This window comes from Hyla sarda, chromosome 1 (genome assembly GCF_029499605.1).
Source record: "Hyla sarda isolate aHylSar1 chromosome 1, aHylSar1.hap1, whole genome shotgun sequence".
Classification (NCBI taxonomy): Eukaryota; Metazoa; Chordata; class Amphibia; order Anura; family Hylidae; genus Hyla; species Hyla sarda.
Window position 1 is genome coordinate 298,269,762 of NC_079189.1, and position 72,089 is coordinate 298,341,850.

Sequence of the window (72,089 nt, forward strand, 5' to 3'; positions counted from 1 at the left end):
GGGACATGTTAGTATCGTTTTGATCAGTATCACCGCACTACAAGCCTTGCATGACAGGTTAGTGCGGGTGATACTGAATACAGGTTTCCTTTAAAAATACTGGTCATGCAATTGCCTGAAAGGGCAGAGACCGGCAGAGCCAGGGAGAGAGTGCACTGGGCTGCCCTTTACACTCAGCGCTCCATCATCCACCTTTACTGTGTATCCGCTGCCTACCTGCCAGAGCAGCCACTACTCATGGAGAGATATGGTAAAAAGTTTCTGTGGCCACATGCAGGGTGCATAACATTCAAGCAGGTATATAGTATATATCTATGCACCTCATGCATGTGTCCATGACAGATTTAGCTTCATTTGTCCTGCCTGCAGAACACATATGGAGGGAGCAGGTAGACAGTAGTCTGTATATAGTATATACTGTATATAGTATACACAGCCTGCAGCCTACCTGCTCCCTCCATATGTGTTCTGAAGACAGGACAAATTAAGCTTAATCTGGCCTGGCCACATGCTTGGTGTGCTGTATATAGTACAGTATATACAGTACCAGTATTTCCTAAACAGTGTGCCTCCAGCTGTTGTAAAACTACAACTCCCAGCATGCTCGGACAGTCAAAGGCTGTCTGAGCATGCTGGGATTTGTAGTTTTCCAACAGCTAAAGACTCCCTGTTTGGGAAACAGTGGAATATATTATATACAGTCTGCAGCCTGACCGCTGCCTTCATATGTGTTGTGCAGACAGGACAAATGAAGCTAAAGTAATGTTAATTTTAATAAAAAGCAGAAATAACCATAAAAAATTGTTAAAAAGATCAGAGCATTAGTAATGGTAAACTGTCATTGAGCCCTAATGACAGATAAACGTTGAAGCAACTACCTAATCAATTCTAGGATAGTCCATAGATATTGGTCCGAATTGGACCGTTAGTCCGGCAAAAAATAACACAATAGATGTTTCAATGATGACACAATTGTTAGAGTGGCATTAGATGAATTCGTTCACAGTTTGTGTAGAATGAATGGAACAGTCTCACCCTGGCTGCTGGTTCCGCACTGCGGCGGGCCAATGGAAACAAGTGCTGTAATCTCTGCGATGTTCTCGGCGTGAATGCCTTGGCAGGTGGAGGGTTCCGGCAAGGAGCTCCCTCGTAAGCGGTCCGTGGTGTCAGCAAACACGGATGTCAGTAACGGACTCACGCTGGAAGCAGCAGACTTGTGGTAGGCTCGGTGAGCGAGATCAGTAGTTAGTGCAGCAGGTGGTTTGGGTTGCGAACTTTCATGCCGGCTAAAGTTCAGATGTTGTTGGTAATTAAGGTAGTGCTTGTATAGCGCTCTGTTCAGATGAAACGGCCTAGATCAACTGGTGCCAGAAAGTTAAACAGATTTGTAAATTACTTCTATTAAAAAATATTGATCCTTCCAGTACTTATTAGTTGCTGAATACTACAGAGGAAATTCTTTTCTTTTTGGAACACAATGCTCTCTGATGACATCACGAGTACAGTGCTCTCTGCTAAAATCTCTTTCCATTTTAGGAGAAAATCCCCATAGCAAACATATGCTGCTCTGGACAGTTCCTAAAATGGACAGAGATGTCAGCAGAGAGCACTGTGCTCATGATGTCAGCAGAGAGCACTGTGTTCCAAAAAGAAAATAATTTCCTCTGTAGTATTAAACAGCTAATAAGTACTGGAAGGATTAAGATTTTTTTAATAGAAGTAATTTACAAATTTGTTTAATTTTCTGGCACCAGTTGATTAAAAAAAAATAAAAAGTTTTCCACTGGAGTACCCCTTTAACTTAATATTTAGTTGCACGGTCTTTGGAAAAAAATAACTGAAATCAGTGGCTTCCTATAACCATCAATAAGCTTCTTACACCTCTCAGCCGGAATGTTGGACCACTCTTCCTTTGCAAACTGCTCCAGGTCTCTCTTATTGGAAGGCGCCTTTTCCGAACAAAAGTTTTAAGATCTTTCCACAGGTGTTCAATGGGATTTAAATCTGGACTCATTGTTGGCCACTTCACTTGGCGCTTTGTTGCCATCCATTTCTGGGTGCTTTTTGAAGTATGTTTGGGGTCATTGTCCTGCTGGAAGACCCAAGATCTCGGACACAAACCCAGCTTTCTGACACTGGGCTGTAGAGTGCGACCCAAATCCATTGGCAATCCTCAGATTTCATGATGCCTTGCACACATTCAAAGCACCCTGTGCCAGAGGCAGCAAAACAACCACAAAACATCATTGAACCTCCACCATATTTCACTGTAGGTACTGTGTTCTTTTCTTTGTAGGCCTCATTCCGTTTTCGATAAACAGTAGAATGATGTGCTTTACCAAAAAGCTCTATCTTGGTCTCATCTGTCCACAAGACGTTTTCCCAGAAGGATTTTGGCTTACTCAAGTTCATTTTGGTAAAATGTAGTCTTGCTTTTATATGTCTCTGTGTCAGCAGTGGGGTCCTCCTGGTTCTCCTGCCATAGCGTTTCATTTCATTTAAATGTCGACAATTAGTTCACGCTTACACTGATGCTCCCTGAGCCTGCAGGACAGCTTGAATATCTTTGGAACTTGTTTGGGGTTGCTTATCCACCATCCAGACTATCCTGCGTTGACACCTTTCATCAATTTTTCTCTTCTGTCCATGCCCAGGGAGATTAGCTACAGTGCCATGGGTTGCAAACTTCTTGATAATGTTGCGCACTGTGCAAAGGCAAACCTATATCTCTGGAGATCGACTTGTAACTTGAGATTGTTGATATTTTTCCACAATTTTGGTTCTCAAGTCCTCAGACAGTTCTCTTCTCCTCTTTCTGTTGTCCATGCTTAGTGTGGCACACACAGACACACAATGGAAAGACTAAGTGAACTTCTCTCCTTTTTATCTGCTTTCAGGTGTGATTTTTATATTGCCCACACCTGTTACTTGCCCCAGGTGAGTTTAAAGGAGCATCACATGCTTGAAACAATCTTATATTTTCAAATTTTTGAAAGGGTGCCAATAATTTTGTCCAGACCATTTTTTGGATTTTGGTGTGACATTATGTCCAATTTGCAATTTTTCCTCCCTTTTTTGGTTTAGTTCCAAAACACAGAAAGGGAATAAACACGTGTATAGCAAAACATGTGTTACTGTAATCCTTTTCTGTGAGAAATACTTCATTTTCTTGAAAAATTTCAGGGGTGCCAACATTTATGGCCATGACTGTATGCTTCCTGTCATTAGTATTTATTCAGACAATGATTAGATTTCTTCTGCCTAAATGTCATAAAACTGGGTGACACATCTGTTCAATGAAGTAGAAGAGAATTTCATAATAATACCTTAGCAGGCCTTTATCAAAAAACTTTAGGATAGTTAAAGAGGTTATCCACCATAAGGTGATTTTAGTATGTACCTGGCAGACAGTAATAGACATGCTTAGAAAGGACCTGTGCTTGTCTTGGGGCTAAATGGCTATGTTGTGAGATTACCATAACACTGTGGCTAGCTTTTTGTGAACTGGTATTTCCTGTTTGACTTTTCTTTTTTTTTTTTTACTACAAATCCCACATTTCCATCTTCCTCTCTCCCACACATCAGCCACCCCACCCATTGAAACATAAATGACCTGCATCCATTCAAAAGACCTGTGGTTTTCAATCAGGGTGCCTACAGCTGTTGCATTTGTTGCAGATTGATCTCTCTCCCACCAAGCGATCGCTCCACCGATTGAAGCAGACAGGCTCCCTGTCATCAGCTTACTAGTGAGTCAGGTCTCGGCCGCATTGCAAGCTGGGAAAAATCCGAGACAACAGTCATTTTGTATGCTGTTAAAAATAAATATTGGGGTGAAAATCACAGAAGAATTGTGAGAAAACTGTCACACACAGGTACAGACACTATATTTTGGACTACACTAACTTTACAGCCCCTGTAGCATAGTCAAATAAAAAAAAATTCCTAGAATACCCCTTTAGATAAACTCTAACCCACCCCCATTTGCGAAGGACGGCTTTTATGTCTAAAGTCCCATGCAAGTCAATAGGACTTCCAGTACCTTACTCTACAAACTCCTCTCTGCATCTCCTGCAAGCCACATCTCTTCTATTTTTTGTCCTTTTTTTGTTTCAGCTCAAGGCCGAATACCCCATTTTCACCCAATACACCAACATCACATGTCCTTCAACCACAATCTCTCCATCACAGCTCAGCCCTACCTGACTCCACAAGCTTGGCATCTCTTGGTGAACATGTCAGTGCTGCATGCACCTCACAAAACCACACCTCCTTTATTGTCGGCTTACAATCTCTTCATCACAGATCAGCCCCACTTGAGGACAGGATAAGATGACAGATTATGAGGTCGGGATATAAGGTCAGGATATGAGGTTGGTCTATAAGAATGGGATATGAGTTCGGGATATGAGGATGGGATATTAGGAGCAAGAGCCTCTTTGCAGCTTTCCCTTTCCCACAAGGTTTAGGTAGGTAGATCAGGCAATGCCAAGTACTTTGCTAGTAATCTGTAAAATGTATTGAAAATACTATCTTCATGGTTTTAAAAATTAAGCAAAACTATGGGTGCTGTGTCAACTAGAGAATCCCATTTCTGAATAAAAATGCTGATATGCAAAGGGATATTAAAGGAGTATTCCGGGATTTAATAACTTTTAACTATCATGTCCGTTATGCAGAGTTATGTCAGTCATACATTTATTGTTTTACTGATCTCTGGTGAATCGTCCACTTTTTGATGTTTCTTTGTTCCTCCAAGCCAGCTCTTTGATGATGTGTTCGCTGCATCTGGACGTCCCAACATACCCGCGACACATGATCTTGGCAGTCTGCAGAATGCTCGACCGCAGTGAACGCCGGCACGTCAGCATGTCGAGATAAAGTCCATGCGTCATCAGCGGGCTGGTTAGGTATGACAAGAAGAAGCCAAGCACCCTGTGATCAGCTGTTGTCTCCAGCCAAACAGGATCGCGGGAAGGGCTTAAGACAAAAGTCATCTATACTGCCGCGAATGCTGAACCTGGCGGGACCATAGAAACATCAAAAAGTGGACGATCCGCCAGAGATCAGTAAAACAAAAAATGCATGACTGACATGACTCTGCATAACGGGCATGATAGTTTAAAGTTAAGAAATCCCAGAATACCCCTTTAAGTTGTATACAGTATAGCAGAACTCACTGAACAATATTTGAAGTAAGGGCAAATTCACCATGGCAGATTAGTTTCAGAAATGTTTGTGATTGTTCTAAACATCTGACTAAAGATTACAGGAACCCATGCACATGCTGCAGAAATATCTCCGGGAGCATAGAAAATTCATATAAATATATATAGCCTTATACGGGATTATTATTACAAAGTTATAATTACTTCTATTGCATAAAACGTCCTTTCTTGTTCCAGCAGGTTGATAGGATAAGGCTGAAAACGTCTGTGACAGCGTCATCATCATGAGCAATCCACAGATAATGAGGCATGTGCGGCTGGATAGGGGAGTGTATGCCCTAGATAAGACTAATAGACACATTACAAATTACCACGTCTTGGCAGCGAACGAAAGGGTAAAGGAAAATACAGCACTGACTGATTCACTTTATTTCCCATGGGACTTGGCAAACTACACAGTGTCTGTAATGTTGTCACTTTTGTTCCTGCCTGCTTCCTGTGCTTTTTACACAAATAAAATACATATACAGTGTTGAATGTCAAGTGAGTGAGTTGAAAAAAATACTTTTTGGTACAGAAACCACAGTGCTCTCTGCTGACACCTCTGTCTGTGTCAGGAACTGTGCAGAGCAGGAACAAGTCCCCATAGCAAACCTCTCCTGCTCTAGACAGTCCCTGACACGGACAGAGGTGTCAGCAGAGAGCACTGTGGTCAGACTGAAAAGAACTACAGCAGATAATATACAGCAGATAATAAGTACTGGAAGGATTAAGATTTTTATACAGAAGCAATTTACAAAACTTTCTGCCACCAGTTGATTAGAAAAAAAAAATTCCACAAGAGTACCCCTTTAGGGTGCGTTCCCACCTGGCGTATACGCAGTGTATTTCATGCTGCGCAAAATTTATGGCAGCAGGGAAATACGCTGTGTATTCTTTGCTCACTATACACACACAGGACTTTCTGGCGGAAGTCCTATGTGTGCAGTGAGTTTTGGAGATGGAGCCGCGCGTCACAGTCACGCCTCTAAAACTCACTACACACACAGGGCTGCCGCCGGAAAGCCCTGTGTGTATAGTGAGCAAAGAATTTTCCGCTGCTGACGTACATTTTGCGCAGAGTGAAATTTGCGCTGCGTATATGCCAGGTGGGAACGCACCCTTAAGCAGGAAAAGTAAAAATTTTTCGTTCAGGGGGACAGCATGTCAGATTGTTCCATTTCAAGGAGCCACAATGAAATACAAGTTGTTCAGTTTCCTGCTGGAGCTTCATTTTCTGTAGCCTGAGTATTAGGCTAGGTTTCCACACAGATTTTGATCTGGTGTTTTTTTTTTTTTTTTTGAAAACTGCTACTGCAGTTTTCGAGCCAAAGCCAGAAGTGTATTCAAAAGGAATAGGACACATAAAGGAAGGACTTAAACTTCTCCTCCCTTATGGATCCACTTCTGACTTTGGCACAAAAACTCCAGTAGCAGTATTCCAAAAAATGGCAGAAAACAAAAACAAGTGGAAACTTAGCCGTACACTTCTTCTTCCTACTGGATCCACTTATGACTTTGGCTCAAAAGCTGCAGTGACAGTTTTCCAAAAAACACAAGAAAAAAACCTGTGTCTGTAAACCTAGCCTAATGTTGCATCCAACAAGTAAGGCACAATATGGCTTCTGCATAATACACATTATAGCTATCCTTCAAAATCCTAGTTGTTAGATTAGGCAAACAACATCAAAGACCTTCCATACAAAGTCATTATTTGATGATCTAAGTTGGAACAAGTGACTTCAAGAAACAATATGAAAAAGCAACGGGCTGCAAGTGCTCTTGCACCAAGGGTACCAACAAAAGCCTCCATAGAACCAATGAATAATTGCGAAGGAGTCATTCTGCATCCCCTAAAGGACCATCACTTATATGAGCAATATACAGTAAACATTTGTCATCTGAAGGATACCTTTCCTGACATATTTATCTCTTGACAACCCCCCCCCCCCCCCCAAAAAAAAAATGTAAACTAAAAATAAAAAGATTGTATGTTTACTTCAATGACAGGGGTGTGAAAATTGAATAAAAAAAACTACCTGTCCACGGGACTAAAGCGGAGCAAATCTACTTGTCCCTCATGACGATCCACTTGTCCGGACCAATTTTCGCTTTTACGCTCTCATTTTTTCTTCCTTGCCCTATAATAGCCATAACTACCTACTACTGTATAATGATACTTTTTAATTTTAAAAACATTCTCTGAACCCCCCAAAAAATTATATATATTGGTGAAGTGAAATTGAAATAGTAAAAGATAATTTAGCAAATTTGGTGGTTTTCTTTTCTACGCCATTTACCTTGTGGTTGACCTAACATGTTGTTTTGATAATTTAGGCGCCTGATTTGTATAAGTTTTCGTCATGTTTTACTTATTTAAATAAAATTCTGAAAAATGTTTTAATTGCCATTTTTCTACCCCTGTAGCTTTTTAAAAAAAATGTTATTTCACATACCGGGCTGTATAATGGCTCGTTTTTTCTGCCATAATCAGTTTTTTGTATCGGTACCATTTTGGTATTGATCTGACTTTTTAAACGCTTTTTTACTTTTTTTTCTGGGATATTATAAAAATTGCAATTCTGTGGTTTGTATTTTTGTACATTTGCCTAATTTACTGTACGGGATACAAAATGTTATATTTGAATAGTTCGCACAATTATGCATGCAGTGATACTAAATAATTATTTTTATTATGTTTGCATGTTTTAATATAGGAAAAGGAGGTGATTGAACTTTTAACATAGAAGGGGTTAAAAACTTTTTTGTTGTTTTTCACTTTATTAGACTTTTCGGAGGAATCATTAGATTCCTCATACAGATTAATAGAGTTCTATTGAACCCCATAGATCTGTGTGCTCTGCGCTCCATTGATAGAGCCTAGTCCAGCTAAACTCTATCAATGACAGAGACACAGACACCAGGGAGCAGAGGTAAGCCCTCTGGCTACCTCTATAGTGGATCACCCCCCCCCCAGCGACCACGCTGCGGGGGTGGGGGCATCCACCCCACTGGACAACCATGGAGCATTCACATGTCCCTTTAGACGCCGCTGTCAGCTTTGACAGCGGCGATCTAAAGGGTTTATAGCCAGCCACGGCGATCGCTGCATGCTGGCTATTAGCGGCGGCCCCCAGCTACTGAGAACAGCCGAGGGCTGCAGAGTATGGAGCGGGCACGAGTCGGGAGCCCACTTTATACAGACTGCTGAGCGCCACCGCTGAAAAATTCACCTGCCCGGTGCCCGGAACTGCATGTCCTGGGCATCGGGCAATAGGAGTTTCACATCCCTGAATGAGAAGAGGGGAGTCAGCTACTGCCAGGTACCCCCACAAGAACAAAGAATCAGACATGCTTAACTAAAACATGTGGTCTCCAAACATCTTCAACTGTTGGCCTAAATGGGACTACAAATTAATACTTTTGGTACCCCACTGGTCCTGCTGTAGTTCCCATTCATCTACTACCGGCCCACTGTTGCTCCTGTCTTCTATCTGCTTCTGACATGAGAGCTCACTACAGAACCTGCCCACTCAGCATATCATTGGCTGTGGCGGTGCCCCATCTACGCCAGTGAGTGGTTTAGCAAACAGGTCATGCTCAGAGCTCTTGTCTCAAATGACAGGAGCAGTGGTGGATTGGAAGAAGACAAAACGGAAGCTGAAGTGGGAGCTGCGAGGGAATGGGGGTAGGTAAGTATGGATTTTTTTCTACAGTCCCAACAATCTTAAATTTTTTTTTTTCAAATAATGGAATGCACCCCCCCCCCCTTTATAACAGTTCTCACTAAATGTGATGTGATGATTGAGTAAAGAGCTGTATTTGAGTTCCCTACAATATATTGTGTTACACACCACTAATGAATAGACCTAGACACTTCATTTTCTGAAGTCAGGGCTACACTGTCAACTTATACAGTCCTTCGAACTATCCAGCTACAGTCCAAAGCAAAACATTGAGTTGTACGTAATCTTGTGGACTTTACCTTTCAATCAGCAGTTGGTAAAAATCAGTAGCATCACAAAAAGGCGCAATGTAGTCCTAGTTGTAGGGTACATCTTATAAAGTATAAAATCTGTGTAGTCCATGTCTTTAAAAAAGTACACACTGATCAGCCATTACATTAAATGGGTACTCCGATAGAAAACCAACCGGTGCAAGAAAGTTAAACAGATTTGTAAATTACTTCTATTTAAAAAAACATAATCCTTCCAGTACTTATCAGCTGCTGTATACTACAGAGGAAGCTATTTTCAAATTTATTTTCTGTCTGACCACAGTGCTCTCTGCTGACACCTCTGTCCATGTCAGGAACTGCCCAGAGCAGGAGCAAATCCCTATAGTAAACCTATCCTGCTCTGGACAGTTCCTGACATGGACAGAGGTGTCAGCAGAGAGCACTGTGGTCAGACAGAAAATAAATTCAAAAAGAAAAGAACTTCCTGTGGAGCATACATCAGCTGATAAGTACATGAATTATTAATATTTTTAAATAGAAGTAATTTCAAATATGTTTAACTTTCTGGCACCAGTTGATTAAAAAAAAAAACATAATTCCACTGGAGTACCCCTTTAAAAACCACTGACAAGAGAAGCAAAAAACATGATTGTCTTGTGATAGTGGTGCAATTGAGTCATTTTGTGAGCGAATACAAGTTTTGACTCGAACTGAGAAATGTGGCTCTCAGTCTAAGACAAAGCTTAAATATGTTCAGAAAATTACCAAACATTGGTATTTAGCTGACTATGCTCAGGACTTTAAAGTGAATAGAGCCCATGCCTGTTCAAAAGACAGCCTGGTCTGAGACATCACATTTTCTTTTCCATTATGTGGACAGTTGGGTGTGCAGTATCACATACATAGGGAAGAGATGGTACCGTGATGTACTATGTGAACAAGACAAGCCACTGGAGACAGTATGATGACCTGGGCAATGTTCTGGTTGGGTCAGACCATTCATGTGGATGTTACTTTGACACATACCACATACCAAGTACATCCCTACATGGCAGCAGTATTTCCTAAGGTGGGTGGTTTCTTTCAACTGAATAATGGGCCCTGCCACACTGCAAACATTGTAGAGAAGTGGAATAGTTCTAGGTGTTGACTTGGCCTCCACATTCCCAGATCTCAATCTGATCTGCTTTATATTCTAGCACAAGGAGTTTCTGTGGCCCAGCAATACTTTTCTCTTTGGCACTGGAACATGGAGGGGATGGGCGGGTGCCGGGGAATACTGACCTCTGCCCATCGGCTCCATAAATGAGGCTGTGGTGATGTAAATAAAAGGCGTTTGCAGTCTTTAGACTCAGGCTCACATTACCGCATCTTGGAAAAGGATATGGAGTTATGTCACTTCTTACCATTACTACCGCTATATACAGTAAATAGCCCTCAGCGCCTAACATATCAGAGAATTCACTCTATGAATGGAGAGTAACTATAAGGCTATGAAATGTATCACAGGGAATCAAATGGCATTTCAATTGTGCGACCAATATACTTGTACCACTTGTCTGTGACTTGTTATTGTGGGACTTTGTTACAGTTGCTATCTGGATGGAAAAAAAAATGAAAGAAATTCCAAAGAAGTTCCCAACAGGTTGTAGTTGCATGTGACCTTTACTGACGTCCATGCTAAGAAAGTTACATGTGACCTCCAACCAAATATCTATGAAAGTTGGATTTTGGCTGATAGACTTGCTATAGTCGCGCTGTGTGGCAGATTACAATGCAACCATGTGGACAATCATTAGATGTAATGTTGTGATGCCATATTATGATCTTCATGTTGTGCAATCAAAGAGGCCATCTTGTCCTGTGTGACAATGGGAAGCACAATGCCTCATTGTTTTCTTACCCCATCACAAAAAGTCCCACCATGTCTCTTGTCCTGGTCATGGTAATTGTGTGATTTTACTGCAACCCCCATGTGACCAAATATATCTGTGTAGCACCTGCCTCGGGTAATAGAGAACTCTGTCCTTTCATGTATTAGGTATAGTGCATAGATATAGGCTCCCCATTTCATTCCTAATCTCCAGCATGACATTCCTGGTCCCACACATGGCTCCCTATCCCATTCCTGGTCCCTAGCATAACTCCCCATGTCATTCCTGGTCCTTAGCATGTCTCTCCATTTAATTTCAGATTCACAGCATGGTTTCCCGTCTCATTTCAGGACCACAACATAACTTCCCGTGTCTTTCCTGGCCCTGTGTATGACTCTTCATCTCATTCATGGCCCCATGTATGGTTCTCTGTCTCAGTCCTGGTCCCTAGCATGACTCCTAATCTCATTCCAGTTCCTCATAATGGCTCCCCATTTAATTCCAGGTCCCCATCATGGCTCCACATCTTATTCCAAGTCCCCATCATGGCTCCCAATCTCAGTCCTGTCCCAGAATGGTTCCCCTTCTCTTTCCCTGTCCCTGGTATAGCACTCTATCTTATTCTTGGTCTGGTCCCAGCATGGCTTCCCATCTCATTCCTGGACCCCAGGATAACTTGTTATGTGTACTGTCCCATGCATAGCTCCCATCTCAGTCCTGGTCCCATGCATGGCTCACAATCTCAGTCCTGGTCCCATGCATGGCCCCCATCTCAGTCCTGGCCCCATGTATGGCTCCCCATCTCAGTCCTGGTTGTCACGATGCCGGCTGGCAGGTAGTGGACCCTCTGTGCCAGAGAGGGATAGGCGTGGACCGTGCTAGTGGACCGGTTCTAAGCCACTACTGGTATTCACCAGAGCCCGCCGCAAAGCGGGATGGTCTTGCTGCGGCGGTAGTGACCAGGTCGTATCCACTAGCAACGGCTCACCTCTCTGGCTGCTGAAGATAGGCGCGGTACAAGGGAGTAGGCAGAAGCAAGGTCGGACGTAGCAGAAGGTCGGGGCAGGCAGCAAGGATCGTAGTCAGGGGCAACGGCAGAAGGTCTGGAAACACTGGCAAGGGACACACAAGGAACGCTTTCACTGGCACTAAGGCAACAAGATCCGGCAAGGGAGTGCAAGGGAAGTGAGGTAATATAGGGAAGTGCACAGGTGATAACCCTAATTGGAACCACTGCGCCAATCAGCGGCGCAGTGGCCCTTTAAATCGCAGAGACCCGGCGCGCGCGCGCCCTAGGGAGCGGGGCCGCGCGCGCCGGGACAGAACAGACGGGGAGCGAGTCAGGTAGGGGAGCCGGGGTGCGCATCGCGAGCGGGCGCTACCCGCATCGCGAATCGCATCCCGGCTGGCAGCAGGATCGCAGCGCCCCGGGTCAGAGGACGTGACCGGGGCGCTGCAGCGGAGGGAGTGAAGCGAGCGCTCCGGGGAGGAGCGGGAACCCGGAGCGCTCGGCGTAACAGTACCCCCCCCCCTTGGGTCTCCCCCTCTTCTTGGAGCCTGAGAACCTGAGGAGCAGACTTTTGTCAAGGATGTTGTCCTCAGGTTCCCAGGATCTCTCTTCAGGACCACAACCCTCCCAGTCTACTAAAAAAAAATTTTTCCCTCTGACCTTTTTGGCAGCCAAAATCTCCTTGACCGAGAAGACGTCCGAGGAGCCGGAAACAGGAGTGGGAGGAACAGATTTGGGAGAAAAACGGTTGAGGATGAGTGGTTTGAGAAGAGAGACGTGAAAGGCATTAGGGATACGAAGAGAAGGAGGAAGAAGAAGTTTATAAGAGACAGGATTAATTTGACACAAAATTTTGAAAGGACCAAGATAGCGTGGTCCCAACTTGTAGCTAGGGACACGGAAGCGGACATATTTAGCGGAGAGCCATACCTTGTCTCCAGGGGAAAAAACGGGGGGAGCTCTTCTTTTCTTATCCGCGAATCTCTTCATGCGTGAAGAAGTCTGTAAGAGAGAATTTTGGGTCTCTCTCCATATAATGGAAAGGTCACGAGAAATTTCATCCACAGCGGGCAGACCAGAGGGCAAGGGGGTAGGGAGGGGGGGGAAGAGGGTGACGGCCGTACACCACGAAAAATGGGGATTTGGAGGAAGATTCAGAGACCCTGAAGTTATACGAGAATTCGGCCCATGGAAGGAGATCTGCCCAGTCATCCTGGCGGGAGGAAACAAAATGTCGCAAATAATCACCCAGGATCTGGTTAATTCTTTCTACTTGTCCATTGGACTGGGGATGATATGCAGAGGAAAAATTTAATTTAATCTTGAGTTGTTTACAGAGAGCTCTCCAGAATTTAGACACGAATTGGACCCCTCTATCCGAGACAATCTGCGTAGGCAACCCGTGAAGACGAAAAATGTGTACAAAAAATTGTTTAGCCAACTGAGGCGCAGAAGGAAGACCAGGAAGAGGGATGAAATGTGCCATTTTGGAGAATCGATCAACGACCACCCAAATAACGGTGTTGCCACGGGAAGGGGGTAAATCAGTAATAAAATCCATACCAATCAGAGACCAAGGCTGTTCGGGGACAGGCAGAGGATGAAGAAAACCAGCGGGCTTCTGGCGAGGAGTCTTATCCCGGGCACAGATAGTGCAGGCTCGCACAAAGTCCCCAACATCCGTCTCCAGAGTCGGCCACCAATAGAAGCGGGAGATGAGTTGCACAGATTTCTTGATGCCCGCATGACCTGCGAGATGGGAGGAGTGACCCCATTTGAGGATTCCGAGGCGTTGGCGTGGAGAAACAAAGGTCTTTCCTGGAGGAGTCTGCCTGATGGAGGCAGGAGAAGTGGAGATCAGGCAGTCAGGTGGAATGATGTGTTGCGGAGGGAGATCAACTTCTGAGGCATCCGAGGAACGAGAGAGAGCATCGGCCCTAATGTTCTTATCGGCAGGACGAAAGTGAATCTCAAAATTAAATCGGGCAAAGAACAGAGACCACCGGGCCTGGCGAGGATTCAGCCGTTGGGCCGACTGGAGGTAGGAGAGGTTCTTGTGGTCGGTGTAGATAATGACAGGAAATCTTGATCCCTCCAGCAGATGCCTCCATTCCTCAAGTGCTAATTTAATGGCTAGAAGCTCTCGATCCCCGATGGAGTAGTTCCTCTCCGCTGGAGAGAAGGTCCTAGAGAAAAAACCACAAGTGACAGCATGCCCGGAAGAGTTTTTTTGTAGAAGGACAGCTCCAGCTCCCACTGAGGAGGCATCAACCTCCAATAGGAAGGGTTTAGATGGGTCAGGTCTGGAGAGCACGGGAGCCGAAGAAAAGGCAGACTTGAGTCGTTTAAAGGAGTCCTCTGCTTGAGGAGGCCAAGACTTGGGATCAGCATTTTTCTTGGTTAAAGCCACGATAGGAGCCACAATGGTAGAAAAATGTGGAATAAATTGCCTGTAATAATTGGCGAACCCCAAAAAGCGTTGGATAGCACGGAGTCCGGAGGGGCGTGGCCAATTTAAGACGGCAGAGAGTTTGTCTGGATCCATCTGTAGTCCCTGGCCAGAGACCAAATATCCTAGAAAAGGAAGAGATTGGCATTCAAACAGACATTTCTCAATTTTGGCATAGAGTTGGTTGTCACGAAGTCTCTGAAGAACCATACGGACATGCTGGCGGTGTTCTTCTAGATTGGCAGAAAAAATTAGGATATCGTCCAGATATACCACAACACAGGAGTATAACAGATCACGAAAAATTTCATTGACAAAGTCTTGGAAGACGGCAGGGGCATTGCACAGTCCAAAGGGCATGACCAGATACTCAAAGTGTCCATCTCTGGTGTTAAATGCCGTTTTCCACTCGTCCCCCTCTCTGATGCGGATGAGGTTATAGGCGCCTCTTAAGTCCAATTTAGTGAAGATGTGGGCACCTTGGAGGCGATCAAAGAGTTCAGAGATGAGGGGTAAGGGGTAGCGGTTCTTAACCGTGATTTTATTAAGACCGCGGTAGTCAATGCAAGGACGTAGGGAGCCATCTTTTTTGGACACAAAGAAAAATCCGGCTCCGGCAGGAGAGGAGGATTTACGGATAAAGCCCTTTTTTAGATTCTCCTGGACGTATTCGGACATGGCAAGAGTCTCTGGGGCAGAGAGAGGATAAATTCTGCCCCGGGGTGGAGTAGTACCCGGGAGGAGGTCGATAGGGCAATCATAAGGCCTGTGAGGAGGTAGAGTCTCAGCTTGTTTTTTGCAGAAAACATCCGCGAAGTCCATATAGGCCTTAGGGAGACCGGTTACTGGAGGAACCACAGAGTTACGGCAAGGGTTATTGGGAACCGGTTTTAGACAGTTCTTGGAACAAGAGGACCCCCAACTCTTGATCTCCCCAGTGGACCAATCCAGGGTTGGGGAATGAAGTTGAAGCCAGGGAAGTCCAAGGAGAATCTCCGAGGTGCAATTGGGGAGGACCAAAAGTTCAATCCTCTCATGATGAGATCCGATGCTCATAAGAAGGGGCTCCGTGCGGAAACGTATGGCACAGTCCAATCTTTCATTATTTACACAATTGATGTAGAGGGGTCTGGCGAGACTGGTCACTGGGATGTTGAACCTGTTGACGAGAGAGGCCAAAATAAAATTTCCTGCAGATCCAGAGTCCAAGAAGGCCACTGTAGAGAAGGAGAAGGCAGAGGCAGACATCCGCACAGGCACAGTAAGACGTGGAGAAGCAGAGTAGACATCAAGGACTGTCTCACCTTTGTGCGGAGTCAGCGTACGTCTTTCCAGGCGGGGAGGACGGATAGGACAATCCCTCAGGAAGTGTTCGGTACTAGCACAGTACAGGCAGAGGTTCTCCATACGGCGTCGTGTCCTCTCTTGAGGTGTCAGGCGAGACCGGTCGACCTGCATAGCCTCCACGGCGGGAGGCACAGGAACAGATTGCAGGGTACCAGAGGAGAGAGGAGCCGAGGAGACGAAACGCCTCGTGCGAACAGAGTCCATATCTTGACGGAGTTCCTGACGCCTTTCAGAAAAACGCATGTCAATGCGAGTGGCTAGGTGAATAAGTTCATGTAGATTAGCAGGAATTTCTCGTGCGGCCAGAACATCTTTAATGTTGCTGGATAGGCCTTTTTTGAAGGTCGCGCAGAGGGCCTCATTATTCCAGGACAATTCTGAAGCAAGTGTACGGAAATGTACGGCATACTCGCCAACGGAAGAATTACCCTGGACCAGGTTCAACAGGGCAGTCTCAGCAGAAGAGGCTCGGGCAGGTTCCTCAAAGACACTTCGGATTTCCGAGAAGAAGGAGTGTACAGAGGCAGTGACGGGGTCATTGCGGTCCCAGAGCGGTGTGGCCCATGACAGGGCTTTTCCGGACAGAAGACTGACTACGAAAGCCACCTTAGACCTTTCAGTGGGAAACAGGTCCGACATCATCTCCAGATGCAGGGAACATTGGGAAAGGAAGCCACGGCAAAACTTAGAGTCCCCATCAAATTTATCCGGCAAGGATAAGCGTATCCCAGGAGCGGCCACTCGCTGCGGAGGAGGTGCAGGAGCTGGCGGAGGAGATGACTGCTGAAGCTGTGGTAGCAACTGTTGTAGCATAACGGTCAGTTGAGACAGCTGTTGGCCTTGTTGCGCAATCTGTTGTGACTGCTGGGCGACCACCGTGGTGAGGTCAGCGACAACTGGCAGAGGAACTTCAGCGGGATCCATGGCCGGATCTACTGTCACGATGCCGGCTGGCAGGTAGTGGACCCTCTGTGCCAGAGAGGGATAGGCGTGGACCGTGCTAGTGGACCGGTTCTAAGCCACTACTGGTATTCACCAGAGCCCGCCGCAAAGCGGGATGGTCTTGCTGCGGCGGTAGTGACCAGGTCGTATCCACTAGCAACGGCTCACCTCTCTGGCTGCTGAAGATAGGCGCGGTACAAGGGAGTAGGCAGAAGCAAGGTCGGACGTAGCAGAAGGTCGGGGCAGGCAGCAAGGATCGTAGTCAGGGGCAACGGCAGAAGGTCTGGAAACACTGGCAAGGGACACACAAGGAACGCTTTCACTGGCACTAAGGCAACAAGATCCGGCAAGGGAGTGCAAGGGAAGTGAGGTAATATAGGGAAGTGCACAGGTGATAACCCTAATTGGAACCACTGCGCCAATCAGCGGCGCAGTGGCCCTTTAAATCGCAGAGACCCGGCGCGCGCGCGCCCTAGGGAGCGGGGCCGCGCGCGCCGGGACAGAACAGACGGGGAGCGAGTCAGGTAGGGGAGCCGGGGTGCGCATCGCGAGCGGGCGCTACCCGCATCGCGAATCGCATCCCGGCTGGCAGCAGGATCGCAGCGCCCCGGGTCAGAGGACGTGACCGGGGCGCTGCAGCGGAGGGAGTGAAGCGAGCGCTCCGGGGAGGAGCGGGAACCCGGAGCGCTCGGCGTAACACTGGTCCCTTGTATGGCTGCCCATCTCAGTCGTGGTCACATGCATGGCTTCCTTATCTCAGTTCTATTGCCATGCATGGCTCCCCATCTCAGTCCTGGTCCCATGCATGGCTCCCCATCTCAGTCGTGGTCACATGCATGGCTTCCTTATCTCAGTTCTATTGCCATGCATGGCTCCCCATCTCAGTCCTGGTCCCATGCATGGCTCCCCATCTCAGTCCTGGTCCCATGCATGGCTCCCCATCTCAGTCCTGGTCCCATGCATAGCTCCCATCTCAGTCCTGGTCCCATGCATGGCTCACCATCTCAGTCCTGGTCCCATGTATGGCTCCCCATCTCAGTCCTGGTCCCATGTATGGCTCCCTATCTCAGCCGTGGTCACATGCATGGCTTCCTTATCTCAGTTCTATTGCCATGCATGGCTCCCCATCTCAGTCCTGGTCCCATGCATGGCTCCCCATCTCAGTCCTGGTCCCATGTATGGTTCCCCATCTCAGTACTGGTCCCATGTATGGCTCCCCATCTCAGTCCTGGTCCCATGTATGGCTCCCCATCTCAGTACTGGTCCCATGTATGGCTCCCCATCTCAGTCCTGGTCCCATGCATGGCTCCCCATCTCAGTCCTGGTCCCATGTATGGCTCCCCATCTCAGTACTGGTCCCATGTATGGCTCCCCATCTCAGTCCTGGTCCCATGTATGGCTCCCCATCTCAGTACTGGTCCCATGTATGGCTCCCCATCTCAGTCCTGGTCCTATGTATGGCTCCCCATCTCAGTACTGGTCCCATGTATGGCTCCCCATCTCAGTACTGGTCCTATGTATGGCTCCCCATCTCAGTCCTGGTCCCATGTATGGCTTCCCATCTCAGTACTGGTCCCATGTATGGCTCCCCATCTCAGTCCTGGTCCTATGTATGGCTCCCCATCTCAGTACTGGTCCCATGTATGGCTCCCCATCTCAGTCCTGGTCCCATGCATGGCTCCCCATCTCAGTCCTGGTCCCATGCATGGCTCCCCATCTCAGTCCTGGTCCCATGCATGGCTCCCCATTTCAGTCCTGGTCCCATGTATGGCTCCCCATCTTAGTCCTGGTGACATGCGTGGGTTTCTTTACTCAGTTCCATTTCCATACATGGCTCCCCATCTCAGTCCTGGTCCCATGCATGGCTCCCAATCTTATTCCAGATCCTCATCATGGCTTCCCATCTCATTCTAGATCCCTATGATAGCTCCCAATCTCAGCCCTGTCCTAGAATGGTTCCCCATCTCTTTCTTTGTCCCTGGTATAGCTCCCTATCTTAATGATGGTCCCCAGCATGGCTCCACTCCACAGTGCAAGGTGTGGGTTGCACCCTAACATCTCTGCCATGCCCCCCCCCCCCCCCCCCGCCTGCACTCCTTTTATTTCATTCTCCTTCTTGCTCAAGTTAGGTGATGTGGTACAGTCATGATCTGCTTCCAGATGATTTGGAGCACATAAAAGTTACCATAAAAAAATCTGGGGGAAAAAAAGTTCTTTTTGGTTGAATAAGTGGGCGGTCTGCTTAAAGAGGGGTTTCTTCAAGATACTTTATTAGGAGGAAAATCGTTCACAGAAAAAAGTGGTGTAGATGGGAAGGGGTCTTCTCTGGACCTTTCACTCAGGGGTGTAGCTATAGAGGCAGCAGTCGCACTGGGGCCCTGGTACCTAAGGGGGCCCCAAAACACATCTGCCCCATAATGGGGCCTGTTGCAGATTTTGCATTGGGGCCCAGAAGCTACAAGCTACGCCTCTGGTTTCACTGTATAAGTGTTGGTTGAATTTGCTGTTATTGGGAGCCGATTTTCTGAATGCAGGATTGGGGGCCTCTCCTGTTCAGCTGTCAGTGGTGTCTGGCAGCAGCTTTTTTTTTTTTTTCTATTGACAACTCATGCATGAGCAAACGAGATAAGCGTGCATGCGTATGGAGGAGCAGGGAGAAACAACTGTAGGCAGAATTACCTTAAGTGTGTCCATATATATTTGTTTTCAACCCGCCGCTTGTGTAAACGAAGGGCAACAGCGTAAGGGAGCGGCAGGGTTAACTAGAGGGCGTGCCCTCTCGTTCGTCACGTAGGGGCGTGTCATGGACTTACGGTGGGCGTGGTTGTCCCGATCAGTCTGGTCCCGGAGCTCGGACCGGAGCGGGCAGGGGAGGATGCTGCCCGGCCGGAGGAACGTATATGTGCTGCTGGACGTGCTTTGCGTATGCGTCGGTAAGTAGCGCGGTGTCCGGTCCACGTCGTTCACTTGTTGGGAACTTTTCCTGCTTCCACGTCCCGCCCCTCCTCCCACCTGGGCACCTCGGCGGGTCACCTATGTGCGGCGGAGCTTCCCCCTCCTGCAGGAACAGGGTCCCCAGCCGCCCTCTTGTATTGTGCTCTTTGTTGTGCTTGTCTTCACTAGGCTCCTCTTATCTCCACATAGGCTGGAGCTCCAGCTAGAGTTCAGGTGACCACTGTGTGTGGTGCCCCATGCTGGTATAGGGAGGCATCACAGGTTCCCCCCCCCCCCCCATGGGTGTGATATTTACCGTCCAGCTTCTGGTTCCATGGGGAGGGGGAATTCTCATCTGCTGCTTTGGGGGGGCGGGGGTCAGTCACTACCTACCTATGCATTAACCTCTGCACTACCAGCAGATAGTGCCTTTTAGACACTACTACTTTGCCCAGACTGCACTTACATGTGGCTTTCAGCAGGCACTAGTGCACCCATCATCATGCATTGTGCCCACTACCATTTCCCAGCAGTCCTGCAGGGTTTGATGTCTGGGAGAAGTTCCTGTTAGGTAGGTTCAGGTAACAAGCAGGGTGGATGTGGCTTGTCTCCATTACCTGGAGCCCAGACCGTGCCAATACTATACGGATGGGGGAGCTAGAACTGGTAAGATGGCATCAAGGGGCTCTCCTGCGGACCCCCCTCTTGACAACATGTGATGTGCACCTTTACAATGAGAAAATAATACAACGTGACAAATAATGAATACCTCAACAATGGAGGTGTCAATGTTTTCCACACTGTGCCTCCAGCTGTTGCAAACTGCAACTCCAGCACTCTCAAAAAAGGTAGAAAACAAAGTAAGAGTGCCCAATAGGCCTCAAAACATGACCCCTTTCATGACCTGAAAATTCTGATGAATGCAAGTAACCCCAACACCCCTCTTCAGCCCGTGTAGGTGTCTCAGTGCCAGCTTGGTCGCTAGAGGTTCATATACTACTTATGGAGGCTCCACACTAAACTGTCAGTCAACAGTTCTTTAAGGGGTTACCCCAATATTTAAACACCACTGATCATGAGGGTCTCACCATAGGGACCCCCACTAATCATTAAAATGGGGGCAGCACACATGCTTAGCCACCCCTCTATTCTCTTGCGATGGGTCTTCTGAAGATCTTCAGAGGTCCCATAGGGATTAGATGGAGTGGTGGCTAAGTATGGTTCATTTACGATGAGGACCCATGCACCATAGGGACCCCCACTAATGATGAAAATGGGGGCAGCACACATGCTTAGCCACCCCTCTATTCTCTTGCGATGGGTCTTCTGAAGATCTTCAGAGGTCCCATAGGGATTAGATGGAGTGGTGGCTAAGTATGGTTCATTCACGATGAGGACCCATGCACCATAGGGACCCCCACTAATCATGTGCCTCCAGCTGTTGCAAAACTACAACTACCAGCATGCCTGGACAGCCTTCGGCTGTCCAGGCATGCTAGAAGTTGTAGTTTTGCAACAGCAGGAGGAACACTGTTTGGAAAACAGTGTCCTAAGTTTTTACACTTCTATATATAATATGGTGTCTTTGATATGCTACACTGCGTAGTATTACCAATGATTTCTCTCCTTGGAGCATATGGTTCTCTACAGAATTGAGTTACTTAAAATCTTAGGCTGGGTTCACACCACGTTTTGTTAACTACGGTTCCCGTATACGGCTGGGAGGAGGGGGCGGGGCTTAATTGCGGCGCCCGTACTCAGCCGTATTCGGGAACCGTATTTAATGCATGTCTATGAGCCAACCGGAGTGAACCGCAGCCTCCGGTCGGCTTAGTTTTTGGCCGTTTGCGGTTTCCCGACCACAGGCAAAAACGTGGTCGACCTCATAGACATACATTAAATACGGTTCCCCTATACGGCTGAGTGCGGGCGCTGCGATTAAGCCCCACCCCCCTCCTCCCAGCCATATACGGGAACCGCAAGTACAAAACGTGGTGTGAACCCAGCCTTAAAGGGATATCCCTTTTTATTAACCCAAATTTCTGATCTCTCTCATGTTCTCCCATTACATGGACTTGAGTCCCAAGATTATAGCGTCATCTATCCACAGGACAACCTATTGGGAGCCCCATTGATAACAAGAAAGGGGTGCATGGGTCCTCATCGTAAATGAAGCATGCTTAGCCACCACTCATCCCTATGGGACCTCTGAAGATCTTCAGAAGACCCAGCGCAAGAGAATAGAGGGGTGGCCAAGCATGTGTGCTGCCTCCATTCATGTGAGCAACCTTAGTGGGGGTCCCTATGGTGAGACCCTCATGATCAGTGATGTTTAAATATTGGGATAACCCCTTAAAGAACTGTTGACTGACGGTATAGTGTGGAATCTCTAGCGACCAAGCTGTTCTTTTGATATCCCAAGCTGGCACTGAGACACCTACACGGGCTGTAGAGGGGTGTTGGGGTTACTTGCATTCATCAGAATTTTCAGGTTATGAAAGGGGTCAGGTTTTGAGGCCTATTGTGCACTCTTCCTCTTCCTTTGTTTTCTACCTTTTTTTTAAAGAGTGCTGGAGTTGCTTGAGGAAAAAAAACTGAGTCAAGTTGAGAAACCTGATCTACAAGATCGTGAAGAGCTCAGCCAGGTGTGTCAGTCAGGCGCTGTGTACAGAGTCCACTGCGTGCTCCATTAGGTGTGCCTATACCTTTGTAAGTAGGTGTACAATACTGAGCACTTGCTTAGTATTAGGCATAGCATTAGGTTTTTATTGTGAGGCACAATATTGCACTGTTGTCTATTGTGAATTTATAGTGGGAAAAGGGCCTAATAGGCTTCTATATGCAAATGTAGCATGACAGGTCAACCATCATTGTTAAAGGGGTACTCGGCTGGAAAAAAATTTTTTTTAAATCAACTGGTGCCAGAAAGTTAAACAGATTTGTAAATGACTTCTATTTAAAAATCTTAATCCTTCCAGTACTTATTAGCTGCTGTATGCTCCACAGGAAGTTCTTTTCTTTTTGAGTTTCCTTTCTGTTTGACCACAGGGCTCTCTGCTGACACCTCTGTCCATGTCAGGAACTGTCCAGAGTAGGAGCAAATCCCTGTAGCAAACCTCTCCAGCTCTGGACAGTTCCTGACATGGACAGAGGTGTCAGCGGAGAGCACTGTGGTCAGACAGAAAATAAATTCCTGTGGAGCATACAGCAGCTAAGTACTGGAAGGATTAAGATTTTTAAATAGAGGTCATTTACAAATCTGTTTAACTTTCTGGCACCAGTTGATTTAATAAAATGTTTATTTTTTTTCTATGGGAGTACCCCTTTAAAAAAATGGGTATACCCTGACTTCTTGTCTCTCAATTCTGGCATGGTGAAGAGGGTCCTAAGTGGGTGATCCGTCTATGACACTTATATCCCACTATTTAGCCTGGAGTCCACCCCTTTAAGGATCCGGACCCCGTGTTAATGTTCTTATTTGTTATCAGGTTGTACTGATTTTCTTATCGTCTTCCGTGTTGACCTTCGAGCAGGTGTAGCGTTTCTGATTAGGCAAGTATGTAAGCGTGGTCATAACGTGAGGTGGAGTGCCATGCCCTCTACAGGCAGAGGGTAGTCAGTGCATATATAAATGACAACAATCCTGGAAGGTGAAGCTTATAGCTATTTGGAAGATAAATCTGAAATGTGAGGTTTCTGCCTTATTTTTCTAATGATCTCCGAAAATGAGTTTGAGATGCAATGTGATTTGTCTTCTTCTGTTGTCTTCTTCTAGATAGGTAGCTTGCATTGTGATCTAGACCTGCGTGTGTGTCTGCAGTCATGAAAACAATACTGTTGTCTGTATCCAGGGGAGATGTTTCTGACGCTCCAGGACTGTTGGGGACTGGTTGTGCTGCTGTGTTTGGAGATCACTGGCCATGATACTGGAGATACTTTTGACATGGGTTTCACACACAAGTGAATACATATACCTGAGGCATTAAAAGTGTTGTTCTCTTGTTGAACCAGGGTACGTTCACACGTGAATATTTTTGCTGCAGATTTGCTGCTGAAGATTTTGCGGCCCATTGACTTCAATGGGTTGCAAAATTTGCTACAGCAAATCTGTAGCAAAAATACGCACATGTGAACGTACCCAGAGGGTACGTTCACACATGCGTATTTTTGCTGCAGATTTTGTTTGTCATTGACTTCAGTGGGCAGCAAAATCTGTTGAAGAAAATATGCAGCAGATCTGAAGCAGAAAATATGCACGTGTGACTGCACCCTTAAGGTACGTTCACACAGGCGGATTACCTGCATTTGATGCGGAAAATCTGGAGATTTTGCTACCATTGACTTCAATTGTTTCACAGGAAAATCTGCAAATCTACCTCTATTGCAGGTTTTCTGCTGACCCATTGAAGTCAATGGAAGCAAAATCTCCTGCAGATTTTCCGCAGCAAATAAGCTGCGGAAATTCCACAGGAAATCCGCCTATGTGAATGTTTGCTTCAGCAGATTTAACTATCCATTAAAGGGGTACTCTGGTGAAAACCTTTTTTCTTTTAAATCAACTGGTGGCAGAAAGTTAAACATATTTGTAAATTACTTCTATTAAAAAAATCTTAATCCTTCCAGTACTTATTAGCTGCTGAATGCTGCAGAGGAAATTCCTTTCTTTTTGGAACACTGATGACATCACGAACACAGTGCTCTCTGCTGACATCTCTGTCCATTTTAGCAACCATGCATAGCAGACGTATGCTAAGGGCAGCATGGTGGCTCAGCGGTTAGCACTGCTCCCTTGCCCCACTAAGGATAACAAAAAATAAAGCATTATTATTATAATAACGTCAGCAGAGAGAACTGTGCTCGTGATTTCATCAGAGAGCATTCCAAAAAGAAAATAATTTCTTTCAGCAGCTAATAAGTACTGGAAGGATTAAGATTTTTTTAATAGAAGTAATTTACAAATATGTTTAACTTTCTGCCACGAGTTGATTTAAAAGAAAAAAGGTTTTCACCGGAGTACCCCTTTAAAATCAATGGGCAGCAAAATCTGCAGCAGCAAAATGCACGTGTGAACGCACTCTTAGGGTTCGTTCACACAGGCGGATTATTTGCAGGTTTCCTGCTGCATTTTTTAAAGTGGACAGGTTTCAGCTGCCGAAAATCCTCTGCAAGCCCCGTTTAAGTTAGTAGGGTCTGCGTCGGATTTTCCGCAGCGGAAAATCTGCTGTGGAAAGCCGAAAAGAGCCCGCCCTCTTTCAAATACACAGTAGGAAATTTGCTAATAAATCCGCCTGTGTGAACGTGCCCTTGGGGTGCGTTCACACGTGCGTTTTTCTGCTGCTAGTCTGTTGATGATTTGCTTTAGAAGATTTTGCAGCCCATTGAAGTCAATGGGCAGCAAAATCTGCTGCAGATCTGCAGCAAAAATACGTACATGTGAACACACCCTAAGAGCACGTTCCCACATGTCGTATTTTGCTGCGTATGTGATGCTGCATATTTTCTTTCCCATTGAAGTCAATGGGTAGCAAAATACATGGCCGATTTTGCTACCCATTGACTTCAATGGGAAAGAAAATACGCAGCAGCAAATACAAATCAAAATACGCCATGTGGAACGTGCCCTAAGAGTGCGTTCACACGTGCGTATTTATGCTGCAGATTTGCTGCCGCAGATTTTGCTGTTCATTGACTTTAATGGGTAGTTAAATCTGCTGAAGCAAATCTGCAGCAAAAATCCGCACGTGTGAACGCACCCTTAGACTGGTATTATGGTCCACAGCATGTCTCCTCTGAATATGAAATTTGTGGCAATGCAGAGGAGTTTCGGCTGTAAACTGGCACCACAGAACATGACGTCTCCCAGCAGAGTGGTCCGTCTCACCCTCATACACGTTGTTCTTGTAGACACCGGCCTCATAACTGCAGTGGGTAGTAACGGTTACATATGTCTTGTTCTCTCAGATGCATAGCTGTCCTCCTTATATTATGCCATACAATACTTTTACGCTGTAGTCTGTATCTGGAATATCTTTATACTTTTTTTTTTTTTTCTTCTTTAAAAAGTTTTTCTAGTGATTGTTGCAGATGTATAGTAGCCAGGATTGAGAGACTGTCCGAGTGCTGTACAGTTAGTGTCTCAGAAAACCTAGAGTCCAATCAGGAGTCTGTTTAGCTACTTTTCTAAAAAGACAGGGAACCCAGTCCCCAAGCTTTCTGGTGGGCTCCAGAATGCTATTAGAACTGGCTTAGAATGAATGTGTAGTTTAGTCTACCACATGTAGAGTCTCATGTAACCATGTATCCAAGGTGTGTGCATGTGGCTTAACAGGATGCTATTGGGAGGAAATATATATAAGTATTGTGTTCTGTCAGCACCTGTAGGAGCTATAACGGACCATCGGGCTCCAGTAGAATGTCTGCAGTCAGTTTGACGGTAGAATTAAAAGCCATTTGTGACCCTGTCACTGTGTTCTGTTTGTTTACTTCATGTCGTAGTTGCTGGCCAAACATGGATAAATATATAATGTCGTCTGGACCCACCAATGTCAACAGGACCAACTGACCATCTTGTGTGTGTGTATAGGGGTTTTCTGGTAGATATTAGGGTAGTGAAGAGTCGTCATGCCTCAAGTGTAACACCTTTTCTTATAGTAATAAGTTGTCTGGCAGTGGTTTTCTCCTTCTCCGCATTGTAAACACATGGATGCTCACCTGAGGGGGCCTCTCTGTGGGAGATCTGGACAGTTGTTTTATGCATATGTGTACCAGCTATCTTATGTATGATCATATTTCTTATCAGTCATTGACTTTATCATTTATCAGCCACATGTTATCCAATAGAGGTGATAGGAGCAGAAGTATACGTGGTCAGTCACCACTTATTTCCAACTTGGCGGATGTGGTACACCCGTTCTTGTGATCTGTGGTGTTCCCAGCTGCTGGCCACACACTGATCAGTCACCCATCACCCCTCTAGGAAAGACTTTGCTAATCTTTACTTGCTGTCCCACCTCCAGAGGATGAACACCTATTTCTATATTTACCTCGACAATTGGGAGCATACTATAACTATATTTCCTTTATTCCATGTTGGCGGGTTAGCAAACAGCCCGTAATGGGTTATGTCATTAACAAACAGTATAATTGACTATTTCCTAAATTAAGGTATATAGATCAGTAGCAATGCGGATTAGATTTGTAGAAAACTTGTCCACACGTTGTGGAAACATTTCATTGAAAATCCATGCGGAAATTGAGCTGCGGTACAGTTCTATCTACAGAGTATCAGGCTTCCTTCACACTCCCGTTATGTCCCGGCAGTACAGCAGCCATTGAAAAATGAGGGAATAGCTGGAGTAAAATTAGTGCATGTGCCGTTCCCCCCCCCCCCCCCCCCGCGCTATAACAACGGTGCCTAATGGCCCCTGTTATATTCAATGGGATCCATCAGGACCCGTTGTGCTCCGTCCTGATAACAGCCATTGAACGCAAAACAAAAAGAGCCTAACAGCCGTTTTCTGGGGGTACAGAGCGGCAGTGTGAAAGAAGCCTCAATTTGTTTTGCATATGCTGTGAATTTGTGTATTTTCCCCCATGACTTAAATAGAATGTAGAAATCTGCAAGAACACCTGCAGGTATGTGTTTGTTTTCTTTCTTTTTTGTTTGTTTTGTGTGTGTGTGTGTGTGTGTGTGTGTTTTTCTGTGGATACATACACTTGGTACCAAGCTTTAGAGGACTACTTCTGCTTCACCACCTGAGCTGCACTACATTACCTGCATGTATCATCATTTTGCCTGGAGTAAAATTGTGTGGGTCATTTTCTTAATATAGCCCTATTGTTTTTATAATAACTTCCCTTTAGGAAGAGCTGGCTTTCCATCCCACAGGAAAAGGTCTTTAACCAGAAATAGTTGAAATTACAGTTTGTTGTGGTCTCATGAGGACCTGCTGTTGGGTGTATCCACAAGTTTAGTCATGCTTTATTTTATTTTCTTCTCTGTTTTATTCTGGAGTAAGCCTTCGTTCCCAGGGGCGCCTCATTTGTATACAGCTGAACATACAGCAAAGATCGGAGGCATTACCCTTGTGTTGTGCACTTTTTTGGAAGTGGATTAGCCACATTCAATGGAACGCTACTGCATCCTGCCTTTCTGATGCGCTTTTCACACAGAATACAAATACATGACATGCCACTTAGCCATGCCTATCTGAAGTACAGTGTATATTCCCATTGAGAACAATGGAATGCACATGATTTTCCATGTGAATTCTGCTAAAACACTGGGAATATGTCCAAATCAGTTCTCTAAAGAGTTTTACCTTCATGATCTTACATATATTGTCCCACTTATGTTATATCTTTAAACTGTTGTCTACCGACTTTCCCCGAAAATAAGACCTATTGTTCCTTTTGTATTCTGGCTAAATATAAGGCCCCCTGAATATAATACAGCTAGTCCCTAGCCTCCACTGTCTCTTCCTACATAATGGTGCTGCCAATGTAGCTGATGTCATCACAGCAGGCTTGGACACTGGGGTGGCAGTGAATTTAGAGGTGACTAAAGCTTTTTTTTGTTTTTACTGTAGACGGCTATTCATTTGTATCACAGCACTGGAGATTTAGAAGTGGTAAACTTGCACATCTTCGGCGCTCCCAAACAAATAAATGACATATATTTACTGCTACAGTTGGTACATTGTAAAGGACTTTAAAGTAGCTATTAGCAGCTTTTCAGGACCTATAGCAGTGATGGTGAACCTATGGCACGAGCCCCCTCTGTGGGCACGCGGCCACAGGCCCCCGTCACATTCCGGACATCCCTGTGTCCCGAAAGGTCATTTCGGGACACAAGGATGTCCCGGTTACCTCTCTGCGGTCCGGCGTTAGCTTTAAAAACGCAGGGACCGCCGGGAGGTAGAGCACGCAGGGACGTCACGTCGCTGGCGTCCCATGCGTGCGCCCGTACAGTAGAGCAGAGCAGAGAGGAGCATCGGGGAGGACCGAGGATGACGCGTGCATGGTAAGTGACCAGCGGGACATCATCTTCGGTGTTCCGACACAGACATACAGCCTCCAGCCATACACTGTATATGGCTGGAGGCTGTATGTCTGTGGGGGAACGCTGCCTGTCTAATGTGGGGGAACGCTGCCTGTCTAATGTGGGGGAACGCTGCCTGTCTAATGTGGGGGAACGCTGCCTGTCTAATGTGGGGGAACGCTGCCTGTCTAATGTGGGGGAACGCTGCCTGCCTAATGTGGGGGAACGCTGCCTGCCTAATGTGGGGGAACGCTGCCTGCCTAATGTGGGGGGGAATTATACTGCCAACCTTGTGGGGGGGGGGGGGGAATTATACTGCCAAACTTGTGGGGGGGGGGGACTATAGTACACCCAATGTGGGGGAACTATACTGCCAACCCTAATGTGGAGAACTATACTGCCAAGCTAATGTGTATTCTGATTTAATTGCTGTGCTGGCACTTTGAGGGGAAAAAAGTTGGCGTGCATTACGGTTCGGGCACTCGGGCTCAAAAAGGTTCGCCATCCCTGACCTATGACAATGATAAAATACTGGATAATTGGATAAAATATTTCCCTATAGTCAAGGGTTTGTTAAAATGACTTCAGACTGAGATTAAAGTGGTTTAAGTATTTTGTGCTTGGGCTGGCACAAAAATAAATTCTAAGGATCTGCTACAAACCTCTTGGTGTCATGTACCACAGGACAAATTCAGATACAAAGATGCAATGGATTGCAATGTTATGGCTAGAGATGAGCGAACTTACAGTAAATTTGATTCGTCACGAACTTCTCGGCTCGGCGGTTGCTGACTTTTCCTGCATAAATTAGTTTAGCTTTCCGGTGCTCCCGTGGGCTGGAAAAGATGGATACAGTCCTAGGAGACTCTTTCCTAGGACTGTATCCACCTTTTCCAGCCCACCGGAGCACCTGAAAGCTGAACTAATTTATGCAGGAAAAGCCATCAACTGCCGAGCCGAGAAGTTCGTGACGAATTGAATTTACTGTAAGTTCGCTCATCTCTAATGCTTATGACTTGATAAAGGGAGGAATCCTGAAAGCTTGTCTCTACATAATCTTGTTAGTCCAATAAAAAAGGTATTACAAGATACTGCAACTACCGATGATTTTGCTTTTTGCATCACTGGACCAATACGGCTACTCCTAACTAATATATATATATATATATATATATATATATATATATATATACACACACATACACACACACACACACATATATAATTATTTTTTATTTCCTAGACACTCCTTATGTAAATAGTAAAAATAGGAGGTGGGGTTGTACTTTTTCCCGTCATCATACACCCGGGTATAAATAGAGCCACAATTATAAGTGCATCTATAGTAATTATGTCTGTCTAGTATGACCAATAGCTTTACAGTTGATAAAGAAACTTGATGTTTTAGCCTATGATTTTACAAATGTTTGGAATATCACATAATTCTTGGTAATCACCTACTGCATGTTACATACATATCATTCATAAAATATAGTGTACACAATGGAGTAATGGAGTAGTGGCAAAGGTGGTTGGTGGTTCTTCAGTTTTGGTGCAATCTGATTAAAATCAGCTTTATATAGAATGGTTCCTATTGGTACCATGTGTGGTTAGAGCTAGTGTTTGGTTTAAAGGGGTTATTTTAGTACGTTCCTGGCAGACAGTAATGGAAATGCTTAGGAAGGATCTGCGCTTGTCTTGGGGCTAAATGTTGTGAGATTACCATAACACTGTGGCCAGTTTTTTGTGAACTGGTATTTCCTGTTTGAGTTTCACCTATTGAAACATAAATGAGCTGCATCCATTCAAAAGACCTGTGGTTTTCAAACAGGGTGCCTTGTTCGGCGGGCGCAGTAGAGTGCTCAGAAGGAAAAGAGCGACAAGGGGATTTTGGAGAGTACGTTTTTCTGAAATGGTTTTTGGGGGGCATGTTGCATTTAGGAAGCCCCTATGGTGCCAGAACAGCAAAAAACCCTCACATGGCATACCATTTTGGAAACTAGACCCCTTGAGGAACATAACAAGGAATAAAGTGAGCCTCAATACGCCACAGGTGTTTCACGACTTTTGCATATGTAAAAAAAAATATTTTTTTTCACTAAAATGTGTGTTTCCCCCCAAATTTCACATTTTTCCAAGGGTTAATAGCAGGAAATCCCCCCCAATATTTGTAACCCCTTCTCTTCTGAGTATGGAGGTACCCCATAAGTTGACCTGAAGTGCACTATGGGCGAACTACAATGCTCAGAAGTCATATTTGGCTTTTTGAGAGCAAATTTTGCTCGGGGGGCATGTCGCATTTAGGAAGCCCCTATGGTGCCAGAACAGCAAAAAAAAAACACATGGCATACCATTTTGGAAACGAGACCCCTTGAGGAACGTAACAAGGGATACAGTGAGCATTTGCCCCCCACTGGTGTCTGACAGATCTTTGGAACAGTGGGCTGTACAAGTTTTCATTTTCACGGACCACTGTTCCAAAGATCCGTCAGACACCTGTGGGGGGTAAATTCTCACTGCACCCCTCATTACATTCCGTGAGGGGTGTCGTTTCCGAAATGGGGTCACATGTGTTTTTTTTTTTTTTTTTTTTGCGTTTGTCAAAACCGCTGTAACAATCAGCCACCCCTGTGCAAATCACCTCAAATGTACATGGTGCACTCTCCCTTCTGGGCCTTGTTGTGCGCCCCCAGAGGACTTTACGCCCATATGGGGTATCTCCGTAGTCGGGAGAAATTGCGTTAAAAATTTTGGGGGGCTTTTTTCCCTTTTACCTCTTGTGAAAATGTAAAGTATAGGGCAACATCAGCATGTTAGTGTAAAAAATTTCATTTTTTTACACTAACATTCTGGTGTAGACCCCAACATTTCCTTTTCATGAAGGGTTAAAGAAGAAAAAGCCCCCCAAACCTTGTAACGCAATTTCTCCCGAGTACGGCGATACCCCATATGTCGCCCTAAACTGTTGCCTTGAAATACGACAGGGCTCCAAAGTGAGCATTTGAGGCCTAAATTAGGGATTTGCATAGGGGTGGACATAGGGGTATTCTACGCCAGTGATTCCCAAACAGGGTGCCTCCAGCTGTTGCAAAACTCGCAGCATGCGTGGACAGTCAGTGGCTGTCCGGCAATACTGGGAGTTGTTGTTTTTCAACAGCTGGAGGCTCTGCTTTGGAAACAGTGGCGTACCGGACGTTCTTATTGGGGGAGGGGGGCTGTGTAAGGGTATGTGTATATGTAGTGTTTTTAACTTTTTATTTTATTTTGTGTTAGTGTAGTGTAGTGTTTTTAGGGTACAGTCACATGGGCGGGGTATTACAGCGAGTTTCCCGGCGCAAAATTTGCTGCATCTCAAGATGCGAGAAACCCACTTTAAAAGCCTCGCCCATGTGAATGTACCCTGTACATTCACAGGGGGGGGGGGTGCACCAGCTGTTGCAAAACCACAACTCCCAGCATGCATGGTCTGTTAGTGCATGCTGGGAGTTATAGTTTTGCAACAGCTGGAGGCACACAGGTTAGGGAACACTGAGTTAGAAACAGACAATGTTTCCCAACCAGTGTGTCTCCAGTTGTTGCAAAACTACAACTCCCAGCATGCCCAGACAGCTGAAGGGCATGCTGGGAGCTGTAGTTCGGCAACATCTGAAGGGCCAGATGTTGCTGAACTAAAACTCCCAGCATGCCTGGACAGTCAGTGCATACTGGGAGTTGTAGTTTTGCAACAGCTGGAAGAGCACAGATTGGAGACCATTATACAATGGTCTCCAAACTGGGGCCCTCCAGATGTTGCAAAACTACAACTCCCAGCATGCATGGTCTGTTAGTGCATGCTGGGAGTTATAGTTTTGCAACAGCTGGAGGCACACAGGTTAGGAAACACTGAGTTAGAAACAATGTTTCCCAACCAGTGTGTCTCCAGTTGTTGCAAAACTGCAACTCCCAGCATGCCCAGACAGCTGAAGGGCATGCTGGGAGTTGTAGTTCGACAACATCTGAAGGGCCAGATGTTGCTGAACTAAAACTCCCAGCATGCCTGGACAGTCAGTGCATGCTGGGAGTTGTAGTTTTGCAACAGCTGGAAGAGCACAGATTGGAGACCATTATACAATGGTCTCCAAACTGGGGCCCTCCAGATGTTGCAAAACTACAACTCCCAGCATGCCCAGACAGCCAAAGGCTGTCTAGGCATGCTGGGAGTTGTAGTTTTCAGACTCCTAGAAGCAGAAGTGAAGATCTTCACTGCTGCTTCTGAGGACCATATACTCACCTGCTGGTCCCGTCGCTCCTCGTCCTCGTGGCCGGTCCCGCGCTGCTCCTCGGTCCCGCCGCTGGATCTGGTAAGTCTGCCGGTCCCCTGATGTCCCCCCCCCCCCTATGTTGCAGGTCCCGAGCGAGCCCCCGCAGCCATCGTCCCCCGTTCTGCCCGACTTCCAGGGGCGGGCAGTGCGGGGGATCTGAACTTTCACCCCAGATCACTGTGATTGGTCCACAGGGACCAATCACAGTGAGCGCTGACCAGGACCATCAATGGATGGTCCTGGGGGTGAAGCAGAAGTTGTCCCCTGCTGGAAACAGCGGGACTTCTGCCAGTTAACCCGTGCGATGCTGCACATCGCCGGGTTAACTGAATGTCATTTATAAATGCCGGGATGCGCGAACGCACTGCACAACCCGGCGTTTATATATGACATTCTGCGGGAAGGGGTTAAAGCGAATGCGGACGGCATCTTAACCATTCATAGCGCAGTGGCTGGCATCTCAGAGCAGCGCCAGAGTCGCACATGATTAGTTCCCCAGGGAGGAGGGGGGGAATACCGTTAAATACCGTGGAACCGTCATAACTTACAAAAATACTGTGATATGCATTTTTGGTCATACCGCCCAGCACTAACTTGTAGCAATAATCAATGACTGAGAGTACTTGATATCCAAGATACCCCGACCTCATAGGCCTCCATTAGTCTGTGGGGTCCAGTGAGTATTTATTAGAAAACCACTCCAACCTAGATGTGGTGGCCGTTGTATAAGTGGATCCTGTGGCACTATGATCAGAGCCGTAGAATTTATGTGAAAGCTTCGAATAGGACATGCCTAACTCTGACCACAGCTAGTAGCACAACCTTTGCCTTCCATCATGCTTGGGCGTCAGCACATCTGGTGCATGTATACACATGGCATAGGGCCCCCATTTGTCAGCTCCAAATCCTTTACATGCTGGTTTCTTGAATTCCAGTGATGTTGACTGATCAGGGCTCACAGTACAGTTCGGTCTTTTTCTATCCTTTGAATTTTATCTACCGCAAATAATCAGATATTGGCAGCATTTGGGTCCATGTGACCTCTTTGCTGAGCCATGTATTTTCCCCCTGCTATTAAGTGATAAATCCATGAGCTGTTGTGAGGTTTTCCTGAATGCATCCCTGTAATTGAGAGCAGATCCACAGGCCTGCGCTCAGTATCACTGCCTTCTAATGAATTCCTGGTGGAACTGAGCCCTTTATTAGTAATCCTCTCACGCAAGCCTATGTAGCAATGCCTCATCTGTTCTGCACTGTATTGGGCTGTAGTGTCGGTCAGTGAGGGCAGCATTATATATCTATTTCTTCTCCATAGCGACCAGCAGCAATAGGTTACTCTATGCAATACTTTTCTGTTTGCCACAAAGTCCTACCCCATCACCCTTTTGTGTCCTGTTCTTGGCTTATATTGTTGTAGGTATATAGAGTTAAACTATATAAAAAGCGGGTTGCATAGATCAGTTCATACATAGAAGAATTTTGTGTTTTTGTACTGATCCTTTATAGCCTGTATTATAGCCCCGAGCTGTATTTGCAGTATTTGGATAGCTCTTAAAAAGGTTGCCCAACCAGGTCAACCCCTTCTCTAGATACAGACCCATGGGCAGTCATCTGATTGACATGGTCTGGCATCTTTATACAGTGGATAAGCTGTGGTGGTTGTTCCTGCAAAAGTATTCAACTGACATCTATTGAAATGGACTATGTGTTATGTACATGGTTGTAGTGAAGCCTCTCGAACAGGAGCCTTTCTTCCAACCTTTCTCTACTATGGTTAATAGTGGTCTCCTTACTGGAACTTATTCCAGAGGGCTGTCTTGTGTTGACAACCCTAGTAAGACCTTAGTTGTGCTTTTGTATTGCAATGTGAGAGCCTCCGATTCCTATACAGTTTCTGGTGTACAGAATACACATTTTAGCTGTTTGCGCACATTGAGCCAGCAGGAGCATCAGCTGTGAAGCTTTCTGAATTGTGACTATAATACAGACTGGTACAGTACACTATAAATAATGTGTACATTAGGTTATGTGGATTAATTGTATATGTAGCGTTGCTTTGAAAGGTTGACATTTGCTTTATGTTTAAAACGGCTAAAACTTCATTTCAAGGGGAAAAATATGAAGTTGGGATTCTTAAAGCTAAGGTTTCTGTGTTCATTCTTTATGACAACTATAACATTACAGAAGTTGGGGCACCCCAATTTGACATTCATAAAAGCACAAGACGTCTTCTGTTTATCTGTGATATGATAAAACTAATATGCAAGTAGTATTTTAACACAGATAAACACACTGCATTGCAGTTTAATTTTCTATAATGTGGTTACAACAAAAAAATCTTCTACATTTAATGACATTCACATCAGTGGTGACTACTCCAAGTATAGTGTAACCGAACCTCCAGAATAGCTGGATCCTGACATCTTGCCTAATGATCTCTGGACTTTGAACTCTTCCGTTCTTGAGTCTGGGACACAGACCATTAGCGTTAAGAACCAGTGATTTTTACTCTTATAAACATGGAGAACCCCTGAGGGTTTTCCCATTGCAAAGAACCCTACAAGTACCTGATCTCTAAAATGACCTTTATTGCTGTTGTCTGGATAGCCTGACTAGTTTCCAATGAAACCTTACATTTTTATTTTCCTTGATACTTTTTTATTTATTTTAAATTTACCTTTTTTCTTTCTCATTTATACAGATTGTTTTGAGGTTTATACATTTGGGCATTTTCAGTACTATAGAGGAATAAACATCCTACTCTATAGTTCTCCACTTGCACTGGTGGCCACTGATGTCTTTGTGTAGACACCAAGCAACCAACTTGTTGTGCCTAAGTGCCTGCTGTGTTTGTGCTTGCTGCTGGAACAATGCTCCCACGTACATATGGAGATTACTAAGGGGAGGTCTCGGTTTACCCTGGTTAACCCCTTTTTCCAGGAATTTAAGCATGAATGGCTATGTAAGGTGGGCCCACACAATAGATGAAGTAGGATCAGGTTAAATCAATGTTGGACAACCCATTGTCTGGAGAACGTTCAGGCACAGCCATAAACAACTTAGTCCATATTGGCCGTTACAGATGTTCAAACTGCCCTTACATGACCAGTGTCACGCTGGATGAATGATCTTTCTGGGAAGATTCAGAGAATATTTTGCGAAAGATTGTTCGTGGATAAAAGATCTTTCCTAAATTTTGTCTAGCACCCAAAAATTTCACAGATGACTTTCCAGATAAGTCTGCCATTGGTCAACGTAGAGTCATTTTGGTTGAAGTTGGGCATTCTTATCAACTGTAATCTGTGCATGGGATCCTCACTTACTACTCCTTCCTCCAGACATCCTTAAACATCCTTGTCGTATCCACCCCCTCCCAGGTCGTATCCACCCCCTCCCAGGTCGTATCCACCCCCTCCCAGGTCGTATCCACCCCCTCCCAGGTCGTATCCACCCCCTCCCAGGTCGTATCCACCCCCTCCCAGGTCGTATCCACCCCCTCCCAGGTCGTATCCACCCCCTCCCAGGTCGTATCCACCCCCTCCCAGGTCGTATCCACCCCCTCCCAGGTCGTATCCACCCCCTCCCAGGTCGTATCCTCTCTTCCCCCCTCCCCCCCCCAATAGTATATCGCTATATCCCAATTCAAAAAATCGCGATTGGATTGCTTTTGCGATATATCATGCGTCCCTAGCTGGAATGCAGCTTTTGGTTGAAGTGACATAGCAGAATCAGGGACGTTCATTCAGTCTTATGTTGTCAATCTTCTGACTGTTATGTACAATAGGGCTACAACCAAGTCCATGCTTGTGTAGTGTTCCCATTTTTAATGCTGCTGTAAACGTGATCTGAGCCAGCAGACAATAAATGACCCGGGTGACTGCAGGAAGCCAATGTACACAAGTAAACACATGGGTTTTGGTTTCCATGTGCTAAAACCAGCTAAACCAGCTATGGAAAGGAGAGCTCAGACCTGCCCAGGTAATCCATGTGCTGCACCCTGTTCCTGGAATTAACACCTCAAGTACCAGGCTGTTTGTGTGGCCGTGTGATATATAGAACCCTGTCTGCTGTAAAATAAACACGGTACAGCATGTGCGACTGTCTTCTCTGCTAGTCATATTAGCAAACCACCTAGCAAGTCCTAGAGGACCTTTCTACCAGTCTTTCACCATATAAATCAGAGCGATTTACTGCAGGCTGTACGAGGCACACAATGTCCCTTGTAGCTGGATACTATGGGAGAGATTTTTCAAAACCTGTGCAGAGGAAAAGTTGCCCATAGCAGCCAATCAAATAGCTTTTTTCATTTTACACAGGGCTTGTTAAAAATGAAAGAAATCTGATTGGTTGCCATGGGCAACTGGGCACCTTTTCCTCTGCACAGGTTTTGATAAATCTCTCCCTATGTTACCATTTGCAGGGGGTAGTATCTCATCCATCCCATGCCTAGGAAACCCTAGTCTTGCTTTTTTTTTCTACCATACTTTCAACCCCTGTTCCTCGCCAGGCTGCCTTATTTCATTCATATGTTGTTGGGTTTGTCTGAATAAATACATTCTTGTTTTGTCTTGTCAACACAAATTGCATTTATCAGCAAAATAAGTGTATTAGGCTAGAATGTAACTCTGTAGTAGAAGAGGTGACACCTTTCTACTACTGAAAAATTAGACGGTGTATTTTGCATATTGAAGAAAATGACAGGGAAAAAAAAACCTTTTTGCGGGCGCTGTTCTTGGTTCCAGAAATTTCAAGTCAGATGCTGAAGGATGGTTGAAGTGCTATATAGCACTATGTTTATTAATAAATAATAATTAATTAATTGGCATGCCAATCTGAGGAAGGAGGACTGTACCTCCCAAACGTGTCATTGGTTTTTATTAATAAACTTAGTGCTATATAGCACTTCTTCAACCATCCTTCAGCATCTGACTTGAAATTTCTGGAACCAAGAACAGCGCCCACAGGGGAGAAGGTTCCTTCCTTCTTTCCCATTCCACCTTTGGGCTTAGCAGTTTGCTTCCACAAGACTATTGGTACCCCATTGGGGTGATATGCACATTACTTCTGTGACCAAGTGAGCGGCCATCTTGAAGAGCCGACCTTTCCCTGTCCTTTCCCTGTTGGGACACTGGTGTCTTAGGTATTACACGAGGCGCTGTCCCCCTTTTTTTTTCTTTTTCTTTAACTTTCCATAATATATTTAGCATATGGGCCCAGATTTATCAAACTGTGAGAGAAAAACATCCAATCACAGCTCAGCTTTCACTTTACCAGAGCTTGTTAGCTGAGCTGTGATTGGTTGCTGTGGAAAATCTCTCCAGTTTTTCTCACACAATTTGATAAATCTCCCCCAATTTTATGTCTATATAGAACAAAATGCCCTCCTGTTTTACTTCCAACCCCAAGTTCATATACAGTCACTAACATGCTTTTTTTTTTTTATTCCTCAGCGTCCATGCCATTTATTATTATGACTCTAGTGAACAGACCATACAAACGTGGTTTCTATTGCGATGATGAGTCTATCAGATATCCTTACCGAGATGACACAATCACTCATGGTCTGATGGCTGGAGTCACCATATCCTGCACAGTTATCATTGTAAGTATGTTCAGGCTTGCCTTCAGTACTCTAGCAGTTTTTATTGGAGTTTTATCTCTCTGTAGGCTGTACATTTACTTCTCCTCTATAGGATTGTGCAGGAAGACATAGGGAGTAAGAATTTCCTACACTTCCATGTGCTGATGGTCCATTTCCAGGAATACACTATGGTGGTCTCCAATACACAGTGGTGTCCAACACGTGGCTCAACAGATATTGGGAAAGTACAATTTTCCACAGCAACTGTCAGGGTGTGTTGGGAGCTGTAGTTTTCCAATGGCTGGGGAGACCACTGTATTAGGGAATTACCAATTCATTAGTTTGTTCTCTGAGTAATCCTAAAGTGAACCCATGCTTGTAATAATTTTCTACATTATCCACCATTACCTTTGATGTCGTTCTGCATTCTCATTTAAATTCTGTTCACTTCTTGTCTGAGCAATAATAATCAGTCAGCAACTATATAAAGGACCAGTGAAATCATTTGTTAAAAGTAAAGACGAATTTATCAAATTATCATGTGTTTAATAAATTTGTCACAACTACATGTATACATCTAAACTAGAAAACCTGCATCAACTAGCACAAAAATTATCGACTTTAGAGCTTACATAAATGATAAGACATACTTATAAGTGAAGAGCATTCGTGGGGAGCATATTGATGACAAAATTCAGTTTTTGAGCAACCAAGAGATTTGCGCAAAAATTTGCAACAATTTCATTTATGACCTTTATTGTACAGCTGTCATAAAATCAGCCCCAATGGTTTTAGTTGAAAGTGCCTACAGTAATATGTAGGGTATATGCTTTCTGCCTAACAATGTATGCTTTTAAAACTACATTATGGCGTAATAATGGATGTTATCATATTCCCAGATCACTTCTGGAGAGATGTACATGGTCTTCTCTAAACGTCTGTATTCCCGCTCTGAATGTAACAACTATGTGGCAGCATTGTACAAGGTGATTGGAACATTTCTGTTTGGCGCCTCAGTCAGCCAGTCTTTCACTGATCTTGCAAAGTACATGGTAGGACGTCCACGCCCCAATTTTTTGGCTGTTTGTAACCCTGATTGGTCGACTGTGAACTGCTCTGGATATGTGACTGAATTTGAATGCCGTGGAATTCCTGCAAATGTAACAGAGTCCAGGTAAGAAAGTATTTCAGTATTGCTGTTTTGGAAAGATCCATAACTGTTTACTTGCTTTGATATTCTATTGTGATTTAGTTTGTAATATTGTGGTATTTGGTATTCTGGCACAAGGGGAGGCTACAACTGGGACTAATGGATGGGAGTTCCTTTTCCAGGGTCTCAGTGATACTGGTTTTGTTGTATTTTGTATTGTTTTCCTGTATAGCTCTTTAATCTGTTGTAATTATTGTATTTTCAGACTCTCCTTCTATTCGGGGCACTCATCATTTGGGATGTATTGCATGCTTTTCCTTTCGGTAAGTATCGTACCTACCTTGACAGATAACCTTATTGATCTTCTTTTCACTGGGCATATTTTGGAAGCTGGCACTTAAGGGTGATTATATACATTGTCTGCAACGCTAGTGTAATCCACCCTATACTTCTTATACTAGATTTAAGTATTTTTGCTTTGTAGTTGGCTGCACATTGCATGCATTGGCAGAATGGATTCATAGACACACGTTCTTAGATCTCATTTAGATTATAAATGGTAGGAGTAACTAAATCTCAGTAAACCAGAGGGTTAAATGAATCCTGTTTTGTGGAATACCACGTGGTCTTGGCTCAACTGCCACATTCTCAAAATCAAATAGCGGTTCATAGACTGGGAACGAATTCAAATGACTCAATGGGTATGGAATTATCTAAGCGGCACAAAAAGCAAAAGGAGGCACACAGCATTTCTAATATAAATTATTCAGAAAGCTTCAAAACCACATTTCATGTCTAGTTTTGAGCAGTAAGGTTCTGTTCTTCAAAAGCCAGAATAAGTATCATAATAGGTCAAATGTGGCTCAAGTGGGGAAAAAAACAAAAAAAAACTGAATAGAATCGAAAATAGTGTTTGATTACTTTATTATTGTAATTAAATATGGTAGTTTAGACTGTTTAGTTTCTTAATTTTGACTTTTCATCAGTTTTGAATTTGCCATCTGGTACACAGTCCCATTGTTTCAATTTATTTTATATAAATATATATTTTTTGCAGTTATATATCCAGGCGCGGTTGTGTGGTAAATGGGCTCGCCTTCTTCGTCCTACAATTCAGTTCTTCTTGTTGTCATTTGCGCTATATGTTGGTTATACTCGAGTCTCGGATTACAAGCACCATTGGAGTGATGTTCTTGTCGGATTTTTGCAAGGTGCCATTGTGGCTGCGCTTACTGTAAGTTTAAATATAAATTCTTTGTAATAAGGGGTCCAAAATCTGGTTAACTTGATGCCTTTTTGATCAGTCATATGTACCCCTGTCCAGTTGTTTTTGCTTTCCGTTCTCTCATAAATTTTTATTTATTTTCCTATCAGGTTCGCTATGTCTCAGATTTCTTCAAGGTCCGACCCCCTCAACCATGTAGTAAAGACCCTCTTGAGAGCAAACCAAGCCTCCAACTCTGTGAATCTGACCAAAATCACTTTGGATACCTGGCCGGATCATGATACTGTTCTGTTCTGTTCCAAGGGGATCTTTTGGACTAATTGTGCGAGTTTCTGCAATTTGAAACGCGCTTGGACTTTTAAAAGAGAAAATTTTTGTGATAATCCTGTTTTTCAGCACAAAGCCAAATAACTTTTTATATAAATATAACTATAGAGAGATATCTAGAAAGATGGGTATCTCAGTATATGAAATGTGTGACCGAGTGTGTGTTTTCTGATGCAAAATAGATTTATACCCATTTATTATGCATTTGTGTGAGGATGTTTTGAGAGTGCGCAGAATGCCTTTTTGGATTTTTGAATTGTGTGTGTCACGTTTCGGTTGTTAGTGTTTCAGCTATCTGCTAGCCTGTGGTTGGCATTGGCTGGGAACCCTTAGTGGATTGATAGGGCTACTTTTTCATTCCAGTCACTATTTCAGTAGTGTACAGTCTGACTGCCCTAGGAGGAAGTATGGAGGGACTGTCGTGTTGTATGTCTGTATTTCTGTTTAAACCACTGCTTTACACCTCAAAGGGAATAACCAGAACCTATGGGGAGAGGTTAAAGGAAAATAACTGCTTTAACACTCTTGTATATAAGAAATGACTTTATTACTTTTTCATGTGTATGTATCCTAACCTGAGCCTGTGGGCTGTAAATAAAGCAATCATCCCATCCTCTTTTGGCTGTGTATGGGTTAAAGACTACATGTCTTTGCATTTGCCTTTTTTCCCCCCTCACTCTCCCCTCCCTTTCTTTCCCCACTCTTCAGCTTTGGAATTTCAATCAGCCAGTTGTGCACCTTTTATCTTCCTCTCGGGCACTATTCGTTCGGTATTTCACTGCATATTTCTCTCTACCTTGTCTTTTGATCCACCGCTGAGTGGTGAAGAGACTTTCCCACTAGTATTTATTGTAATTGACAATGTAAAATGCCCCAGGGTGGTATTAGTACTAACCATTTCTGCTAATGTAGTAAATAAGGAAGCATTGGCTTTTTTTGTTGTTAGTGGACTTGTCTACATTGCCACTAAGTTCTTGTATTTCCTAATTTGAGGTTTCTTCTGTTAGAATCCTTACACTTCTGTTAGTCTGTAGAATGGAATATGTTGGGCTTTCATAAGTCCCATTTTTATGCCCCCATACACATTAATGAACGGTCAGCTGACCCTGCCAGTTTTGACTGTATTGGCCAACTTTCTGTATCCCCCGCCTTTTGCCTTTCCTTCTACAGATGACGTAGGGGGCAAGCAGGACTTGACATGTTGTGCAACCCTTTTGTTTTCCTGGAGATAAGCCACCACAATAGCTATCTGACTGGCTATTATAGGTGTATGAATACTTGTTAGGCCCCATTCACATGGTGGAATTGCTGTCTGGATATATTCTGGGTGGACATTCCGCAGGCTGCAGGTGTCAGCACAACAAGCAGTTGCTAGGAGCGCTTTGAAAGGGCATTTCTGACCGGACTCTGTTGAATGAATTTATGTACATGAGAGTCTACTGCAACAGAATTACTGCAACATTCACTGTGTGAATGGGGCCTTATGTATCTCCCACATTTCTGTGAGCATGTAGTTTTCCCAAGAAGGTTAGTTGCTGATCATGTTCCCATTAAATGATTAAACAAAATCAAAGTATCAAAGCTGTGATTGGTTGCTATGGGGAAATTAGACAATTTTTGTCTTAAACAAATTGATGAAATTTGCCCTAGCATGGTATACTTTGGCTAGTATTTTTATTTGGTTAAATTCTTTATTTAAAAAATAATAATTCTCCACATAAATTGACCCCTTAAGGACGCCGCTTATTTTCACCTTAAGGGCGCAGCATTTTTTTTTTGCAAATCTGATCACTGTTACTTTATATATTAATAACTCTGGGATGCTTTTACCTCTCATTCTGATTCAGAGAGAGTTTTTTTCATGACATATTTCATTTTAACATGGGGGTAAATTTTCGTTGTTACTTGCATCCTTTCTTGGTGAAAAATCCCAACATAGAAAATGTAGAAAATTTAGCATTTTTCTATCTTTGAAACTCTCTGCTTGTAAGGAAAATGGATATTCCAAATAAATTATATATTGATTCACATATACAATATGTCTACTTTATGTTTGCATCATAAAGTTGACATGTTTTTACTTTTGGAAGACATCAGAGGGCTTCAAAGTTCAGCAGCAATTTTCGGAATTTTTCAGGGACCAATTCAGTTTGAAGTGGATTTGAAGGGCCTTCATATTAGAAATACCTCATAAATGACCCCATCACAAAAACTGCACCCCTCAAAGTATTCAAAATGACATTCAGAAAGTTTGTTAACCCTTTAGGTGTTTCACAAGAATAGAAAAGTGAAGGAGAAATTCATAATCTTCATTTTTTTTTACACTCATGTTCTTGTAGACCCAGTTTTTCAATCTTTACAAGGGGTAAAAGGAGAGAAATCCCCCTCAAAATTTGTGACCCCATTTCTCTCGAGTAAGGAAATACCTAATATGTGGATGTAAAGTGCTCCATGGCTGCACTAGAGGGCTCAGGAGAGAAAAAACGACAATAAGAATTTAATAAGGTGTGCGGTGAGCTTTACACTCCACTGCCGTTTGACAGATCTTTGGAACAGTGGGCTGTGGAAATGGAAAAATAAAATTTTTCATTTTCACGGACCACTGTTCCAAAAATGGGGTTACAAATTTTGGGGGAGATTTTTTCCTATTTTCCTTTGTGAAAATGAAAAATTTTGGGTAACGCCAGCATTTTAGTGAATTTTTTTTTTCATTTTCCCATGAAAATTTGTCAAACACCTGTGAGATGTTAAGGCTCACTATACCCCTTATTATGTTCCATGAGGAGTGTAGTTTCCAAAATGGGGTCACACGTGGGTATTTTTTTTGCGTTTATGTCAGAACCACTGTAAAATCAGCCAACCCTGTGCAAATCGCCAATTTATGCCTCAAATGGTCATGTTGTGCACCCGCAGCCATCTGAGCCATGTTGTGCACTCTCCGTACTCAGGAGAAATTACGTTCAAAATTTTGGGGGTCTTTTTTTCCTTTTACCTCTTGTGAAAATGTGGGGCAACACCAGCATGTTAGTGTTAACATTTTTTATTTATTTTTACACTAACAGGCTGGTGTAGACCAACTTTACCTTTTTCACATGGGGTAAAAAGAGAAAAAGCCCCGAGTACGGACAAACCCATATGTGGCCCTAAACTGTTCCCTTGAAATACGACAGGGCTCTGAAGTGAGAGAGTGCCATGCGCATTTGAGGACTAAATTAGAGATTGCATAGGGGTGGACATAGGGGTATTCTACGCCAGTGATTCCCAAACAGGATACCTCCAGCTGTTGCTAAACTCCCAGCATGCCTGGACAGTCAATGGCTGTCCGGAAATGCTGGGAGTTGTTGTTTTGCAACAGTTGGAGGCTCCGTTTTGGAAACACTGCGGTACAATACATTTTTCATTTTTATTGGGGGGAGGGGCAGTGTAAGGGGGTGTATATGTAGTGTTTCACCCTTTATTATGTGTTTAGTGTTTTAGGGTACATTTGCACTGGCGGGGGTTTACGGTGAGTTTCCCGCTAGGTATTTGCGCTGCGGCGGAAAATTTGCCCAAGCTCAAACTTGAAGCAGGAAACTCACTGTAAACCTGCACGTGTGAATGTACCCTGTACATTCACATGGGGGGGAAGAATTTCCAGCTGTTGCAAAACTACAACTCCCAGCATGCACTGACAGACTGTGCATGCTGGGAGTTGTACTTTTGCAGCAGCTGGAGGCACACTGAGCTAGGTACAACACAGAGAAACATAATCGCACATCCACCATTTGTATTTTGATCTTGTTTCTCAGCATGATTTAAAAAACTAACAGATTGTTAGCATATATTTTGATCAAAAAGTGCAAGGCCACCTAGTCAAAGTGGGTCCCTAACCTAACACTGGCCTAGTGCCGGGCGGCAACCACTGCCTCCGAGACACCATGCCCACAGGGGGAACGACCCAGTGGCCAGGCAGCCCCACTGCTGCCCGACCAAGCCCCTGGCTTTAGGCTGCACCACCCCATACTCAAAGCATCACAGAAACGATGGCCGCCACAGAAAACCACACCAGTGTGAACAATTACCATGTGCTCCCTACCAGAGGGCTGGTAGAATGTTAGGAGGAAACCCTTATGCAGTCTCCTGCTAATTAAAAATTTCCGGGTCAGATGGATGAAGTGGAGTGCTGGCCATGGAAGAAGGGAGGGACTACAGAGCGAAGTTAGTGTTTCGATTTGTCACAAACTTCTCTGCTTGGCAGTTGCTGACTTTAGCCTGTATAAATTAATTCAGTTTCAGGTGCTCCGGTGGGCTGGAAAAGATGTATACAGTCCTAGGAGAGTCTCCTAGGACTGTATCCACATTTTCCAGCCCACTCAAGCACCTGAAAGCTGAACTAATTTATGCAGGTTAAAGTCAGCAACTGCCAAGCTGAGAAGTTTCTGACTAATCGAATCACTGTAACTTCGCTCATCTCTAATAGCCACACATCCACCATTTGTATTTTGATCTACTTGCTTCTCAGCATAATTTAAAAAACTAACAGGTTGTTAGTATACATTTTGACCAAAAAGTACAAGCCCTCGCCACGCCAAGGCCACCTAGTCAGAGCGGGTCCCTAACCTAACACTGGAGTAGCGCCGGGCGGCGACCACTGCCTCCGAGACACCATGCCCACAGGGGGAACAACCCAGTGGTCAGGCAGCCCCACTGCTGCCTGACCAAGCCCCTGGCTTTGGGCCGAAACACCCCACAGACAAAGAATCACAAAAACAATGGCCGCCACAGAGAACCACACCAGTATGAACACTCTCCCAGCCCTCTGGTAGGGAGCACATGGTAAGTGTTCACACTAGTGTGGTTCTCTGTGGCAGCCATTGTTTCTGTGATGCTTTGTCTTTGGGGTGGTTTGGCCCAAAGTGGGGCTGCCTGGCCACTGGGCTGTTCCCCCTGTGGGCCTGGTGTCTTGGAGGCAGTGGTTGCCACCCGGCGCTACGCCAGTGTTAGGTTAGGGACCCCACTCTGACTAGGTAGCCTTGACGTGGCGAGTGGGCTTGTACTTTTTGATTAAAATGTTTACTAACTACCTGTTAGTTTTTTTAAATTATGCCGAGAAACAAGTAGATCAAAATACAAATGGTGGATGTGCGGCTATGTTTCTCTATTTGTGTTGTACACAAGAGGTTCTGTTACCTAACTCAGTATTTTCCAACCAGTGTGCCTCCAGCTGTTGCAAAACTACAACTTCCAGCATGTACTGATCGTTGAAGGGCTGGGAGATGTGGTTATGCAACAGCTGGAGGCACGCAATTACAACTCCCAGCATGTTGAGACAGCTGTTTGCTGTTCGTGCATGCTGGAAGTTGTAGTTTTGCAAGATTTAGTGGGCCACGGTTTATGACCACCACACAGTGATCTCCAAACTGTACACCTCTAAATCTTGCAAAACTGCAAATCCCAGCATGCCCAAACAGCTGTCTGGGCATGCTGGAAGTTGTATTTTTGCAACATCTGGAGGGCTACAGACAAGAAAGGGCTCCTATACAAGAATGAAGATCAGGGGGGAAAGTGGGCACCCATGTCTGGTGCCATTTCTTATCTCCAATTCCTCTGATAACATACCATTTACACAAACTCTTGCCCAGGGGTCTCTATATAATTCCATACTCCAATTTAGAAAGTGTTTCTGTAAGCCCAGATGTTTTAAAGTCTCTTCCATATAGATCCAGTTTACCCGGTCAAAAGCCTTCTCGGCGTCGGTAGACAACAGCATTGATGAGATCTTTCTTGACCAGGCGAACTGGATCAAATCTATGGACCGTATAGTGTTATCCTTTGCCTCTCTACCCGCCATGAATCCCACTTGATCTATATGAACAACCTTTTCTAGCACAGCAGCTAACCTACAGACCAGAATCTTTTAGAATAGCTTCAAGTCGACATTTCATAACGATATCAGCCTGTAGCTTGCACACTGGGTTACATCCTTGCCTTTTTTAGGCTAGTATGTACTTCAATAAAGATTGATTAGACAAGATATAATTGATGTCCAGCCGTTTTCTTTAGCTTTAATAATAAAATTGACTTAACCCCTTAAGGACACAGCCCATTTTGTTTTATTTACATTTTATTTTTTTTCCTCCTCGCCTGTCTGATCAGCCATTAAAAGCACTGCATTGCTGCAGATACTGTGATCAGTATTAATCACGGTATCTGAGGGGTTAAAGGAGTATTCCTGTGGAAACCATTTATTTTTTTTAAATCAGCTGGTGCCAGAAAGTTAAACAGATTTGTAAGTTACTTATATTTAAAAATCTTAATCATTCCAGTTCTTAGCTGCTGTATGCTACAGTGGAAGTTCTTTTCTTTTTGTATTTCTTTTCTGTCTGACCACAGTGCTCTCTGCTGACACCTCTGTCCATGTCAGGAACTTTCCAGAGCAGTAGAGGTTTTGCTATGGGGATTTGCTCCTATTCTGGACAGTTCCTGACATGGACAGAGGGGTCAGCAGAGATCACTATGGTCAGACAGAAAAGAAATTAAAAAAGAAAGGAACTTCGTCTGTGGCATACAGCAGCTGATAAGTACTTGAAGGATTAAGATTTATTAATAGAAGTCATTTACAAATCTGTTAAACTTTCTGGCACCAGTTGATTAAAAAAATTGTTTTCCACAAGAGTACCCCTTTAATGGGAGACATCGGCATGATCTCTGATGTCCGCCATCTCTGATGTCCGCCATTACCGCCATGTGCTCAATTCATGTACAGGATGTACATTTATGTCCTATCACCTGACTTTTCTGTTTTTGTGAACACTTATATTTTGCGCGTGATAACAATACTGGGCATTTTTTTTCTAGATTTCCATGAGCAATAACAGAGCAACAAAGCAAGAAAAGGTGCTGTAGTGTTGTCATGATAGCATTTAAAATGAATCCAATAAAATGTTGTAGATGACCAACCCTACTATATAAATGGAAGCAAACCGTATAGTTGCTATGCTCAACCACAGATGTTACTCCTCAAATAATACTCTGTATTACCCAGTGTATGGCACGCTTATATTGTACATTGACATATACGCTAACTAATATTTATCATCATTTTCAGTGTTTTACACAGCAGCTGGTTGAACAGTTTTTTAGGTCTGGTTAATGGGATATAAAAAAAAAAAGTCTGACTCTATTATATAACAACACTGTTTCATGTGAATTGATCGCTCATGTAGCTCCTAGGATTTAACTTTGTTTCCACATGTGTAGCGGGTCACGCACTATGGCTTCCTGTATGGTGCTGCCCAGGATAGATCACGAAGGACAACGTATTCCTATGTATCCAGTAGTATAGGTTTAGTATGTATCTCCTTATATCACAATTCAATATGAGACACAAATTCTTTCCCAGGGTGGGTGGAACAGACTGACATCCTGTGCAGGGAACAGAGGAACCTGTTTCCCTCTCCTCTCCTGTGCCTCCCCTTTTAATATTGTAGACGGGAAGAGGACTCAGCCGGAGAGGATGTTACTAAGGCTGAAAGCATCCGCTCGCTGGCAAAGAGCCTGGGGAACAGGGAAAGGAGGGAGTGAAAGCCAGCGGGACAGAATGGAACAAAAGGGAGAAAGTCAGTCAGTTTAGATGAACAGTTTAGAGCTGGAAAAGGTAAGCGTAACTGAAGGCAATGGTGCAGAACGTGCCAGGGATCCATGCAAGGCAAACACAATGGCAGGATTTATGAGATGGAGCAGGTTCAGTTGGTTAAATAAGAAATGAGTGATATTTAGGTGTCAAATACTGAAGTTTTCTGGACTAGCTGCAGTGGGAGGTCAGAGGCCTACAATACATGACATAACACCACAGTGGGAAGATTCAATGAGAATTGACATGATGGATTGAATTGCAAATACAAGGGTACAGTGGTGTTTACACAATGCTGCTGAATATGGATCAGCGGAAGAAACGAGAAACTGGGAACAATTAAGAAAGATGAAATAAGAAAAATAAAGCAGCAGTGAAGACTAAATAAATGGCAGACAAGGAATGCACATGGAAGAAAGGAACTGACAACATTAAAATCACCTATAGAGTAGATCAGTGTTTCCCAACAAGGGTGCCTCCAGCTGTTGCAAAACTACAACTCCCAGCATGACTGGACAGCTGTTGGCTTTCTGGGCATGCTGGGTGTTGTAGTTTTGCAACAGCTGGAGGCAGCCTGGTTGGAAAGTAAGGGAATTTACAGAACAGCTACAGCTCTGTGTGTAATACTGTCATGGGGATGGCAGGCGAAGAGTGACTGCACATGGATTAAACAGGAAGTCTGGACAGTTTTCGTTACTGAAAGCCGTACCAAGAAAATGTGTAGCATGCCAACCTTTGAGCAAAGTTGCAGGATTTCTGTAGGCACAATGCACATCAAAAGTAAAGAAATTAAAATGAATTATGATACTTAAACCTTAAAGGGGTGTTCCATTCTCAATAATCAGTTTCTCATAATGCATGTTTAACACTGCGTGTGGAAAATACGTTGCGGATTCTGCTACGAGCAGACACTGGGTTACCCACCGCAGCCCTGTGTGTACAGTAAGGTGGGGATACGGGCCCACGTGTCACAGTCACGTCTGTGCTTTGGACCCGATTCCAACCTTTACTGCACACACAGGGCTGCAGCAAGTAATGCAACAGTATATGAAAACTATAAATGACAATAGTACATCCTAAGAGTCCATATGCAGGTACAAAAAGAAACTCTGCGACTCACCACTGCTGCAACAACGGAATTGGCTTTATTCAGAAGCTGTATACATGGCACACATCATGGCAAGGGAGGGAACTAGGGGAGGCAGGGGGTATCTGTGGGACAGCAGTTTACAGCTGGCACTTCTTTAAGCCACGCAGACGCTTGATCCAACAGACTCACCTACTAATGGATCAGGTGAGTGGGAATACCATGACAGGTCCACATATAGATGTACAAACAATTACAATAGCAAAGAATACACACAAAACATTATAAAAAGATACTTAAATCCTGCCTGTCATTGAGACCAGCTGGTCCCAAGGTGTTCAACTATATAATCCACTAGTACGATGTCTATTTCCTCCCCGTCTCGGAATCTTAACTGCTTCTAGCCCCGCAAATCTAATACGCCGCCCATTTCCCCCGTGGACTTCCTTTATGTGGGATATGAATCTCGGTGCTGTGCTCCATGTCCTGGGACAATGGAGTGTATATATATTCTCTTATTCTCATAAATAGATGTATTTTTGTCTTCCCTATATAAAAGACTCCACAGGGGCAAATGAGGGCATAGACCACTTAAGTGGTGCGACAAGTAATCAGGTAAGAAATAACCTGTTCGTGGCCACCAATGAATGCCACTCTACTGTTGATATTTAACTCACAGAATGAACAGTGTCCACAAGGTTTGTTGCCTTTTGGGACTGATTTTGTTAGCCAGTTCTCATGTGTCCTCTCTACATTCGGGGTGATAGATTTTAATTCATCCCCTAGTGTCATGTTTTTTCGATATGCGGATGTGCGCCATTAACCCCTCAGATGCCGTGATCAATACAGATCACGGCATCTTCGGCAGTGTGGTACTTTCAATGAATGATCGGATCTCCCGCAACACTGCCGCGGCGATCCGATCATCCAGCATGGCGGCCGGAGGTCCCCTCAGCTTGCTCCGGCCGTCTCCCAGGGTCTTCTGCTCTGGTCAGAGATCGAGCAGACCAGAGCAGAAGATCACCGATAATACTGATCAGTGCTATGTCCTATACATAGCACTGAACAGTATTAGCAATCAAACGATTGCTATAGATAGTCCCCTATGGGGACTATTAAAGTGTAAAAATGAAAGTAAAAAAAGTAAATAAAAAAAATGGGAAAAATCCCCTCCCCCAATTAAAATGTAAAATGCCCTTTTTTCCCATTTTACTCCCATAAAGTGTTAAAAAAAAAATGTATACACATATTAAGTATCACCACGTTTGTAAATGTCCGAACTATAAAAATATAATGTTATTGATCCCGTAGGGTGAACGGCGTGAACGTAAAAATAAAAAAAGCACAAAATTGCTACTTTTTTGTCACATTTAAAAAAAAAATAATAATAATAAAAAAAATTATAAAAGTTTTATAACCACAAATGTGGTATCAATAAAAAGTACAGATCATGGCGCAAAAAATGAGCCCTCATACCGCCACTTATACAGAAAAATTAAAAAGTTATAGGTAGTCAAAATAGAAAGATTTTAAACATACTGTTCCACTGAGCGCTCCGGGCACCCTGCTTACCTCGGTGCGCTCACAGCGTGTGTCCCCAGGCATCGCTCCGGTCACCCGGTCTCGGCGTGCGTGTCCCCGCTCTATAGGGCGCCGGGACTCTTAAATTTAAAGGGCCAGTGTACCAGTGATTGGTGCCTGGTCCAAAGCGGTTAATCTAGGGTTAAAGGTTCTGCTTTGACTTAATTAGGCCTGCACCTGTGCACTGCCTATAAGTACCATCTCCTCCCACAGCTTCCTGATGGATCTTTGTTGCCTTAGTGCCCTAGAGAAAGCGTTTGTGTGTATTCCCTGCCTGTTGCTGAACCTGTTGCTATTGACTACCGCCTTAGAACCGTTGCCGCCTGCCCTGACCTTTTGCTACGTCTGACCTCGCCTCTGCCTGATCCTCTTGTACCTTGCCTCATCTCAGCAGCCAGAGAGGTTGAGTCGCTACTGGGTGGAACGACCTGGGGGTTACCTGCCGCAGCAAGACTATCCCGCTTTTCGGCGGGCTCTGGTAAAAACCAGTAACTCCTTAGACTCCATTCCCCTGGTACGGCCCACGTCATCTCCTCTCTGGCACAGCGGATCCACCTCTAGCTCCTGCTACCTCCTGCCAGTCCGGATCCTGACAGTAAGATCCGGCCATGGATCCACTGAGGTGCCTCTACCTAGCCTCTCAGATCTCACGTCCATTGTGGCCCAGCAGTCGCAGCAGATTACCCAGCAAGGTCAACAGCTGGCTCAGTTGACCGCCATGTTTCAGCAACTCCTGCCAGCTCAGCAACAACCGTCACCTCCGCCTGCACCTGCTTCACCACCACTGCCAGCTACCAGCTCCAGAATCCGCTTGTCCATGTCAGCCAAGTATGACGGTGATCCCAAGCTGTGCCGCGGTTTTTTGTCGCAATGCTCCCTCCATCTTGAGATGTTGGACGACCAGTTTTCCTCTGAGCTTGCCAAGGTGGCGTTTGTAGTCAGCCTGCTCTCTGGGAAGGCTTATCTAGCGATATAAAGGATGTCTTAGCCGCACGAGAAATGCCTACGTCCCTGGGGGACCTCATCCACTTGGCCACCAGGATTGATTTGCGTTTCGCTGAGAGACGTGAGGAACTTCTTCAGGAAAAGGGAAGTGTTTGCCCCAGACGCTATCCTCGTTTGGCTCCTGTCCTCCTGCATCCACCGCAACCCTCTACTGGGCCTCTCGCCGAGGAAGCCATGCAGGTGGATCGGTCTCGCCTGACCACTCAAGAGAGGAACCGCCGCAGAAACGACAACCTCTGTTTGTACTGTGCTAGTACAGAGCACTTCCTAAAAGACTGTTCTCTCCGTCCACCGCGCCAGGGAAACGCGCGCACCCTAGTTAACGTTGGAGAGGCGTTGCTAGGTGTGAATACCACCTCTCCACGGCTTACTGTATCTGTGCGGATTTCAGTATCTTCCAAGACATCCTTTGCTGCCACCGCCTTTCTGGATTCCGGCTCCGCCGATAACTTCATAGACGCCTCGCTGGTTCAACATCCCTGTGGTTTGTCTGCAAAAGTCCTTCTTCATCTCTACTGTCAATGGAGAGAGACTTGACGGCACTGTGCAGTTTCATACTGAGCCCCTCCAGATGGATATTGGAGTCCTGCATTCAGAGAAATTGGAGTTCTATGTGTTACCTCACTGCACCTCTGAACTTCTTTTAGGACTGCCTTGGCTCCAGCGCCATTGTCCCATTCTGGATTGGTCCTCCGGAGAGTTCCAATGTTAGGGTTCTTCTTGTTTCGGCAGATGTTTCAAGACGGTTCAAGCCAAGCTTGCACCTGTTGTCTCTCCTCCTCCAGGCCTGCCTGAACCATATATGGACTTTGCGGACGTTTTCTGTAAGAAACAAGCAGAGGTGTTGCCTCCACACAGGTCATATGACTGCCCCATTGACTTGCAGCCTGGTACCACTCCGCCTAGGGGAAGGATCTACACTGTTTCTCCTCCAGAGACTCTCGCCATGTCTGAGTACATTCAGGAGAATTTACAGAGAGGGTTTATCAGGAAATCCTCCTTTCCAGCTGGAGCTGGATTCTTTTATGTTACCAAGAAAGACGGCACTCTTCGGCCGTGCATTGATTAACGGGGACTTAACAGCATTACCATCAAGAACCTTTACTCTCTTCCCCTGATTGCTGAACTCTTTGACCGTCTACAAGGCGCCAAGTTCTTCCGTAAGTTGGATCTTAGAGGGGCCTACAATCTTATTCGGATTCGAGAGGGTGACGAATGGAAGACCGCTTTTAATACCCGAGATGGTCATTTTGAGTATCTGGTCATGCCCTTTGGACTACGTCGGACCTTGCCTCTGCCTGATCCTCTTGTACCTTGCCTCATCTCAGCAGCCAGAGAGGTTGAGTCGCTACTGGGTGGAACGACCTGGGGGTTACCTGCCGCAGCAAAACCATCCCGCTTTGCGGCGGGCTCTGGTGAAAACCAGTAACTCCTTAGACTCCGTTCCCCTGGTACGGCCCACGTCATCTCCTCTCTGGTACAGCGGATCCACCTCCAGCTCCTGCTGCCTCCTGCCAGTCCGAATCCTGACACATACTAATTTGGTTAAAAAGTTTGCGATTATTTTTAAGTGCAACACTAATAGAAAAGTATATAATCATGGGTATCATTTTAATCGTATTGACCCATAGAATAAAGAACACATGTCATTTTTACTGTAAATTGTATGGCGTGAAAAATAAACCTTCCAAAATTTGCAAAATTGTGGTTTTCTTTTTAATTTCCCCACACAAATAGTATTTTTTTGGTTGCGCCATACATTTTATGGTAAAATTTGTGATTGCATTATGCAGGACAACTGGTCACGCAAAAAACAAGCCCTAATACTAGTCTGTGGATGAAAATATAAAAGAGTAACAATTTTTAGAAGACAAGGAGGAAAAAACAAAAACGCTAACATTTAATTGGCCTGGTCCTTAAGGTCAAAATGGGCTTGGTCCTTAAGGGTTTAAGGTCAAGGTCAGACTCTAAAATAAACCAGCTCTTAAAGATAGCAGTCTTGATAGTCTGGTTAAGATTAGAGTTAGAAAAAGAAAACGTGATTTATTTTGTAGAGATTTTGTTTTGGTATGTTTGTGTTTGAGAAGGGTACTTGTCACGATTCGGCTGGCTGGAGGTTGATCCTCTGTGCCAGAGAGGGATTGGCATGGACCGTGTTGGTGGACCGGTTCTAAGTTGCTACTGGTATTCACCAGAGCCCGCCGCAAAGCGGGATGGTCTTGCAGCGGCGGTAGCAACCAGGTCGTATCCACCAGCAACGGCTCAACCTCTCTGACTGCTGAAGATAGGCGCGGTACAAGGGAGTAGACAAGAGCAAGGTCGGACGTAGCAGAAGGTCAGGGCAGGCATCAAGGATCGTAGTCAGGGGCAACGGCAGGAGGTCTGGAACACAGGCTAGGAACACACAAGGGAACACTTTCACTGGCACAATGGCAACAAGATCCGGCAAGGGAGTGCAGGGGAAGTGATGTATAAATAGGGAGTGCACAGGTGAACACACTAATTAAGCCTGCTGCGCCAATCAGTGGCGCAGTGGCCCTTTAAATTGCAGAGACCCGGCGTGCGCGCGCCCTAAGGAGCGGGGCCGCGCGCGCCGGGACAAGACCGACGGGGAGCGAGTCAGGTACGGGAGCCGGGATGCGCATCGCGAGCGGGCGCCTCCCGCATCGCGAATCGCATCCCGGCTGAGAGAGACATTGCAGCGCACCCGGTCAGCAGGTCTGACCGGGGCGCTGCAAATGCGAGGAAGTTGCGAGCGCTCCGGGGAGGAGCGGGGACCCGGAGCACTCGGCGTAACAGTACCCCCCCCCCCCTTGGGTCTCCCCCTCTTCTTGGAGCCTGAGAACCTGAGAATAAGACTTTTGTCTAGGATGTTGTCCTCAGGTTCCCAGGATCTCTCTTCTGGACCACAGCCTTCCCAATCAACCCAAAAATTTTTTTTTCCTCTGACCGTCTTGGAGGCCAGAATCTCCTTCACGGAGAAGACGTCAGAAGAACCGGATACAGGAGTGGGAGAAACAAGTTTGGGAGAGAAGCGGTTAATGATGAGTGGTTTAAGGAGAGAGACATGGAAGGCATTGGGAATACGAAGAGAAGGAGGAAGAAGGAGTTTGTAAGAGACAGGGTTGATCTGGCACAAGACTTTGAAAGGACCAAGATAGCGTGGTCCCAGTTTGTAACTGGGGACACGAAAGCGGACATATTTAGCAGAGAGCCATACCTTGTCTCCGGGAGCAAAAATGGAGGGAGTTCTTCTTTTCTTATCGGCAAATCTTTTCATCCGGGATGAAGCCTGTAAAAGAGAATTTTGGGTCTCTTTCCATATGGTGGAAAGATCACGAGTCACTTCATCCACCGCGGGCAAACCAGAGGGCAAGGGAGTAGGGAGGGGGGGGAGAGGGTGACGGCCGTACACCACGAAAAATGGGGACTTAGCAGAAGATTCGGAGACTCTGAAGTTGTATGAGAATTCGGCCCATGGTAGAAGATCTGCCCAGTCATCTTGGCGGGAGGAAACAAAATGCCGTAAATAGTCACCCAGGACCTGATTAATTCTTTCTACTTGCCCATTGGATTGGGGATGATAAGAAGAAGAGAAGTTTAATTTAATCTTGAGCTGTTTACAGAGGGCCCTCCAGAATTTAGACACGAATTGGACGCCTCTATCCGAGACGATATGCGTGGGCAATCCATGAAGGCGAAAAATGTGTACAAAAAATTGCTTTGCCAACTGAGGCGCTGAAGGAAGACCAGGAAGAGGAATAAAATGTGCCATCTTGGAAAATCGATCAACGACCACCCAAACAACTGTGTTGCCACGGGATGAGGGCAAGTCTGTAATAAAGTCCATACCAATCTGTGACCAAGGCTGTTCGGGAACGGGCAGAGGATGAAGGAGGCCAGCAGGCTTCTGGCGAGGAGTCTTATCCCGGGCACAGACAGTACAGGCCCGCACAAAATCAACAACATCCGTCTCCAGAGTCGGCCACCAATAAAAACGAGAGATGAGTTGCAAGGATTTTTTGATGCCCGCATGGCCTGCGAGATGGGAGGAGTGTCCCCATTTGAGAATCCCGAGACGCTGGCGTGGAGAAACGAAGGTCTTCCCTGGAGGAGTTTGCCTGATGGAGGCTGGAGAAGTGGAGATCAGACAGTCCGGAGGAATGATGTGTTGCGGAGAGACCTCTACTTCAGAGGCATCCGAGGAACGAGAGAGGGCATCGGCCCTAATGTTCTTGTCAGCAGGGCGAAAATGAATTTCAAAGTTAAAACGGGCAAAGAACAACGACCACCTGGCCTGGCGAGGGTTCAGTCGTTGGGCAGACTGGAGATAGGAGAGATTCTTGTGATCAGTGTATATGATAACTGGAAATTTTGATCCCTCCAGCAGATGCCTCCATTCCTCAAGCGCCAATTTAATGGCCAGTAGTTCTCGATCCCCGATGGAGTAATTTCTCTCCGCTGGAGAGAAGGTCCTAGAAAAAAAACCACAAGTAACAGCATGCCCGGAAGAATTTTTTTGTAGAAGGACAGCTCCAGCTCCCACTGAGGAGGCATCTACCTCCAATAGGACGGGTTTAGATGGGTCAGGTCTTGAGAGCACGGGAGCAGAAGAAAAGGCTTGTGGAGACCAGGACTTGGGATTGGCATTTTTCTTGGTTAAAGCCACGATAGGAGCCACAATAGTGGAAAAGTGTGGAATAAATTGTCTGTAATAATTGGCAAACCCCAAAAAACGTTGGATAGCACGGAGTCCGGAGGGGCGTCGCCAATCTAAGACGGCAGAGAGTTTATCTGGGTCCATTTGTAGTCCCTGGCCAGAGACAAAGTATCCTAGGAAAGGAAGAGATTGACATTCAAAGAGACATTTCTCCATTTTGGCATAAAGTTGATTGTCCCGAAGTCTCTGAAGAACCATGCGGACATGCTGGCGGTGTTCTTCTAAGTTGGCAGAAAAAATCAGAATATCGTCCAGATAAACCACAACACAGGAATATAAAAGATCACGAAAAATTTCATTAACAAAGTCTTGGAAGACGGCAGGGGCGTTGCACAGGCCAAAGGGCATGACCAGATACTCAAAGTGTCCATCTCTGGTGTTAAATGCAGTCTTCCATTCGTCCCCCTCCCTGATGCGGATGAGATTATAAGCCCCCCTTAAGTCCAGTCTGGTAAAGATGTGGGCACCTTGTAGGCGATCAAAGAGTTCCGAGATAAGAGGTAAGGGGTAGCGGTTTTTTACCGTGATTTTATTAAGTCCGCGGTAGTCAATGCAAGGGCGTAGGGAGCCATCTTTTTTGGACACAAAAAAAAATCCAGCTCCGGCAGGAGAGGAGGATTTGCGGATAAACCCCTTTTTTAAATTTTCCTGGATGTACTCTGACATGGCAAGAGTCTCTGGAGCAGACAGAGGATAGATTCTGCCCCGGGGTGGAGTAGTACCCGGGAGGAGGTCAATAGGACAGTCATAAGGCCTGTGAGGGGGTAAAGTCTCAGCTTGCTTCTTGCAAAAGACGTCAGCATAGTCCATATAAGCCTTAGGAAGACCGGATACAGGGGGAACCACAGGGTCACGGCAGGGAGTACTGGGAACCGGTTTAAGACAGTCCTTGAGACAAGAAGTACCCCAGTTCTTGATTTCTCCTGTGGACCAATCAAGGGTTGGGGAATGGCGTTGAAGCCACGGTAATCCAAGAAGAATTTCAGAAGTGCAGTTGGAGAGGACCAAAAATTCAATTTTTTCGTGATGAGGTCCGATGCACATTAGGAGAGGTTCCGTGCGGTAACGCACGGTACAGTCCAATCTTTCATTGTTAACAGAATTGATGTAGAGGGGTCTGGCGAGACTGGTCACCGGGATGTTGAACCTGTTGATGAGGGAGGCCAAAATAAAATTTCCTGCAGATCCGGAATCCAAGAAGGCCATAGCAGAGAAGGAGAAGGTAGAGGAAGATATCCGCACAGGCACAGTAAGGCGTTGAGAAGCAGAGTTGACATCAAAAACTGTCTCACCTTTGTGCGGAGTCAGCGTACGTCTTTCCAGGCGGGGAGGACGGATAGGACAATCCTTCAATAAGTGTTCGGTACTGGCACAGTACAGGCACAGATTCTCCATGCGGCGTCGTGTCCTCTCTTGAGGTGTCAAGCGAGATCGGTCAACTTGCATAGCCTCCACGGCGGGAGGCACAGGAACGGATTGCAGAGGACCAGAGGAAAGAGGAGCCGGGGAGAGAAACCGCCTCGTGCGAACAAAGTCCATATCCTGGCGGAGCTCCTGACGCCTTTCGGAAAAACGCATGTCAATGCGGGTGGCCAGATGAATAAGTTCATGCAGGTTAGCAGGAATTTCTCGTGCGGCCAGCACATCTTTAATGTTGCTGGATAGGCCTTTTTTAAAGGTCGCGCAGAGGGCCTCATTATTCCAGGATAATTCGGAGGCAAGAGTACGGAATTGGATGGCGTACTCGCCAACAGAAGAATTACCCTGGACCAGGTTCAGCAGAGCAGTCTCAGCAGAAGAGGCTCGGGCAGGTTCCTCAAAGACACTTCGAATCTCCGTGAAGAAGGAGTGTACAGAGGCAGTGACAGGGTCATTGCGGTCCCAGAGCGGTGTGGCCCATGACAGAGCTTTCCCAGACAGAAGGCTGACTACAAAAGCCACCTTAGACCTTTCAGTAGGAAACTGGTCCGACATCATCTCCAAGTGCAGGGAACATTGTGAAAGAAAGCCACGGCAAAACTTAGAGTCCCCATCAAATTTATCCGGCAAGGATAATCGTAGGCCGGAAGCGGCCACTCGCTGCGGAGGAGGTGCAGGAGCTGGCGAAGGAGATTGTTGCTGGAGTTGTGGTAATAGCTGCTGTAGCATCACGGTCAGTTGAGACAGCTGGTGGCCTTGTTGCGCTATCTGTTGCGACTGCTGGGCGACCACCGTGGTGAGGTCGGCGACAACTGGCAGTGGGACTTCAGCGGGATCCATGGCCGGATCTACTGTCACGATTCGGCTGGCTGGAGGTGGATCCTCTGTGCCAGAGAGGGATTGGCGTGGACCGTGTTGGTGGACCGGTTCTAAGTTGCTACTGGTATTCACCAGAGCCCGCCGCAAAGCGGGATGGTCTTGCAGCGGCGGTAGCAACCAGGTCGTATCCACCAGCAACGGCTCAACCTCTCTGACTGCTGAAGATAGGCGCGGTACAAGGGAGTAGACAAGAGCAAGGTCGGACGTAGCAGAAGGTCAGGGCAGGCATCAAGGATCGTAGTCAGGGGCAACGGCAGGAGGTCTGGAACACAGGCTAGGAACACACAAGGGAACGCTTTCACTGGCACAATGGCAACAAGATCCGGCAAGGGAGTGCAGGGGAAGTGATGTATAAATAGGGAGTGCACAGGTGAACACACTAATTAAGCCTGCTGCGCCAATCAGTGGCGCAGTGGCCCTTTAAATTGCAGAGATGCGGCGCGCGCGCGCCCTAAGGAGCGGGGCCGCGCGCGCCGGGACAAGACCGACGGGGAGCGAGTCAGGTACGGGAGCCGGGATGCGCATCACGAGCGGGCGCCTCCCGTATCGCATCCCGGTTGAGAGAGACATTGCAGCGCACCCGGTCAGCAGGTCTGACCGGGGCGCTGCAAATGCGAGGAAGTTGCGAGCGCTCCAGGGAGGAGCGGGGACCCGGAGCGCTCGGCGTAACAGTACTGCAATCCACTTTTTCAGCTTTTTCAAAGGCCTTATTAATAATCTCATTGGGGTAACCCCTAACTTTAAGTCGGTTCCTGAGGTCGTTAGCCTGTTCTAAATACTTGGTTTCATCTATGTTGTTTCTTTATGAGTCTAAGAAATTGTGAGTAGGGAATAGCATTTTTACATGATTAATGCAAAAAAGCATTTTTGGCTCTCTTCTTACAGAAGTTAGAAGTAGTAATGGTATTATCAACTATAGAAATTTGGATATCTAAAAATTCCAAAACATCTTCCCCATAACTGCATGTGAACAACATATTTTCCTTGTTATTCACATTCAAGTGTTGCATGAATTCTTTGAAAACTTTCTTCGAGCCTTTCCACACTACTAGGATGTCATCCACATAATGTAGGAAAGATTTAATATGACGGACGTATGGGTTAGACTCAGAGAATATCCATCTTCTTTCAAATGGTGCGAGGAACAGATTGGCATACATGCAGGAGACCGGCGTGCCCATGGCTGTGCTGGTCTCCTGTCAATACAATCTGTCCTCGAACTGGAAGGTATTATGGGTAAGAATAAATCGTAAAGAATCGACTACAAAACTGACAAAGTCAGGTGATTTGTCTGTATTGAATCTCTATGACAGCCTGTACACCCGCATCAAGAGGGATGGGGGTGTACAGGCTCTCAATACCTACAGATGCCAACCTATACGAGTCCTGCAATTGAAAATCTCTAAGATGTTGCAACAGATCACCTGTATCTTTAATATAGGTGGGGGTATGTTGCAATATAGGATGCAGGAGCCACCCCATGTACTTGGAAAGAGCCTCGATCGCAGAGCCGATCCCCATGACAATGGGTCTGCCCGGGGGTTGGCCCTGCGACTTATGGATCTTCGGGAGACAAGACCAGGTGGGAAATTTATGGAATTCAGGAAGTAGTTTTTCGGCTATATACCTGTACACAGATGATACCTGTATCTGTATTTTTAGGGAGAAGAGAACGAAGATGTGTGATTGTGTCAAAGATTGGATTCTTAAGAGGAGTGTATACTGTTCTATTACCAAGCTGTCTGAGAGCTTTTTCATGGTAATCTGAATTAAGTATAATGACTGTTGCTCCGCCTTTGTCTGCTCTACATACTCTCAATTCAGTTTTTGACGCAAGCCATTATAGAGCTTTTCGTTCACCACTAGACAGGTTGTCTATTTTAGCAGGGTATAATAAAGATTTAACCTCTTGCAATACCGTTCTTTGGAACAAGTCCAATGGACTGCCCGGCAGAACAGGAGGGGTGAATCTTGATGTATTGCCTCCTCTAAATGACATGACCTCGGTTGTGGGTGACTGTATAACTTGTCTATCTAAATCACCAGCACTGTCTACTGGACTAAAACCCAGTGGGCCTATTTTTGCTGGGAGCTCACCTTCAGGTATAGTAAGAATATCACCAGCAGATTTAGGTTTCTTGAAAAACTTAAATAGATTCATTTTTCGTGCATCTTTAAATAGGTCCAACTCGAATTGTACGGGGTCAAAAGACTCCGTCAAGCCGAGATTAAGACCCTTAGAAAGGAGGGATAAGCAGTCTGGAGATAATGTGACACCCGATAAATTAAAGGGGTACTCCGGTGGTGCCAGAAATTTAAACAGATTTGTAAGCAATTATTAGCTTATTAGCTGCTGAATACTACAGAGGAAATTATTTTATTTTTGGAACACAGTGCTCTCTGCTGACATCATGACCATAGTGCTCTCTGCTGACATCTCTGTCCATTTTAGAAACTGTCCAGAGCAGCATATGTTTGCTATGGGGATTTTCTCCTACTCTGTAGTTTTCAGCAGCTAATAAGTACTGGAAGGATTAAGATTTTTTAATAGAAGTAATTTACAAATCTGTTCAACTTTCTGGCACCAGTTGATTTAAAAAAAAAAAAAAAAGTACCACTTTAACTACATTGGAGCAGTCTATTGGTCTCTCCAGGTAACAGTTTTCCTTTTCCTGTAAGGACCTCTCCTTCTGCAATTCCGGGCATATCTTCTGTTCCCCTTGGCAGTGTAGAAGTGAGGCCGTGGTCGTAGTATAATCTATCCCGTACAAACATATCTCTCTTTTTCTCTTTGACATCTGCTTGTACAACATGCATCTTTTTTTCTAACTTTTTATTAAAGGTGTCAAAGTTGGCAGCTGACACTCTAGTTTTGTATACAGCCATAACTTTACACAGTTCTTCTGTTACTTTTTCGTATTCTTGCTTATTTTTATTGAGAACGATCTGTAACAATCTATTAGCGTGGTCTATGCGGCATCGTCCCTGAAGCCTGAAGTCACTACTACTAAAGGAAGCTGTGTACCAGAACAGGATGAACTCCCCCACAAAACAATAATGAGTACAATATTAGCCCCATCATGAATGTCCCACTCACAATCATGTAGGATAGGTAATAGTCATAGTGACCATGAAGGTAAGAAAGAACACCACTAAACCCTATGCGCATTTCGTGTTAGCTTGCTTTGTCTAGGGTTATGTTCAGAAACTGACACTTCCACTTAGTAGCAGTGACTTCACACCATTGTCATCCATAGTTTTTATGTATGGTTGCATTACTTTCTAGAACTTGCATATGCATAGCACTGATCAGTTTCTGAAATCTAAAGATTGCAAAAAATAGTCCCCTATGGGGACATAAAAAGTGTGAAAACCCCCTCCCCCAATAAAAATTGAAATGGTGCCTTTTTCCCATTTTTACCCCCGAAATGCATGAAAATAAATAATAAATAAACATATTTGGTAATGGCGCGTGCGTAACTGTCCAAACTATCAAAATATAATAATGATCCTGCGCGGTTAAAAAAATGCAAAAATTGCTGCTTTTTTTTTAATCAAATCACATTCCCAAAAAAATTATAAAAACTAATAAAAAGCCACATATACGCAAAAGTGGTACCGATAAAAATAACAGATCACGGTGCAAAAAATCAGTGAAACAGCCCCGAATAAGGAAAATTAGAAAGTTATAGGTGGTCAAAATAGGGCAATTTTAAACATACTTATTTTGTAATTTTTTTTTTTTATTAAGTTTTTTTCAAAGTAATACAATAATAGAAAAGTATGTAATCATGGGTATCATTTTAATCGTATTGACCCACAGAATAAAGATAACATTTTTACAGTAAAGTGTACAGTGTGAAAACAAAACCTACCAGAATTTGCAAAATTGTGGTTTTCTTTTCAATTTCCCCACACAAATAAGATTTTTGTTTTGACATACATTTTATGGTAATTAAAAAATTAAATTAAGGCGAAGTCTCCACTTGGTTTTTTGCACTGCGTTTTTAGGGATTAAAAAAACGCCTGAAAAATCGCCAGTGCAAGTGACGTCATCATGCGTTTTTTCTTGCTTTTTTTCCGGCGTTTTTTTTCATTTGTGTGGAAATTGCACCTTGGCGGGTTTTTTTTTGGTACCCAAAATTTCTTGGGTACCAAAAAAAAAAAAAAAGGTGCAGCAGTGATGGAAATTTTTTTATTAAACGCAATGTATATATTTTATAACCCAATTTTTATTTTATTTTTTATAAAGTGTGTGTTTCACTTTTTTTTTTAAATACATTTTTAACATTTTTTATGTAGTACCACTACTCCCAGCATGGAACAGACTGTTCCATGCTGGGAGTGATAGTACCTGTACTATAGACATATATCATCCATAATATAGCAGAGAAGCGAGCGGGTCTATACATCGCTCGCCTCTCTGCACTATACTCCGGCCACTGATGTCAACAGAAATTCATATTTCCCACCCAGAGCTGTGATTGGCTGGATGGTTTCAGCCAATCACAGCTGTGAGGAAAAGATGAATGAATGAGTGGCCTGCCCGGAGTATAGTGCAGAGTAGGGATGCGATCGATGTATACAGCCGCTCCATCTCTGCTATAGACAGGACGATCACATTGGGTGTCAGTAGTGACATCCACTGTGATGTGTCCTTAAGCAGGCACTACTACTCCCAACATGGAGCACATTCTGCTCCATGCAGGAGCTGTAGTACCTGTATTAATAGACAGATCGCAGCGAGTGTAACTTCTGACACCCGCTTCGATCTGTCTATTAATGCAGGTACTACAGCTCCCAGCATGAGGCAGAGTGTACTCCATGTTGGGAGTAGTATTACCTGCAGTTATGGAAAGATCACTGCGGGTATCACTTCTGACAGCCGCTGTGATCCTCCTGTATAATATATAGATGCAGCGGCTGGTCTTCTATGGTCCCCTGCACTGCCGTATATATACACATGTTCCTATTTCTCACAGAGAGCTGTGATTGGCTGGAACCATCTGGCCAATCACAGCCCTGCGGGAAATATGAATAAGTGTAAATATACTTCAGGGCAGGGGACCATAGAAGAGCGGCCGCCGCATCTATATATTATACAGAAAGATCGCAGCGGGCGATCTGTCTATTAGTACAGGTAGTACTACTCCCATCATGGAACAGTGTGTTCCATGCTGGGAGTAGTAGTAGTAACTAAAAAAAATGTAAAAAACAAAGCAAACAAGTGAAAAACACACACACAATACATTTTTATAATTGTCAGCTACATTTTTATTTCCCCGCACACATAAATTGATCCCTGTTTAAAAAGTAATATTTTTTTTTAATAATAATATAAATTTCGTTAGATACAATTTTTTCCTTCACTACTGTATATTTTTGAAATTTTTTTTTTAATGGTACCCTACGAAATTTTATTAAAAACAGCTATCTATATCACTTTTTTGTATCGCTAAAGTCCAAAAAAGATTAAAAACCGCCTGCAAAAACGCCAAAGTTAAAATCCACATAGCGTTTTTCTTGGCGTTTTCTCACTCCCATAGACTTCTATTGGAGCAAAACGCCACGATTTTGACAAAAAACGCCGGTTTGAGGGAACTACAGCGCCAAAGAGTGGAAAAAAACGCAGAGAAAGTGAAAAAACGCCAAAAGGATTTAAAAAAAAACGCCAAAGTGAAAAAACGCAAAGTGGAATTCGAAATTTGCGGTTTCTCATTGACTTACAGCTAACGTCTGTCATGCGGCAGAATTGGCGTTTTTCTTTGCGTTTTGCAAAGTGGAGACTTAGCCTTAAGGTTTTTAAAAGGTGGAGGAAAAAACGAAAATGCAAAGAGAAAGTACCCCTTTAAGTTACCTTTATTCATCAGATTAATGTGGTCAGGTTCTGCAATTAGTTGGAATAAGGATTAGTGTGAAAAAATTAATATGCACACTCAGCTGAGTGGCACATGCCTATTTATGTGGAGGGGAGGTGAGGAGGGGAGATTGCTGTTGGCTGAATGAATAGTGTTTTGCTGCTTTCTATGTCTAGTAAGCATTTTGCCAGATGCACCTCTAGCAGCTTAGTGAAGTTTCCATAGTGCAGTAGGATGGTTCATTTTTCTACATTTCCCGTAATGCAAATAACAGCAAGCACTATGCAAGAACAGCTTAAAATGGAACGTTCTAAAGCCTGCACTTGAGAACATATATGCAATATATCTATTAGGGGGTCATGTACATTGCTAAAATTATTATTGTGTAATTATGATACACAACAGCTTAGAGGCTTAAAAGGTTAATGCAGGCTCAGAATGATGGCAGATTTCTTCTAAAAATCGGTGCCACACCTGTCCTCAGGTTGTTTGTGGAATTACAACTCTGCGAATCCTAGATAAACCGCTTAACCCCTTAAGGACTCAGCGTTTTTCCGTTTTTGCATTTTCATTTTTTCCTCATCACCTTCTAAAAATCATAACACTTTCAATTTTGCACATAAAATTCCATATGATGGCTTATTTTTTGTGCCACCAATTCTACTTTGCAGTGACATTAGTCATTTTACCAAAAAATCCACGGCGAAATGAAAAAAAAAATTTATTGTGTGACAAAATTGAAGCAATTTTTTTATTTTGTAACTTTTGGGGCTTCCGCTTCTACACAGTACATTTTTCGGTAAAAATAACACTTTATCTTTATTCTGTAGGTCCATACGGTTAAAATGATACCCTACTTATATAGGTTTGATTTTGTCGTACTTCTGAAAAAAATATTTTATTTTATAAAATTTATACGTTTAAAATTGTCATTTTCTGACCCCTATAGCTTTTTTATTTTTCCACGTACGGGCTGGTATGAGGGCTCATTTTTTGCTAGGTTGGACTTTGGCATTTTTCTGCGTGTACGCCATTGACCGTGCGGTTTATTAATGATATATTTTTATAGTTCAGACATTTACGCATGCAGCGATTCCACATATATTTATTTTTATTTACAGGTTTTTTTATGGGAAAAGGGGGGTGATTCAAATTTTTATTAGGGACGAGGTTAAATGACCTTTGTTAACGTTTTTTTTTCACTTTCTTTTTTTGCAGTGTTATAGCTCCCATAGCGATGTCCCGATCAGCCCGACTGAGCTGCCGGGAAGAGTTTACTTTCACTTTCAGACGCGGCTGTCAACTTTGATTTTCAATTTTTACGCTGCGGATCAGTCGGTGACCCAACCCATAATGTGCCTCCAGCTGTTGCCACACCTGACACCCCCATGCAGGCGGTGACTCGCAGGCTCTGTGTGGCTGCTCGGAGCGGCGGATTACCACTGCGAGTAGGCCAGGGGCAGAGCGAGGCGGGATGGGGGTGTGGTAACAGCTGAAGGCACACTATGGATGGGTCACCGGCGTATCCGCAGCATAAAATCTGTTACGTGTGACCCTACCCTAAGGCTGGAATCACACATTCACTTTGTAAAGTAGCTTTTTGAGCTGAAGCTAAAGGTGGATTCAGCAGGATAGAGGTGTTATATCCTTTCTTTACACTTTCCTTTTATTATGAATCTACTCTAAATTATGACTTTGAATGTGATTTTCCGTGATTCCAGCTTATGGGTAGGGTCACACGTAGTGTATTTTGCTGCCTATTTGCTGCTGTGTATTTTCCTACCCATTGTAGTCAAGAGTTAGCAAAATCAGCCGCATAGCAGCAAATATGCTACTCTGCAGTGAATTCTGCATGGGATTGTAGCCAATACACTTCAATGAAATTCCTGCAGCAGAAATTCTGCTGTATAAATGAGACAGCGAAATTCCATTGAAGTGTATTGGCTATAAATCCATGCAGAATTTTTTATGCAGAATTCAGTGCAGAAATTCTGCTGTGTGAAAGCGGCCATAGGGCCTGTACTACTACTACTACTACTACTACTACTACTTCTTATACTTTGTATGGGCGCAGTAAAACAGCGGCTGTTTAGGATTAAGGATAGGGGCCGGTTAGAAACGCGTTTCAGATTTCATGAGAATTCCCACACAAGATAGCACAAACAATGCTTTTTGTCCAAAAGACCCCCCCCCCCCCCCACTTGACACCATAACAGAACCTGACAGACCTTAGTCAATTGAGTCGATCACATGCATCATTTAGCGGATATCATTATTGCATATATGTGACTTTTTGATCACTTTTCATTAAATTTTTTTTTCTCTTGCATGTTGTGTGACCAAAAATCTGCAATTTTGTTCACTGTACGTGATCACTAACTTTTCCACATGCGGCTATACTAATGTTTATTCATTTATTTTACATATTTTTATTTATAAAATTTGGAAAAGGGTGTGATTTAATATTTTATTGTGGGAGGAGCTTATTCACATTTATTACAATTTTTTTTTCTTTCAGTTTTTAAGTCCCCACAGGGAACTATTTATATCACTCTATTGATTGCTATTGCTGTACAGTGCTATGCATTGGTAGACTATTCAAGAAGATCCCTGTCCCTGGAGCAGATGAGCAGAGCTCCCGCTGCCATCTGGACTCATCGTATCCCCATGATCACACCCCAGGCGGTCTCTCATAGCAGTCCTAATACTTTATATGCCATAATCAGCTTGGTCGCTGGTGTCTGCTATTAGCAGTGGTATATGAAGCAAGCGCAGCTCCTGCGCTCACTTCATACTCTGGATCAGACTCAAGACATACATGTACATCCTGGTGCCCTAAGTACCAGACAGCCTGGATTTACATGTACATTCTGTGTCATCTATGGGTTAACAGAACTAAACAATGAAAACAAGAACAGTAATGTGAATAAAGCCTGAGCTCAACTGAGCATCTGAACTGTCTTTCTACTGAGCTACTGTAGAGTAAAGCCAGGGAACTTTTCTTTTATGTTGCAATGTGACTTATAGCACGAGTGTGGATTTGTCTTCTATATTGTAACACTCACGTTTCTGAAGACAGGAATCCTGGTGGATGTGGGTCCGCTGGACCTGTGTGGCAGATGACTCGGACCATACCAGGGAGCGGAGTCTAAGGTGCCGCTGGTTTTCACCAGAGCCCGCCGCAAAGCGTGATGGAATTGCTGCTGCAGGCGGCACCCAGGTTGCTACCCTTGGCACGGCTCAACCACACAGGCGGCTGAGGAGATACGAGGCACAGGAGGCATAAGGCATCTCATAGTCTGGATAGCAGAAGGTCAGGGCAGGCAGCAATGTAGCGTAGTCAAAGCGAAGCAGGAGTTCAGTAGGCAGGCAGCAAAGGAGCAAGTTCAAGTCGCAACAGATCTGATACACGGCAAGGCAATACAGAGGAACGCTTTCTCAAAGGCACAAGGCAACAAAGATCTGGCAGGCAACTGAGGAGAGTGGAGGAATTTATAAATGAGCCACAGGTGGATTACACTAATGAGTGTACTGGCCCTTTAAATCTTAAAGCACCGGCACGCGCGCACCCTAGGGGATGGGGACACGTGCAACAGAGCAGAGAGACAGAGCCAGGAGAAATACCCGGAGAGTGACGCACTCAGGCTCGCTCGGAGATGGAGTCCGTAGACAACTAAAAAGGGGGACGACCTCGTGGACTCGGAATCCTTATGATTATATGAGAATTCAGCCCAGGGGAGAAGGTCGACCCAATCGACTTGACGAGCTGAAACAAAATGCCGAAGATAAGTCTCAATGATTTGATTAACCCTCTCCACCTGACCGTTGGACTGAGGGTGGTAGGCCGAGAAGTCCAGATTAATGTCCAGACGGTTACAAAGGGCTCGCCAGAACTTAGAGACAAACTGCACACCTCGATCCGAAACGATATGCTGAGGAAGACCATGTAAACCAAAGACATGCAAAAAGAAGTACTTCGCCAGCTGCAGGGCAGAAGGAAGGCCTGGTAGAGGAATGAAATGAGCCATCTTGGAAGAAACCAGAAAGTGTTGAATAGCATGTAGGCCCGACGGACGAGGCCAATCCAATACTGCAGACAACTTATCTGGATCCATTTGCAGGCCCTGATGAGAAAAAATGTAGTCAAGAAACGAAAGACTAGATTTCTCGAAAAGGCATTTCTCCAGTTTGGTGTAGAGATGATTCTTCCGAAGTCGCTGAAGAACCAGACGAACATGAGTACGATGCTCCTCAAGGTTGGAAGAGAAGATCAGGATGTCATCTTGGTATACAACAACACAGGTGTAGAGAAGATCACGAAAGATATCATTGACTAACTCTTGAAAACGGCTGGAGCATTGCAGAGACCAAAAGACATTATAAGATACTCAAAATGTCCATCACGAGTATTGAAGGCCGTTTTCCATTCATCTCCCTTGCAGATACGAATGAGGTTATACGCACCGTGTAAGTCCAACTTGGAGAAAACCTTGGCACCACGTAGACGGTCAAAAAGTTCTGAGATAAGAGGTAGAGGGTAACGGTTCTTGACCGTCATTTTGTTAAGTCCCCTGTAGTCAATGCATGGATGGAGTGAGCCATCCTTCTTCCCTACAAAGAAGAAACCTGCTCCAGCAGGAGAAGAGGACTTATGGATTAATCCCTTTAGGATATTCTCCTGGATATACTCAGCTATGGCTTTGGTCTTAGGAACTGATAGAGGGTATATCCTCCCACAAGGAGGAGTGGTACCAGGCAGAAGATCAATAGGGCAGTTGTAAGGACGATGTGGAGGCAGAGACTCAGCCTGTTTCTTGCAGAAAACGTCAGAGATATCTTCGTATGGTGGTGGCAGGCCAGGTAAAGGAGGAAGACGAGAAACAGCTTTACGCCGAACAGGTTGGAGGCAAAAATTTTGACAGGTTTGTCCCCAGCTAATTATTTCTCCAGTTCTCCAATCCAGTTGCGGGGAATGGCGTTGCAGCCAATGAAGGCCAAGAAGAATCTCAGAAGTACAATGTGGCAGAACATAGAATTCAATCTTTTCTTTATGCGATACTCCCACGTGCATGACGAGAGATTCAGTACGGAAGTGAACTTTTCAGTTCAGATTTTGTCCATTAACAGAGGAGATGAACAAGGACTTGGCAAGCCGAGTAAGGGGCAGATGATACTTGTGGACTAAAGCCGCATCAATAAATTCACCTGCTGATCCAGAATCCAAAAATGCTGTAGCGCTGAAGGAAGACTTGGCTGAAGCGAAGACTTGTACAGGAATAGTTAAGCGTGGAGAAGTAGTATTCACACCCAGGGATGCCTCTCCCACGTACCCTAGGTGCGGGCGAACTGTACAGTCCTTGAAGAAGTGCTCCGGGCTAGCACAATACAAACACAAATTCTCATTGCGTTGTAGTGACCTCTCCTGTTGCGTAAGACGAGAACGATCTCCTTGTATAGCCTCTTCGGCAAGAGGCACAAGAAACTGAAGATGTGAATGTTGAAACACGGTGTCAGGGTGGCAGGTTCCCTCTCTAAGCTAAATTCTTCCTGTCTCGGCAAAACGCACATCAATGCGTGTGGCCAAGTGGATAAGTTATTTCAAAGAAGATGGAGGATCACGTGCTACAAGGGCATCTTTAATCCTGCTTGACAGTTCTTTTTTGAATGTGGCACTCAAGGCCTCATCATTCCAGGAAAGTTCAGAGGCTAGAATGCAAAATTGATCCTCGTAGTGACCAACGGTAGAATTCCATTGACAGAGGTTCAGCAACGCCGTCTCAGCTGAAGAGGCACGTGTGGGTTCCTCAAAGACACTGCGAAATTCTGCCAAGAATGCCGACAAATTGGAGGATACTGGATCACCACGGTCCCAAAGGGGTGTAGCCCAAGTGCATGGAGCACTGTGTAACAAAGCCTCTGCATGACTTGTAATCCCCATCATACTTGGAAGGCAAAGGCAGGCGCAGCTGAGAGCCAGAAGACACTGCAGGAGGTGGGAGTGGGAGTGGTACCTGCTGCTGTTGCAAGGCCAAAAGCTGTTGCATCATGGATGAAAGTTGAGAAAATTGCTCTGCCTGTCGGAAGATCCGCGACTTCAGGCAGGGGTACCTCAGCGGGATCCATGGCCGGATCTTACTGTAACACTCACGTTTCTGAAGACAAGAACCCCGGTGAATGTGGATCCCCTGGACCTGTGTGGCAGATGACTCGGACCGTACTAGGGAGCGGAGTCTACGGTGCCGCTGGTTTTCACCAGAGCCTGCTGCAAAGCGGGATGGACTTGCTGCAGGCGGCACCCCGGTCGCTACCCCGGGCACGGCTCGACCACAGAGGCGGCTGAGGAGATGCGAGGCACAGGAGGGATAAGGCAACTCGTAATCTGGATAGCAGATGGTCAGGGCAGGCGGCACAGTAGCATAGTAAAAGCGAAGCAGGAGTTCAGTAGGCAGGCGGCAGAGGAGCAAGGTCAAGTCACAAGAGCAAGAGATCTGATACACAGCAAGGCAATACAGAGGAACGCTTTCTCAAAGGCACAAGGCAACAAAGATCCGACAGGGAACTGAGGAGGGTGGAGGAATTTATAA

At 44.9% G+C, this 72,089-nt stretch overlaps 1 protein-coding gene across 1 annotated transcript; it reads left to right on the plus strand.

The window, feature by feature from the left end:
• The first annotated feature begins 19,571 nt into the window (after nucleotides 1-19,571).
• On the plus strand, nucleotides 19,572-41,957 carry PLPP2 (phospholipid phosphatase 2). The gene is made up of 6 exons (XM_056518049.1): nucleotides 19,572-19,719; nucleotides 38,512-38,663; nucleotides 39,542-39,816; nucleotides 40,058-40,115; nucleotides 40,850-41,026; nucleotides 41,167-41,957. Exons 1-6 carry the CDS (start codon nucleotides 19,590-19,592, stop codon nucleotides 41,296-41,298), a joined length of 924 nt encoding a protein of 307 aa, XP_056374024.1. The 5' UTR covers nucleotides 19,572-19,589; the 3' UTR covers nucleotides 41,299-41,957.
• The last annotated feature ends 30,132 nt before the right edge of the window (nucleotides 41,958-72,089 follow it).

Coding starts and splice junctions, on each gene's coding strand:
- PLPP2 (XM_056518049.1), top strand. CDS start 19,590: ATGGACTTACGGTGGGCGTGGTTGTCCCGATCAGTCTGGTCCCGGAGC. Junction 19,720..38,511: donor CGTGCTTTGCGTATGCGTCG/GTAAGTAGCGCG, acceptor TTTATTCCTCAG/CGTCCATGCCATTTATTATT. Junction 38,664..39,541: donor TATCCTGCACAGTTATCATT/GTAAGTATGTTC, acceptor TCATATTCCCAG/ATCACTTCTGGAGAGATGTA.